This window comes from Phoxinus phoxinus (genome assembly GCF_949152265.1).
Source record: "Phoxinus phoxinus genome assembly, chromosome: 2".
Taxonomy (NCBI): Eukaryota; Metazoa; Chordata; class Actinopteri; order Cypriniformes; family Leuciscidae; genus Phoxinus; species Phoxinus phoxinus.
In genome coordinates, this window is record NC_136877.1 from 49,785,909 (window position 1) to 49,852,778 (window position 66,870).

At 39.4% G+C, this 66,870-nt stretch overlaps 1 protein-coding gene, 1 long non-coding RNA gene and 2 pseudogenes across 6 annotated transcripts; 1 reads left to right on the plus strand and 3 right to left on the minus strand.

Moving 5' to 3' along the window:
• Nucleotides 1-33,125: 33,125 nt before the first annotated feature.
• On the minus strand, nucleotides 33,126-38,627 carry LOC306992610 (uncharacterized protein). Of its 3 annotated transcripts, XM_079601723.1 has the most exons (8): nucleotides 37,743-38,627; nucleotides 36,913-37,240; nucleotides 36,377-36,549; nucleotides 35,093-35,192; nucleotides 34,649-34,978; nucleotides 34,390-34,546; nucleotides 34,092-34,219; nucleotides 33,126-34,006 (listed from the first exon to the last, which is right to left on the minus strand). In XM_079601723.1, the coding sequence occupies exons 4-8, from the start codon at nucleotides 35,168-35,170 to the stop codon at nucleotides 33,665-33,667; spliced, it is 1,035 nt and encodes a 344-aa protein (XP_079457849.1). In that variant the 5' UTR covers nucleotides 35,171-35,192; nucleotides 36,377-36,549; nucleotides 36,913-37,240; nucleotides 37,743-38,627; the 3' UTR covers nucleotides 33,126-33,664. The 3 variants fall into 3 exon arrangements, with proteins under 3 accessions (XP_079457849.1, XP_079457851.1, XP_079457850.1); XM_079601725.1 differs by lacking the exons at nucleotides 36,377-36,549; nucleotides 36,913-37,240; nucleotides 37,743-38,627 and adding an exon at nucleotides 35,684-36,340; XM_079601724.1 differs by lacking the exons at nucleotides 36,377-36,549; nucleotides 36,913-37,240; nucleotides 37,743-38,627 and having other exon boundaries at nucleotides 35,093-35,346.
• Nucleotides 38,628-41,007: 2,380 nt separating this feature from the next.
• LOC306992889 lies at nucleotides 41,008-44,119 on the plus strand. Its single transcript, XR_013796362.1, has 3 exons — nucleotides 41,008-41,606; nucleotides 41,839-41,937; nucleotides 42,130-44,119. It is a non-coding gene; the product is annotated as an uncharacterized lncRNA (long non-coding RNA).
• Nucleotides 44,120-45,944: 1,825 nt separating this feature from the next.
• Nucleotides 45,945-46,423, minus strand: LOC306992828 (histone H2B-like; annotated as a pseudogene). The gene has a single exon. The product of its transcript is annotated as a histone H2B-like (transcript).
• A 7,439-nt stretch (nucleotides 46,424-53,862) lies between these two features.
• On the minus strand, nucleotides 53,863-54,200 carry LOC306988033 (histone H2A-like; annotated as a pseudogene). The gene has a single exon. The product of its transcript is annotated as a histone H2A-like (transcript).
• Between the last annotated feature and the right edge of the window lie 12,670 nt (nucleotides 54,201-66,870).

A 66,870-nucleotide genomic window follows, 5' to 3' on the forward strand; every position in this document is an offset into this window, starting at 1 on the left:
TCCTTGATCCGCTCCAGCACTTGAGGCAGGAGTGAGACAGGGGGAAAAGCATAGAGCGGACGGCGGGGCCAGACACTGGCCAGCGCGTTCGTGCTCTTCGAAAAAAATTCTGGGCAGTGAGCGTTTTCCTGGTTTGCAAACAGGTCTATTTCCGCTCTGCCGAACGTTTTCCACAGCAGACGCACTGTCTGTGTGTGTAGAGACCACTCTCCCGTCGGAGCATTGTTCCGTGAGAGTCTGTCTGGGCCTACATTCAGGTGGCCTGGCACATGCATTGCTCTCAACGAGCGCAGGTTGTGCTGGGCCCATACCAGTATGCGTTCCGCTAACCTGAATAGGTTTCGGGATTTCACGCCCCCCTGGCGGTTTATGTAGGCTACTACCGACATGTTGTCCGAACGGACCAGGACGTGGTGCCCTTTTATCCGGGGACAAAAACGCCTCAGCGCAAAGTCCACCGCCATCATTTCCAGGCAGTTTATGTGCGGTAGTTTGGCTCGTTCTGGCCACTGGCCAAAGAACGGTCTGCCGTCGAGCAGTGCTCCCCAGCCTGAGGTGGACGCGTCCGTGGACACCACCTTCAGGCTCGAGGAAGTCCCCAGGCTTACACCTGACCGGTACCAGTCTGACGCTCTCCATGGTGTCAGGGCTGAAATGCATTCCTGATTGACCTTGAGGCGATAACGACCGTGCAACCATGCTCGGCGCGGTACGCGCGCTTTCAACCAGAACTGCAGTGGGCGCATGCGCAGCAGGCCCAGCTGCAGTACCGCTGAGGCTGAGGCCATGAGGCCTAGCATTTTCTGAAATCTCTTGAGCGGCACTAAATGGCCGCTGCAGAAGGATTTCGCCATTTGCAGGGTGTCCTGCCTGCGCTGTGATGACAGCTGTGCTGTCATAGACAGCGAGTTCAGATCCAGTCCTAAAAAGGAGACCCTTTGACTGGGAAACAGTGAACTTTTCTCCCAATTGACTCTCAGACCTAAGCACTCGAGGTGATCGAGTATTAGTGTCTTGTGGTGAGCGAGTTCTGAAGGCGATTGAGCCAGAATCAGCCAATCGTCCAAATAGTTCAGAATTCGAATGCCTCGGAGTCTCAGGGGTGCCAGCGCCGCGTCCATGCACACTGTAAATGTACGAGGTGCTAGGGATAGGCCGAATGGCAGGACTGTGTACTGATATGCCCGGCCCTCGAAGGCGAATCTCAAAAATCGCCTGTGACGTGACGCAATTTGTATGTGAAAATACGCGTCTTTTAGATCTATCGCCATAAACCAGTCTCCTCGGCGAATCTGCGCGAGGATTTTTCTGGTCGTGAGCATTCTGAACTTTCGCCTTGCTAGCGCTTTGTTCAGACGTCTTAGATCCAAAATGGGTCTGAGACCCCCGTCTTTCTTGGGTACCAGGAAATATCTGCTGTACCAACCCCCTTCGCTTTGAGCTTGAGGTAAAGGCTCTATGGCCCCTTTGCTCAATAGCTTCGCTATTTCGGCTCGAAGTAGGTGTGCTACTTCTGTTTTTACCGTGGTTTCGACTTTCTCCGTGAAACGGGGAGGGCGTCGATGAAACTGTAGCGAATAGCCTCTTTTTATAGTCTCTAGCACCCATTCTGAGACCCCGGGAAGTCTTTCCCATGCATCTGCACGTGTGACTAGGGGTTGAATGTAATCTGGGCCCTGGTCGCGAAATGGCGGCGACACGAGAGCAACCGTGTGCTGTAACATGGACGCCGTGGCGTGTGAGGCGGGGGGCATGTTTAACACAGTATGCATCCCGCGCGCGCTCGGCTCTCTGAGTTGAGAGAGAGCGCGCGGGGCGAGCCCCGTAGGGCTCGTTATAATTGTGAATAAACGTGGGCGCTTGGTGGCGGGCACATTTATAACACCGGGGACACTGTGTTTGTGTACTGACTGACCGTTCGTTAGTTTCGTTTTTACAGAAAACGCGGAACGTGCAGTGTGTAGTGGTTGTGGGCACTGGACAGTGGGCACGCTCACTACATGTAAAGCACAATCGGCATGAGTCGATTTTATGTGTGCAGACCCTGTGTTGTACGGGGCTGTGCTTGCACGGGTTGAAAAACCGGGCTCTGGTCGCGAAATGGCGGCGACACGAGAGCAGTCGTGTGCTGTAACATGGGCGCCATTGCAGCGTGATGCGGGGGCGCGCTTAATCGAGCGGGCAGCCCGCGCGCGCTCAGCTCTCTCAGCTGAGAGAGAGAGCGCGCGGTGCGAGCCCCGTACGGCTCGGCATGTTTGAGAATAAATGTGGGTGCGTGAACGCGGGTACATTTATAGCACTGGGGAGTACTGTCTATTAGAACTGACTGACCGTGCATCGGTTTCGTTTCATAGAAAACGTGTGACATGTAGCTTGTAGTGATTGTGGGCACTTGAAAGCGGGCACGCTCACTACATATGATGCACAATCGAAAGAGTCGATTTTATGTGTGCAAGCCCTGTATTGTGTGTACGAATGGGCACTGGTCGTGGGCATACAGTTACACACATTACATCATCGGCTGTGGCCGGGACACCGTGTAGCACAGAGAGTACTGTCTATCAGAACCGACTGACCGTGCATTCGTTTCGTTTTTACAGAAACCACGGGACATACAGTGTGTAGTGATTGTGGGCACTGAAAAGCGGGCACGTTCACTAACTTACATGTGACGCACAATCGACAGAGTCGATTTTATGTGTGCAAGCCCTGTTGTGTAGGGCTGTGCTTGTGTGTATGAATGGGCACTGAGTCGTGGGCATTACGGATACACACATTACACCATCGGCCGTGGCCGGGACACCAGAAAATACATTTTCAGATTTACCTGGGGCGTCGTGAAAATGGCGTTTGTGTGCAGGCAAACGGGCCATGATGCCGATTTGGTGACTGCAAAATACACTGGCACGGTCGCGTATGTTGGGACTGTGCGAGCGAGACATTTTAGTGAAATCCGGCCGCGGCGGGATTTTAACACTGTAACGTTAGCTTTCCTCGAAGCAGAAGTGCGCATCCTGGCTGAAAACGGGGCTTTCCGGGACTCCGCGATTTCTTCGTGAATTCAGGAAGAAAAAGGCGCGGGTCGTGAGGACGGTAACGTACGTTCCTCTGCAGAAAAGCAGCCATCCAGCCGGTAAGCGCATCGATGCTGGTCTTTCTCCGTCGACGCTCACGAGCGGCGGGGGAGGGGAGATCCTCGGAGCTCGCCCATCCCTTGCTACCCGAAGCGAGGAGAGAACAGCAGTCGTCCTCCACAGACACGGCTTCATCTTCCTCGTCCATGACGGACGCGGCGGCACACAGCGGCCCTTGTCCGTCGGTCAGAGAGTCCAGCGAAGCGGGCGGAGAAGCTGGCGGCAGCAGCGGCGAGCACCTCGTGGTGGAGATAGGTTCCGGGCTCCGCTGAGCACGGCGCTTTTCACGGCGCGGCACTACAGCGGGCGGAAAGATGCAGCTTCAGTAATGAACCCCAGGCGAGTCCGCAGAGTCACCGTAGGCATCCAATCACAGTGATGGCAGCCGCCATCGACGAGAGCTGAAGCTGCGTGATCCTTACAGGCAGGAAACACAAGCACGTGGTCCCCGTCGCTGAGCGGGGCTCTAAACGAGCCACAGGAGGTGCGAGGCATCTTGAAAAAGACGCTCGGCTCTTTTAGTGGTGGAAAAACTGTGTGTCGCGACGGCGAACACACACACAAAACACACACACATAATGTAAAGGATATTCCACGCCGGAGAAGCGCAGCAGGGAACGGCGGCTGAAGGCGGCGATGACCACCGGCTTCAGGTAAGAGGCGCGTCCTGCTGAGGTGCTTGTTTCAGACGGCTGTGGCGGCTCGAATCCAATCCAACGATGCGTGCAGCTTCGTGAATTAAGAAAAATCGGTGTGTTAGACAGCTATGCTCGTATTTATAGACCTAGGCCACGCCTGTTTCGGCGGGAGATGACGCAGAATGGGCGCGAAGCGCCCTCATTGGTCAGCGTCTCTGGCCTCGCATAGGCTGTGCTTTTCTGGCGGAGCAGCCAATAGGTGAGCGATATTGCTCCGCCTAGGGTTGTATGCTACAGAAAAGCGTTTTACATGTTTACAAAATTAAGGATTAATTTTTAGGCTTCAATCTCGACAAAGAAATACTTTCCCGTAGCGTTCTTTCGACGCAGTACGAGAGAACTCTACGTAAGAGAACTGATAGAATGCACGATCCTACGATATTTCTTCAAAGCAGATCGTGGACACATTTTAATCGTCCACGATCAAAAATCGTAATATCGCACACCCCTAGTTAGCGGTCTTCCACTGATAGTGGCACTAGCTAGTCTATGATGTGCCATAATTTAGCAATGAATAACGTCATACTACAAATTGTAAAACATACATTTTCAATATAACAGGCCAAGGAGAGATGATACGTCTCATTGCTATAACTGTCACGCTATTAAATAAATACTTCAGACACATTGTCAAAAGTTAAAAGGACAGTCAGTCAACTACACTGTAACAACGTAATGTTACTAGCTAATTCCGCTTCACTCTCGGCTTATTTAACAGCAGCAAAACTGGACATGATAGTCACACATTTTGTCATATTTATTTGAGTTAAGAGAACTGATGGGGATGTTCTTTTTGTTATCTAATTGTTATTGAAGCAATGTATGTCTCGTGACCAACTCACCATGAACATAATTGCATAATTCCTTTATGATGCGCTTTACCCCGAAAAACTTTGGCGGCGGGGATGATATTACATGCGCTTCATGAGGCACACGCGCGGTCTCTTGCTCTCTCTGCCGTGCACGCGCTACGCGGTTTGGAGCACAGTCTCTGTCTCGCGGGCGCACTCGCTCTAGATTCCGGAGATTTTAATTAATTTGCGGGCATCAGTGAGTCCCGCTATCAATATGCGGGAGACTCCCGGAACTTCCGGGAGGCAATTTTTTTGGTGCCCCCTCAGCTCTTGGTGCCCTACGCACAGCGCGTGGTGGGAGCGGCGGCACTGAACTCAAACCGTTGTTCTCTCTGCCCGACTCTGGCTGGATCAGCAGGTTGCAGTATGTGTGGCGCGTTATACATGAGTGTTGCCAACAGGGACGTTGTAGAGTGCCCTCTGATGGACAAACTATACAACGGCAACACTCATGACATGGTTGAAGGCTGTTTCGTTAGTTTTTTTTAAATATTAATTTATCGGCCATTATAAATGCCGATACCGATAGTTTGGAAAATGCCTAATATCGGCCTGACGATATATCGGTCGGGCTCTAATAAAAATTCACTTTGGCGGCCACCAAAAAACGTAATAGCGGACGGTGTTGATTCTGTGGCACACTGCGCACTGCCCACGAATTAGTCTATGTGTGGGAAACACTGCAGTTTAACTGACAAGCGTGATCGATCACCAAACGTGACATGCACTTGGAAATCAAAAGTTAGTGTATATTTAGTAAAAATACAGCTTTCATTAGTTGTTACAACTGTAGGCTACTAATTACTATTTAATCAAATGTCAGAAAAAGTAATTTTGTGACATAAGGTGAAGTGAGAGCTGGGCGGGGCAGTAGGGGGCGGGGCGCTTTCGGTTCGAAATGAGAATATCGCGGGGCGTACCGCAGGTGCTGTATCGCAGTTTTTCGGTTCGGTTTAAATATCGTTACACCCCTAATATATATATATATATTATTTTTTTTTGTCCTCACATTCTTTCTTGTATGTACCTGAATGAAAGGCTCATTGTGCGGGTCATTGTCTTCTCAGGTGTGAACCACTTACTATTCATGATGGTGTTGGATCAGTCACGCCTCTGCGCATATTGCCTTCCCAAACAAAAAGTGTTTTACAAAATTGAAATCAATGTATTGTTTTATGTGAATGATTAGGCAGGATGATTTTCAGATCATTTTGAAGGAAAAAATCTAGGCGAGAACTTCCATTACTCAAACGTATTGTTAACACATATTTACTATGTGTTTTGTGGCGTTATTTCAGACACTTAAATTTTTTGTTTTTTGAATAACCATGCATAAACATTATTCTCTCAAAAATAAAAACATGTATGCATGTTGCTCACATATTAGGTAGCCCTGTTTGTGATAAATAGAGTGTAATTACACCTTTGCCATTAATATGTTTATAAGCAACTGAAAAAACCCGAAATGTCAGGGCATGTCAGAACATCTCAAGGACCCCAAAAACATCTTAGACCCCAGAGGGTTAACATCTGAAGCGCGGCCCTGAAAGCCACATCTCTCAGACAGCGTGTGAAGTTGAGCTCTCTTTTATGCCTACCTGCGCTTCAATGGACAAATTCACTCAAAATGATGTCAAAAAACAGTCCCATATAGTCGGTCGGAACACAAAACGCATGATCCGTGTATTCAGCCTTAAAGTGACATCATCTTCTTCATGACTGAACATCACTTATTATCCTAAAATCAGATCATGGGAATTGGCGGTGAAGCGTGTGTGTGTTCAGACTCAACAAACTGTTATATAATCTGTAATGACAAATGTTCAGTGTGTGTTCAGTGTTGTTGTTTAGTGGAGGAATTCACACACTCTCATTCATACACTTGCTCATATTCTTTCACATGTGAACTCGTGTTTTAGGCAGACAATTCAATAACTTATGCAAATGTTATAATCTCAGTGTTATTGTTGTGATTTATTTGTGTTCAGTAATGTTATTAAAGTCCGCGTGAACCAGAAGTTGCAAACGACTTTTCTCAAGTGTTGTGGCGCATTTCCGAGTGAAAGGGAATATTGAACAGAGGGCAGGGTTTTACTTCAGCGCTCCTCCTCTCCATCTCTCGCCCATAGCAGAGTAACGGTTTGAGGGGAGTGGCTAAGCGTTTAACCAACCCAAGTCGTCAAGCCTATGTCATCAGAAAAGAACGCCATTCCAGACCCGAAGTAACTTTTCAGACTTTGATTAAAGATAACCACGGCAAAAAATTTTTTTCTGTGTATTAACTTGCACGGATTAATTGTTCACCACAAGACTAATATCCGCTAACAAAATAAATAGGGTCAATTTTGATTTCATGCCGACTTTAAAACTAAACCCTTATAATATAGCTCTATATTTTTTTTTTGGCAACCATGTATATCTCTTGGATAATTGTTATAAACTAGGTAGTTTATCATTTATAATAACTTTAAACTTACAGTACAACTATAAATCTGTAATATTAAGTTTAAAATAACTTAAATTTGGGAGTTTACTTGTTCCCTTTGTTTGCTTGATTAGTGCAATATTTAATACAATTACTTAAAGCGAAACCAATACGTAGTTGTATAGTGTTTTCGTTGATTGTGGATAATATATATATATTAAAAAAGTTTAACTTGGTCTTAAATGCAAGTTATATTCATTAGTATTCATTGAAATAAAAAACAAATATTTAACTGTAAACTGTGTATCTGATGATTTGTCTTTTTTTTCTGCTTTTCTTCTCACATGCACACTGTTACTTTTGACTGTTTGCCCTTATTATCATTTTTTATCAAATTGTACCTTTTGATAGTCATTCTGTGTGTATAAAGTGACTTAATAATGGATAAACAAGGATACACGTGTTCCCGTCTCAAACTATATCAAAGATGTGGGAATGCAAGGCTTTCACTTTCATTGTTATCCTCAATTTGCTTTTAAGACAAAACTTAATTTACATGTAGAGCTGAAGACGAATGTAATACAGTAAATAATGTTTGAGCAGAGATTATTCTGGGTTTATTCTGACTCTGATGAACACAGGGGCTTTAATGCACTTCTGCTGTCACCGCTGCAATACAACTTCATCATTGAGATCTTCAACATCCTCAAAACATTTACAAGATGTCATTATTTTACTTTGCACTGAAAGAGCAGTTTGAGTCAGTTTGTGTTTCTGTGTTTCTTCTCAGCTTTACCCACATCTACAGTGACTGTGACACCAGCCCGTCCTGTATTCACTGGAGAAACAGTCAATCTGAAGTGTGTGATAAAGCCTTACAGTGACTGGAGATATGAGTGGTATACAGACAGTGGAAAGTTACCGACGTCTGGGCGTTACACTGTAAACACACACACTCTCACTATCAGAGGAGTTACTGAGTCTGATCAGGGTCAGTACACATGTGAAGGACAGAGAGCTGGAAGACCAAACTCATCAAAATCAGGATCTGCTGTTAATATCACAGTGAAGGGTGAGTTGAACATCATTGTCCTCTTAAACTCTCTCTACTATGATATATAATCGAGACACTGTTCAGACTGAACTACTGTCTTATTAAATACAGTAAACAGGGCCTATAATTAACATTTGCCATGAGCCAAATGGGAGTAAAAATCGGCGAGTATGAAACGGTGTCAGTCGCTAGTTGACCAGTAACAATTTCTAACTAATGCAATGTTGTGACAACATGAACGTGAACAAAAGTGAATGACGCTCTGTACAGTTGACGAGTCAGCGCTTCATCACGTGTTATAATGTCTGTGTTATTGTTGGTTTATTTGTGTTCAGTAATGTTATTAAAAATAAACTCTTATAATATAGCTCTATTTTTTTTTTTAGGCAACCATGTAGATCTCCGTGATAATTGTTATAAACTATTGGTAGTTTCTTAAACAATTAAAGATTACAGGTTTATAGTTAAGTTTAAAGTTGAGTGAACTTAGATTTGGGAGTTTACTCGTTCCCTGTGTTTGATTGAATAAGTTAGTGCAATATTTAATACAATTACTTTAAGTCGAAACCAATACATAATTGTATAGTGTAGTGTTTTCAATTATTGTGGATAATATACAAAAAAAAGTTTAATTTGGTCTTAAATGCAAGTTATTTTCATCAGTGTTCATTGAAGCATTACAATAAAAAGTATTTAACTGTAAACTGTGTATCTGATGATTTGTCATTTTTTCCTGCTTTTCTTCTCACATGCACACTGTTACTTTTGACTATGTTTGCCCTTATTATAATTTTTAATAAAATTGTACCTGATAGTCATTCTGTGTGTATAGAGTGATTTAATCCTGGTTTTACTTTCAGACTATTTTGGGTTAATCTTAATCCAGAAATGTTCTATCAATAATTACAAACAATTTTGATGCAATCAATACACACTTCCAACAAACATCTTTCATTTTTAATACAGTGTTTGTCTCATAAGGAGGTTTTGAGTTCATAAACACTAACAGTGATCATGATACTGTGATGCTGTTTTAATCAATATTTACTCATGTGTGTATTAATACAGTAAAACCTGCAGTGACGGTGAAGCCAGATCAGCGTGTGTTCAGCGGAGAGAGAGTCACTCTCACATGTGTCATACAGGGAGGAGGAAACATTCAGTGGAGATACAGATGGACTAGAGATGGACACACTTTCTACAACACTGACTATCCATATACAACAGCAGCAGAGATCAGTTTCACAGCTGGTGTGTCTAACAGTGGTGACTACAGTTGTAGAGGAGAGAGATCAGACTTCAGTGATGCTGTTACACTGACTGTATCAGGTGAGTCTTCATATTCATCTGTTTAATGATAATTGAAAATACATATTTCAACACTTATGATCTTCTGTATCAGCCACATCTGTTCTTATAAGCAATTCACTTTAGTCACGATTGTCTTCAGATGTCTTGTGTGTGTTGCACATTTATATCAGGATATTTTTATCATGAAAATTGTGACTTTCCAGTGTTATAGACGTCTCCATCTTTGAGATGTACTTTAGTCACTGTCGCTATGGTTACAGGAGATATTTACTAATATAAAAGATGAGTTTAGTGCTGAAGTCAGAGAGAATGACGTGACTCACAGATAAAGATGTTAAATGAGTTCATGAAGTCTTCAGATAGTCTGATGAAGTGGATTCAGACTCAGTATCTCCTCATATGAGCTTGTAGTTGGAGATCTTCATCTCTCCTTCAGGAGCTTCATTCTGCTTTCTGTGGCGAGTCAGAAGTGTTTGTCTGAGATCGTGACGGAGCCTCGAAACAACTGACAAGACAAAACTAATGACAGTACAACAGCAAAACAACTAATATAAGGAAATATGAGATAAAATCATCTATAAACTATATAGTGTAATAAATGTTAGTCTGGCCCCGACTCAGCTTCCACTTCATATGTATTAGAATATGTTTCTCCACTAAAAGAGTTTAATTATCATAGAGACGATTCCTCCTGATCTCAGTAATATGTAAATCCCACCGGAGTGAAACTCTATCACTTCTAGTGTGAAGCGGCAGCGGGACGTCACGAATAATCCTGTGTTCAGAAGATACATGAAGGATACATGCGTTCCCGTCTCAAACTATATCAAAGATGTGGGAACGGAAGGCTTTCACTTTCATTGTTATCCTCAATTTACTTTTAAGACAAAACTTCATTTACATGTAGAGCTGAAGACGAATGTAATACAGTAAATAATGTTTGAGCAGAGATTATTCTGGGTTTATTCTGACTCTGATGAACACAGGGGCTTTAATGCACTTCTGCTGTCACCGCTGCAATACAACTTCATCATTGAGATCTTCAACATCCTCAAAACATTTACAAGATGTAATTATTTTACTTTGCACTGAAAGAGCAGTTTGAGTCAGTTTGTGTTTCTGTGTTTCTTCTCAGCTTTACCCACATCTACAGTGACTGTGACACCAGCCCGTCCTGTATTCACTGGAGAAACAGTCAATCTGAAGTGTGTGATAAACTCTGATCACAGTGACTGGAGATATGAGTGGCATAAAGACAGTCTAAAGTTACAGACGTCTGAGACACACACTCTCAGTATTGTTAAAGTTAATACATCTGATCAGGGTCAGTACTGGTGTAAAGGACAGAGAGCTGGAAGACCAAACTCATCAACATCAGGATCTGTTTCTCTCTCAGTGAAGGGTGAGTTCAACATCATTGTCTCCTAAACTCTCTCTACTATGATCACTGAAGGTGGACTGGTTCTTTAGATTTGGTCAATGCCACAGTGTGTCGGTAAGAACGGAAACCAATTTAAATTACTTTAATGTCCATCAAGTTCACTGGTTACATGAATGGGTGGTATTTAGCATATGCACGTGTGTGTGTGTGTCAGGAATTAGGGAAAAACAACAAAAACCATCTCTCTATTAGAGCGAAAACAAGACTAAAAAGTTCTGCGCACAGTCACTCTCGACCAATGCTGTGGTTTGATTGGCTGTCTGTTCTCATAATTGGGTCATGATCACTACAGGCTTGTCCTGTATATCTCTCAGATGTCTTCGTTTCGGAGTCACATCCTGGGTCTTCCCGGTCAGAAGTGACCGGACACCTAAAAATTTAACTTCCTCCATCCCAGTAAAACCAATGCAATTTTTTTTTGTTCTATAATATTTTTGAGAGAATTTTATTGAATTTATTAAGATTTATGCAATATTTATGGTCTATTTTGCCTTCAAAAAAAAAAAAAATGTTTGAAGCAGATTATACATCTGGTGAGAGAAATGACCGAGGACCGTCTGAGGGATATTTGATGAATGGATGATAGTGTCCCCCCCTCTTCTACACATACAATCAAGAGACTGCGGTTTTGCTCAGAATGGAAAACTATCTTACTTCTTACTGAATTCAGCACAGTACACTGTATTATTCTTAATAGTATGAAACTGATCAGATTACACAACAATAAATGATTCAAAGACAGAATCATTTGGATAATTTGGAATTTATATTGGATACATGTAAATATTGTACAACCTTCAGTTGTAGGAACATGCAAAGAACATACAGTCTGGATATGCATATCATTTAATTTAGTTTTTACCAATAATTACAAATATTGTTGATGTAATTAATACAAACATGAAATGTGTTGCATAGAAAACAGATGTTTTGTCTGCATTATTAGCACATTTTAGCTCCAACAGAAATTTCATAATTTCACCCCCATATGCTATATATTTTTAGAAGTGTTTTAAGAAAAATGTAAGAATCAAGTCTGAAAGTCTCGATTAAATTTAGCATAAAATACAAATTACTACTTGCCTTCTGATCTTTTTTTCCCTTTAATTTATCTGAATTATTGTGATTGCTCAATCGTTTTGAGCAATCAAAACTGGGTATATTTAACTCCTTATCAAGCGCCCCCTTTTTTTGAATATACATAAAAATGCACATTCCGAATTTAAATGGTTGTAATTCAAGAATGCTTTGGAGTATAGATGTAAGATTGGTCTTGTTTTTAAGAAGACATTTGGCAGATTTTTGTAGAAGAGAAATAAATTAAGAAAGTTAAACAGAAAAAAAGTTATAGAAGTTTGAGTTTATGAAAATGTACAACGTTAAAAATTTAATTATTCATATTTTAAATAAAATATATATTTTCAAAACCTGGAGGACTCTAAAAATGCAAAAAATCAAAGGCAAAAATCTGAACAAGTTGTGTTTAAAATTTTAGGTTGATATCTCAAAAAATAAGCTTTCAGTGAGATTTTGTTTGGGCGCAGTACCAAACTTTTTCACTAGTTGACATTACTGCCCATATAAGGGCGCCTCCATTTCCATATGTTGTTTGAGGGATCTGAACCATTATTTTTACAATTTTCATACAATTTATGAAGTAGAAATCCTATTCAGAAGTAGTGTTGGAAGTTTGGCAGATTTTTAAATGAATTCAACCTCTAAGAAACACAAAAAGAACACGTATGTGCATTATAGCTCGCTGCCACGAATGGTGAATCACAAATGGTAAATCTATAATTTTTTTATTTATATTTAAAACATTTTCAGACCTTTTTTTCTAAAACAATTGAATGGATGCTATCTTTTGAACTCTTGGCATGAAAACAAACTGAGGTTTCTACCATTCTTTCATGATTTTTCATGTTCATCACTATTTCAAAATAAAGGTCTGAACACGCCTTAGGAGTATGAAAATATTCTTGTTGCAAATTGATAAATTACGGCTCCTCTGTAATGTATTTTAAAAATCAGTCACCACAAATGAAAACTAGAGATTTTAAGCTTTCAAATGACATATAGTTTGTCAAGATTGGTTTAGGTTTAGTATAGGATATTACTGTTTAAAATATATAATGGCCGCGGGCCCGCCGGCGGGCCGGCGCCAATATAAATCTATACCCAGTAACAGTAAAGTGACAGAGACTGTTCCAGAAAGCAGGTTTAACTCACCGTCCCATAAACCCTTAACTCTCAACCTTTCTCACTCGTGGTTATGGCCGCTGTGGTGGTGACCAGAAAGGCCGCTGTGAGTAAGTTGAGTCACTCAGAGCTCATGAACAACACAAACACATCCTCAATCTCAACAGATCAAGTCCTGGAGTCACCAGCTGTGTCTCATATCGAAGGTTGAATGAAGTTCAGTCACTCAGAGCTCATGGTGAATGTAGTGGCAGTTTTAATCTTTTATTTCTTATTTTGTTTTCTCAATGATAACAAATGAATGCCATGTGTTCTTTATTTGGAGTTCTCCTGTTGTAACGTTGATACAGCTGTGGGTGTGACACTGAGACAGAAGTGAAGATCCCCTCTGGGGTGGGTGTTTAGAGAATGCTTTGATGAGAACATTATAAGACTACCAGAAAAACACCCCTCTGGGTCTCACTCTGCCTGCAAACTGGTCTGTTAGGGTTGGGGGTTTCACCCTCCACCCTGCAGATGGCCTGTAGGCTATGGCTAGAGCGGGAACTATTCTTGCAAGAATAAATATCTTTTTCTTTTAAATACAATTTGGATCTTGACGTCTCTTTTGCCTGGGAATGCTGTGTTTGTTAAATATTGTTTTTGCCACAACAGTGAACAACACAAACACATCCTCAATCTCAACAGATCATCAAGTCCGAGTCACCGGCTGTGTCTCATTTCGAAGGCTGAATCCTCCGGAGGTCACATTTACATGTATTTATTTTATATCATCCAGACATATACAAAGTTCTGGCATGAAACTACTAGGTCCTTTACTCGCCTGTTCACATCGTTATCTATAGGGCGCAGCTGATTGGTTCCTGCGTATCAGTAGCCAATGAGCCGCTGCTCAACCTTCAAATACTTGGGTAGCATTTGCCCTTAGCAGTGCGCTTTCAGAAATGCAACATCTAAGAGAAGTCTATATCTGCGTTTTGCGTAATCTGCTTCATCAATTCTTTATAAACTAACTATTCACAAGGTTTAAATCTTGTGTCATGTCAAGAGTCCTGATTTAATGCTTCGAGTGAATTACTAGCATTAGCAGCTAGAGAATATGCATTTTACATTTATGCAGCAGCAAGCAGTCAATGTAAGGATACAGAGACAAGCTTGCTGAACTCTTTAAAGTGAGATAGGCTTTTGTTTATTCACATCTAACAGAGCTACAGCAATTTCTAATATTTGTACATCAGCAACACATAACAAATCAGTTTGCAATGTTAGCAAATATCAACAGCAATAGAACATTAGCAGATGTGTCGGCTAATGAGAGCGCCGTCCTTCGGATGAGACGTTAAACCGAGGTCCTGACTCTCTGTGGTCATTAAAAATCCCAGGATGTCCTTCGAAAAAGAGTAGGGGTGTAACCCCGGCATCCTGGCCAAAATTGCCCCTCGGCCTCTGTCCATCATGCACTCCTAATCATCCCCATACACTGATTGGCTGCATCACTGTCTCCTCTCCACCAGTAAGCTGGTGTGTGGTGGGCGTTCTGGCGCAACATGGCTGCCATCGCATTATCTGGTGGATGCTGCACAGTGGTGGTGGTTGAGGAGATTCCCCTCTTATATGTAAAGCGCTTTGAGGTCTCAGAAAAAGCGCTATATAAATGTAACGTATTATTATTTTTATTGAGTCGGTCGTGAAATGTAAAACATTACCATGATTTAAAATGCAAACAAAGTATTTACCTTATTTACATACGAATTACACGAGCAGCAGAATTATATTTGGGCTATACTATTTCATAACTACAGAACGAACAGCGATGTATGCTAATGTTGGATACCTTTCGTAGGCTATTAGACATCACTGCTCACACGTAGAATGATAATTCTCATTGCAACTTACCTAGAGTGTGCCAAGGCAGTTACATACATTTCTCAAACGAAAAGCAAGAGCACCACAGATGCTGTATCATTTTTTCAAACGCTCCACCATGTGTGTGTGTGTGTGTGCGCGAGCGCTTTGGAGAACGTCAATTATTTCCGTTTGCAGCGGTGGGTGTTTTCGATCATGGACAAGTTGTTGATCACAGTGGCCATCAGAGTTGTTTATTATCAGTCAGAATCACTCACTGCCAGAACGCAGAAGTATTTGCTTCACAACAGGAGTGTAAATAGGAGACTCATTGCAGTTTGGACAGCTCACTGATGTATCGGCACCAGATCGCACGGGCTGAGATGAGTTTTTTATGCTCATACAGTAGGCCTATGTCATTCATTGAGTAAGTGTTCATGCTGTGGTGAGGACAGTCGGGTGCAGGCTGCGAAGTTCAGGAGTGACAGAATGTGGGATTCACTCTCAAATTGTGTTGTTGACATAACCATTGTATGGGACCGATATGATATGCCAAGTTTGTTTGTTTGTTTGTTTGTTTGTATACTTTATTGTCCTTTTTCAGGAAATTTGTCTTGGACTCAAAGCTGCATTTATACAAAAATACATACATACAACATATAACATATGCACATACAAACCAATAAATAGAAAGCTAAAATCTATATGAGCATTACCAGACTACATTACTACATCTTGCTATTTAACATATTAATAGATACAGGGATAAAAGACTTTTTGTAACGGTTGCTCTTACATAATGGGACTCTATACCGTCTTCCTGATGGTAGCATCTGATACATTGAAAATAAAACATGGCTTGAATCATTCACTATTGTCTGTGCATTTTTTTAAATCAGCGATTCGTAAATTGATTGAAGTGATGAGTACTCCCTTACACCCATGACTTTCATTGCAATTTTCACAAGACGAGCAAGCTGTGATTTTAATTGGACCGTAAGATTGCCATACCAAGTTTGCATCCCATAATTCAAAAGACTACCTAAAACAGCATAATAAAATAATTGCATAATTCTCTGATTTACACCAAACAGCCTAAGTCTTCTTAAAAAATACAGTCGTTGTTGGAATTTTGAACAAAGATAATCAATGTGGGCTTTCCAAGTAAATGAACGATCAATGATCACACCTAGATACTTATAGGTATCCACCTGCTCAACGATATTATCATAGATGATAACTGGGCTATAATCACCTAATCTTTTTGGATCTATTATCATTTCCTTCGTTTTTGATACATTTACGATAAGATGATTTACATTGCACCACCGCACAAAATTCTCAATTTCAGACTGATACGCTAATATATCTCGATCTTTCTCTAGGAGACTCAATATCACTGTGTCATCAGAGTATTTAATAATATAATTATTTACTTTTACATATTGTGTACGATTGGTTAAGAAAGAGAAAAGCCACTTAATGATAAAAGGTAGTAACGCATTAGCAATGTAACTCATTTAGCAATAGATATTAGCCCGAAGTCCCTGGGAATATTGTGTTTTCCAGTCGGGTTAACCGGCCTGCCCAATGGGCTATCTGAAATAGTGTGATCAAATTCTTCCCTATGTGCTAACAGTAACTCACTATCACTTTAAAGCTGATTTGAAACAAAAATATATGTATTGTATAAACAAAGGTGATCAGTTCTCCTCTGGCCAACGATGATTATGATTCAGGCAGCATTAAATGGACTCATTTAAAGTAATGTAATTGTTGAGTTTTACACACGTTTCTGTCAAACACAGCACATCAATTTTTTACTGCTTTTACAGTAGGCTATTAGATGTTTGTTTTTAAACAACGTGAAATAATCATGACTATGCAAACATTGCAAAGTCTTCTATCAAAGCACAGATGTAGGTTACAAGAAAAACATAAAATAAATGGTTTAGTTTTGCTTATATAAATTAAGCATGGATGATAATATTACAGATACATTAATTTTCCTAAGTTGATTTGTGTTAGGCCCACCTGTAAAATTATACAGCAGATTTGTTTTTGTTATCAATTTGTTATGCGTCAAGTAGCCTATAGATGCAGAAAAGTGCCTATGATATTAAGTGTGTTATGTCATCACTGCTCATTATCACACAATACAAGATTGCAAATAAACAAATTAACTTGAAATTACTTTAGTTCAGAGATTGCAGAGTGATACACGACCCAGTAAAACTGACTTCCAATAATCCTGAAAATAAAGGAGGGGAAACAATGATCTCCAATAGTTGATCTCCTATTTCAACCGCTATCTGTCAATCTCACACATACTGCACCTTTAAAGTTAGTGAGCCTTAATATTTAAAGGACATCCAACGAATTGTTCAATTCATGTTTTATGTCAACATTATGAGAACATGCATCAAATACTAATGACAATATGTGATTTCATGAACATTGTTATGAAAGTGTTTAATTCTAACAATAGCTGTCACTGTCAAAACTGTGAGTGACCAGAAAGAGACATTATACCTCAGACAAACTATCGTTTCATTTCACAGCAGACAGAGTATTACAGGAAAAAAATCACTCATAACACATTTGTCTTTCTTCTCAGCTTTACCCACATCTACAGTGACAGTGACACCAGCCAGTCGTGTATTCACTGGAGAAACAGTCGATCTGAAGTGTGTGATAAACTCTGATCACAGTGACTGGAGATATGAGTGGTATCAAGGCCGTGTAAAGTTACCGACGTCTGAGCATTACACTGTAAACACAGACAGTCTCAGTTTCAGAGGAGTTACTGGGTCTGATCAGGGTCAGTACTGGTGTAAAGGACAGAGAGATGGAAGACCAAACTCATCAACATCAAGATATGTTTATCTCACAGTGGAGGGTGAGTTCAACATCATTGTCCTCTTAAACTCACTCTACTATGTAAGAACTGCCCAATCGGTCCAACGACAGTTTCTGATAAGCCGGTGAAGGTTTACTGCATATTACTTTCTTTTTCGAATGGCAAAGTAATTTGATTCCAATTAAACTTATCTGACTCTATTTTAGCACGACCTCGAATTTATGTTGGAATGCCAATTTGTTATTGGTCATTTATATAATAGTTAGCAACACATTTGATTGTTTTATTCTTTACTTTATATTTTACCCGTTCAGGGGTGTGTTTCCCGTACAACTATAGCTCGCTGCTTATCTACCATAGTACGATGCATCGTTGGAAAAATCAACTAGCTAGTCACGAGTGTTTCCCGAAACCGTATGTCGCAAAGTATCGTTCAACCACGTTGGTTTAAGACGTCTCGCACGTGGTGGACTAATTAACAAGGTCAATTTAGCACTTGTTTACTCTAAGAAATGTAAATATTGTACATAGTATAAAAATAGAAAAACATGTACACTGTAAAACCCAACAAATTAAGCTCATTCTATTGTAGGAAACTTTTCCTTCTTCTAAGCAAATACCAGGAGACGTTTGGATCACGTTCAAGCAGAAGTTCTTCTTTATTGCGCGTGGCTGCAATTCTTTCAAACAGTCTGAATCTAAACAGTATACATTGTAATTTATACATTTCAAAGGGGGAGGGATTACATAGAGGTGGAGACTTCTGGGGGTGGAGCGACAGTAGGGAGGAGTTGATTCTCTCTAGTGAAAAACCTGTATTGCATCTGGATTGCTCCAGAACCAATCAGCATATAACACTCTATTGTATTGCTAATCCAATCATCTTGATGCTCCAACGTCTGAGCTAGGAATCAGCATAACTATACACATGCTGATTCTGGCCAGGAACTCCGGTTCCAAAGGCCATCTCAGAACCATTAAGACAAAAGGTGTGAGTGTGAGTGATTCTGTTCATTTAACTTACAATGGAGAAAACAGGAATTGCAACTTTGCTGAGCAGCTTAACCTTAAAAGCTAAATACAATATTCTTTACCGTGATGTCATGTAGGAAAGCATATCTGAAATAGATTCTTAAAATTTGTTATCCTTCACTATCCAATCCCGAGGACAGGTTCCTGTGTTCAAAACAGTTTGAAGAGGCAAAACAGAGTTAAACTGAGTGTATTTTTATAAAAACAAGGAATGCAAAAAGTGCTGCTCGGGGTGTAAATTCAGTCTCCCGGTGCTCTTTGGGGGATGATTAAACAAAAAAAAAAGGCACTTGAGTAAATTGTTTTAGAAAAATATGACTTAGATATTTTAAAAACATTTGACAAGCAACGACACACCAACATTTCTTTTTAACAATTTGACACGTCATCAATCATAAAAACACAACACTCGTGCCATCCCTTCATTAACATATAAAAATAATCTAATAATAAGGTTTAATTTATGTAGCGCCTTTCAAGGACCCAATGGCATTTTACAAAATAGACAAATAGTACAGATCAAGGACAAGCATTCAAACATGGCAGAAAATGACAGATGAAGTCTTGAAATAACAGAAAGGGGAGCAAATCAGCTGCAAAACAATGTGAATAAATGTTTTACTTTCTGTCTTAAGGTTTGAGCTTCTGGAAAGTTTATTCAAGAGCTTTAGGGCCCATGATACTGAACGCACTGAACCACCAACAGTGGAGTTTAAACTTGCATAAAACAAGCAGGGTTGTGTTTCCCGTACAGCAACGTAACTCACTGCTGAACTGCCATAGTATACGTAAGGGTTAATGCCCGACGAGATGTCCATTGTCAGGTTTTAATGGACGACGGCGAGGTGTGAACCGGCCGACGCGCCGCTTAAACCATGGTCACTTGCCAAATAACACATTTTTAAAACATTAGTTTATATTTTAATTAGGCTAAATCTAGTTTTTACAAATACTAACTTGCCTGACGGTTTATTTAGCAACCGGAGATATTTATAGTCCGCTCAGCTTGTACTACCCTTCAGGTTCAAAAATGCATTTTTTTTTTCTTCATGAAACACAAAGGTAGGCATAGTTTTTTTTTTTTATTACACATAAAACAATTAACGTTAATCAAACAACGCTGTAACGTTAACTCCTGCCTTGGTTGTCTGGACAGGTGCGTAAGTTAAGTTAAAACTCCCGCAGGGTCTCATTCAGAGCAGCAGCGGTGTAAGTTAACGTTAACGTTAATTTTCAAAGCTGGAGTTCATTTCTTTTTGAGCAATAAAGTCTCTGAGTGTATTTACTGGCAATTTCGTATTTTTTTTCATGTTGATCTCATCTCTTTCGTCTTCTATTTGATTCTATTCTCCCGGTGTTATCTCTTTGTGTCGTTTCTCCGTATTATTTACATTTTTTCTTTCTTCAGCAGCATCCCTGTCGTCAAAGTTGTCATATACTCCATAAATGTTAAAATAAATAACGAAATCGCTCATTGTTGTATTAGTAGGCTATGTAATATCTAACGTTAGATGTTTGTTTTGATAGAGCAAATTGTTAACGGATACTTTGACTAGGGGAGCGCGGGGCACAACCTAACGCGGGGCTAAATGTAACACGGACCTTTTACGTAGTTACTCAGGGTCACGCGGGTTGTGTTTACAATATTTTTCTCTCGCTGCCAGAAGACGGTCTCCCGTGGATTTGTAAACATTTTTGGTAATATTTTGTGAAGATACGGGACAAAGAGTGTTTTGACACCATGTTAGTATTTTTTTTCATCATACGTATTTTTCTGTTTCTGAGTTGTGTGTGTACGTCACCAAATCTAACTTTATATTGCCTTAATCACTGTCTTGTTGGCTAAAACATGGCACCATTTTGAAACATGTCAGCAACTCCTAGCAACTGTTAGCTAGGTTTAAAATATTTTTTACACAGCGGGGTTAGTTGTAACACAGTGTTACAACTAAGCCGCCAAGTGTTCACAATATTGTAGGCTATGGGATTTGTTTACTATATTGATCACTTGTTTATTTATTAAAAATATTGCCTGTTTTCATGTAATAAACACTTTAAAATGTGATTTTAAGCTTGTTTTTATTATTATTACTGTTACTTTTAATAATAATAATAATTTTGCATGCAAAACTGTTCAGCCCTTTCCTATATCTCTATCTATGATATTGATCCATAATAGAAGGATGATTGGATGAGGGATGGATGTATGGATATCTATCTATACAGATGTACAAACAATATCAAACTATACAGATAAAATAGTACTGAATTATGTGTGTTACACACAAGTGTTACAACTAACCCCTCTGTCTGTTACAACTAACCCCGCATATGGGGTAAGTTGTAACATTTGCACTTCTGTCACTTTCAGTGCAACTGTACGAAAATGGAAGGTCCTAGAAAAAAACTTTAAGTGTTCATTTGTAGCAGAGATGTGTATGTTTCTTGTGTAAAAAAAATAATTAATCTAACCTAATTATTTTTTAAATAATTTAGCCAAAACCAAAATGCGTTAGGTTGTGCCCCGCTCTCCCCTACCTGTTGCTATGGTTACTCACAGCTGTTGTAGGCAGCGCATTTATTTATTAATTTCGAATGGTAAACAGGCAGTTTTACCAGAACTACTTCACTAGGTGTCCTCTATCACTTTTTAACGGACACCCTGCAGCCAATCAGAATCGAGTATTCACCCAGACCATGGTATAAAATGCTTTATTAAAGAAATCAACTAGTGGTCACGACCGTTTCCCAAAACCATGCTGTCGCTAATTTGACGTTCAACCTGTTAATGGTCTCACGCACATGGTGGAGTAATACTTAACGGATAATGTTTAACGTGAAGGCAAAGAACCGCCCGTTTAGTGAATAAATTGTTTAATGCACAGCTGTAGATTATCACACTTACACCCTGATAATTTGCCATCATTGACAACTTAAAGCTGTTATTAATGTTTGCAGCACAATATTTGACCAGAAGGGTAAAATTGACTGTTATTTTCGTCAGTTACGACTCCTAGATCTAGCAGTCTGACAGTAAGACACATACATAAAGTAAGATTACATTTATTAGAGAGAGAGAGAGAGGAGCCCTCTAGACGGTCACAATACTGATTATGGACAGCAAATGTAGTTTATAAAAATATACATTTTATTTTTCCAATAAAACCATCAAATGTTAAAAACGTGTCGATAACATTCATAGAATTTGGAATTAGCTCTCCTCAAAACTGCAAGAGGGTCGGGCCTGCCCTTGTGGACCTCCTACCACCTGTAAGAGACAGAAGAAACCCCACAGCATACACCGCAAATAAGTAGTAACCTTTAACTCACTATTTCAGTGCCAACCTCCAGTACACACAGCAGTGTCACACCACCCAAATCACCTACACCGAAGGAGGTTTAGTGTAGATGCAGGCCCGGCCCTGTACAAGTCTCTGAGCACTGGAACACACAAAGAGGAGAGCAGTACCAAAGAAACAAAGCAAATGACAAACAACATTTAAGATCAAAGTCAATATCAAATAACAATAACAATAAACCACAATATAAATCTTAAATATACAAGAAACAGTGGCTGGTCTGCCCCTTTTACAATAAAGGAAACATGCATGTTAGTACACATCAATGCAGCCCACAATATAAAACAACCAAACAAAGCAGCCTACTTAAGCGAAAGTACAACTGCAGTTAATCTCAGCTCTCTATCCCCAAACATGATTGATAAAAGGTACTATAAAACAAGAGAAAAGATTACCACATCAAATGTATATTAATTACATCAAACTCATAAACGATCGGTCTTAAAGTGTATACTGCGCTTACCGTTATTCAGCTTTCCAACACGGCCGTCAGTGTCACAGTGTCTGGTTTGTGTATTCCTGGTGTCCACTAGATGTCCTCTTCCCCATGGTGTCATCCACATTCTCACTACATTTCCCATGATCCTGTCTGTCACTTAGTGTTCATTGTGTTCAGCTGTTTCTTGTCACCTAAATTAGCACTTGTGTATATATACCCTGTCAGTTTCAGTGTTTGTCACGGAGTCCTTGTTTATAGTCACCACACTTCCGTTGTCTGCATTCTGTCTGCTTCTTGTTTTGTTTCGTGTTTTGGATTGCCTTTCTGGATTTTGACCTCTGCCTGAACTAGTTGTGAGTACGGATTACCCCTTAATAAATCATTGCATTTGGATCTCTCTCTCTCCTGTGTGTTCCGTGACAGAAGGACTCCGTCACCTAGAGATCCAGCATGATGGGGTACCGTATCCTCCCTCCTACCACGGAGAAAGAGAGGATGGGGCGTGTCCAAAATTTGATGAGCTGTCGTCAGCAGGGCCTGCCGGTGGGTTGCATAGCTCAGTCCTTTTGGACGCTCTCGAGGGGAATGGGATATAATGAGGCAGCATTAGAAGGAATTTTTAATACCTGTCTTGATGACCCATTGCCGGGGTGGGAATTGAAGGGTCTGGAAGTCTTGGACTTTTGGGGTTTTACCAGATACCTTGAGCATCGGAGTCAGTGAGATACAGCAGTCACGTCTGGGTCTCCTGAGAAGATGACCAACACACCTGAGCCGGTGAGTGGAACTTCCACTGAGGCGGTGGGCTCGATGCTACCGTCTTGCCATCGTAGGCGGAGAAGGAGGAAGCACGTCACGTCTGCCGATCCAGAGACCGTTCACGTCACGTCTGCCGATCCAGAGACCGTTCACGTCACGTCTGCCGATCCAGAGACCGTTCACGTCACGTCTGCCGATCCAGAGACCGTTCACGTCACGTCTGCCGATCCAGAGACCGTTCACGTCACGTCTGCCGATCCAGAGACCGTTCACGTCACGTCTGCCGATCCAGAGACCGTTCACTTCACGTCTGCCGATCCAGAGACCGTTCACGTCACGTCTGCCGATCCAGAGACCGTACACGTCACAGAGGTCGTCCCCGAGCAACCTGATTTGCCAGTTCCACTGCCGGCCCCGCCCGAGCTGCTCGCCCTGCCGGCCCCGCCCGAGCTGCTCGCCCTGCCGGCCCCGCCCGAGCTGCTCGCCCTGCCGGCCCCGCCTGAGCTGCTCGCCCTGCCGGCCCCGATCCAGCATCACGTCACGCCCGCCGAGCCTGAGCTTCACGTCACCCCCGCCGAGCCTGAGCTTCACGTCACCCCCGCCGAGCCTGAGCTTCACGTCACGCCCGCCGAGCCTGAGCTTCACGTCACGCCCGCCGAGCCTGAGCTTCACGTCACGCCCGCCGAGCCTGAGCTTCACGTCACGCCCGCCGAGCCTGAGCTTCACGTCACGCCCGCCGAGCCTGAGCTTCACGTCACGCCCACCGAGCCTGAGCTTCACGTCACGCCCGCCGAGCCTGAGCTTCACGTCACGCCCGCCGAGCCTGTTCCTGAGCCGGTGGTGTCTGTTGCAGTTCCTGAGCCGGTGGTGTCTGTTGCTGTTGCAGTTCCTGAGCCGGTGGTGTCTGTTGCTGTTGCAGTTCCTGAGCCGGTGGTGTCTGTTGCTGTTGCAGTTCCTGAGCCGGTGGTGTCTGTTGCTGTTGCAGTTCCTGAGCCGGTGGTGTCTGTTGCTGTTGCAGTTCCTGAGCCGGTGGTGTCTGTTGCTGTTGCAGTTCCTGAGCCGGTGGTGTCTGTTGCAGTTCCTGAGCCGGTGGTGTCTGTTGCTGTTGCAGTTCCTGAACCAGGGTCTGTCTCTGTTCCGCCTTGGTCTTCACCGCCGTGGCCGCCCGAGGGGTCTTCACCGCCGTGGCCGCCCGAGGGGTCTTCACCGCCGTGGCCGCCCGAGGGGTCTTCACCGCCGTGGCCGCCCGAGGGGTCTTCACCGCCGTGGCCGCCCGAGGGGTCTTCACCGCCGTGGCCACCCGAGTGGTCGGCTTCACCCTGGTCGTCTCCGCCGTGGCCGCCCGAGTGGTCGTCTTCACCCTGGTCGTCTCCGCCGTGGCCGCCCGAGGGGTCGTCTTCGTCCTTGTCGTCGCCCGAGGGGTCTTCTCCGCCGTGGTCGCCCGAGGGGTCTTCTCCGCCCTGGCCGCCAGATGGACTGTCGTCTCCGCCCTGGCCGCCAGATGGACTGTCGTCTCCGCCCTGGCCGCCCGATGGACTGTCTGCTTCGCCATGGCCGCCCGATGGACTGTCTGCTTCGCCATGGCCGCCGGTTAAATTGTCATCCCCTGTTCCTGTTCCCCTTCATGGTCCTGGCCCTCCATCCCTCCCCCTGATCCTCCATCCCTCCCCCTGATCCTCCACCATTCCACCTCCCGCCTGGACTCTTGTTTTGTTGTTTTTTTGTGGGTCTGGTAGCCGCTCCGTAGAGGGGGGGTTATGTCACAGTGTCTGGTTTGTGTATTCCTGGTGTCCACTAGATGTCCTCTTCCCCATGGTGTCATCCACATTCTCACTACATTTCCCATGATCCTGTCTGTCACTTAGTGTTCATTGTGTTCAGCTGTTTCTTGTCACCTAAATTAGCACTTGTGTATATATACCCTGTCAGTTTCAGTGTTTGTCACGGAGTCCTTGTTTATAGTCACCACACTTCCGTTGTCTGCATTCTGTCTGCTTCTTGTTTTGTTTCGTGTTTTGGATTGCCTTTCTGGATTTTGACCTCTGCCTGAACTAGTTGTGAGTACGGATTACCCCTTAATAAATCATTGCATTTGGATCTCTCTCTCTCCTGTGTGTTCCGTGACAGTCAGCCCATTGAAGCAGCAATAAATGTCCGTCTGCCTCGCTTCTCAGAGAATAAAACCTCTTAAATAATCAGCCTAAAAGCAGAAAATATAACAAAGATGGAATTGTGCCATCAAGGCGTATTCACTCCACACAAACAAAACCATGCACCTAAAAACACACCATATGAAAGAGGCTGCACATTGAGCACAACAAACACACGCCAGAACTGCAGAAAAACCACCGCCTGTTGCTGTAAGAACCCTTTATACGGTCTTAATGACAGAACCTGCTCCTGAACCCGATTGCTGGCCAGTCTCCTGCCACATATATAATCGAAACAAAATATATTGTAGGCTACTGAATGTCAGCTTGCTTACTTTGCTCAAGATAAGGTGTCATGTTAGAACTGGTTTCGGGAAACACCAACTCTTTGAACTTTGCTGATAAAGACAGAGAAAGACAATATTGTGATATGTGACCCTGGACCACAAAACTAGTCACATGGGTAATTTAGTTAAATTGAGATTTATACATAATCTAAAAGTTGAATAAATAAGCTTTCCATTGATGTATGGTTATTTAGGACAATATGTTGGCCGAGATACAACTATTTGTAAATCTGGAATCTCAGGGTGCAAACATTTGTTTTAAAGTTGTGCATTTATTTTCGCGGTTTACATGAATGTATTAGCTATAACAAAAAATTAAAAAAAAAGGTTTCAGACTGTCCAGTTATTTCACAGCTGATTTACAGCATTATTCTACCGATTATGACAGGAGAATAAACTCCAGATGTTGAAAGAAATAACTCAAAATAGAGAAACATGTTCATTAGTTTTCACCATTACTACTGGAAATATGTCTCTGAGTTTATATCAAATATATTCAGCCTAAAGTTCTCAACAGAATGAGAAACAATTTAGTTGACAAGAAAATATATCAACAATTTTTTTTGTTTCATCCCAGATTTACCCAAATCTACAGTGACTGTGACACCAGACAATCCTGTATTCACTGGAGAAACAGTCGATCTGAAGTGTGTGATGGAGACTTACGGTGACTGGAGAAGGAGAAATGACCAGACATATAATACATATGACTGGAAACAAGAGTGGAGATATGAGTGGTATAAAGGCAGTGTAAAGTTACAGACGTCTGGGCGTTACACTGTAAACACACACACTCTCAGTATTGTTAAAGTTAATACATCTGATCAGGGTCAGTACTGGTGTAAAGGACAGAGAAATGGTAGACCATCATCCTCACAGGAGAGTAACCGATGGAATATTTCTGTTAATGGTGAGTAAACACTGATAAACACTTTTAAACACTGATAAACACTTTTAAACACTGATAAACACTGTTAAACACTGATAAACACTGATAAACACTTTTAAACACTGATAAACACTGATAAACACTGTTAAACACTGATAAACACTTTTAAACACTGATAAACACTGATAAACACTGTTAAACACTGATAAACATTTTAAACACTGATAAACACTTTTAAACACTCATAAACACTTTTAAACACTGATAAACACTTTTAAACACTTTTAAACACTTTTAAACACTTTTAAACACTGATAAACACGCAGCTTTTTCACACTGGATGCCCAGGCAGAAGCTGTGTGTATGAAGAGCGGGAGCAGTGTATGAACGCACTGAAAATAATGTTTAGTCAGTTCAACTTAAAAAAAAGACTTCATGTGGTTACATCTACAATAACTGGTTTGTTTAAATTAAATAAATGATTTAAGATTACTGTTGATAACATAATTCAAACAACCTGAAAACAACAACAACAAGGTTTTACGGAAGCATAACTGTCAGTATATAATATATATATATATATATATATATATATATATATATATATATATATATATATAAAGAAAAAGTCCTTTCCCACCTTGATGCAAATACACTCATAAAATAATTAATTACACTTACTTATTTTAAGTGAAGACATTTTTACACACAATTTATTTAAAATAATTATGCATCATTAAACACAATGTATATACTGTAATAAACCACTAAGTAAAGATGAGTGTCTGTATACTAAACATTGAACCCACAGCCTGAACACAAGCTACTCTTCAGCACAATCATAACCACAACATTCAATAACAGAAACAACCCTAAATGTCCAACATAACTGAACATTAACATAACCGATCAAGATCTTTCCCTTTACTGAAAAACACATACAATACCTTAATCCCTAAATATACTCTCCTATTGCAGTCCCTTGCAAAGCATTCTGGGAACTACAGATCCACTGCCCAGGGGCCTAATTTATAACCGTCGCACAAAACGGGCCCTGGAAGAGGATTACGCCACTACCCACGCATAAGTTGTGATTTATAAAAACAAACTTGATGGGAAAATGTAAATGTAAAATCTGCCATTCTCATTAATGGAGTTAAGCACTTAAATGATATGAAATCATTACAGAGAAGTTACGACTAATGAATAGAAATATGTGTAGTGAATGCGATGCTTTTGAACACTTTTCCTGTGGGAATCTGTGTTTTAATGTTTCAACTACAGCTTAGCGCATGATAATAGCAGAAATCATGGTCTCAGAAAATATTTTCACTCAAATAATGATCAATAATGCACAATAAGGCTCTATTTTCATTAAAAAATATAAATCATTTAAAAATAATATTTGGCCAGTGGAAAAGATTGATTCAAACTTTCTCTGAAATGTATTTTATACTATTTTGATTTGTTTATTCAAAAACAAGGCATTAGGCTTCTAAATTACTTTGTAATGTGACACACATGACATATCTCATATTTTCCTAATGTCTTGTACCGTTAAACATGGTATTACATGGATGAATATGCATATGCAATGATATGCAGATGAGGATATGCTTAGTAAAACAAAGCGTTGTAAGCTCCATATATTATTTCACAATCTTCCGCTGACTGGGATTTTGAAGGGAATTTTGCGCAGGTTCTGGCGTACACACGGTTTTATATATTTTATATATTATATATTTTATATATTATATAAGTTTTGAATACTTTCTGCCGTATGCCATTTTTGCCATACACTTTTAGTAAGGATCCTATGCACAGTTTTATAAATGAGACCCCTGGGCTGCATTTCCCAAAACCTAAGTTGATCGTGGAGAACATTGGTGGCAATGATGCTTTTGAGAAATGAAGCCATGGGCAGTGGATCATGATTTTCCTTTCACACAACACAACAAGATTAAATGAATCTAATCAGGTCTCACGATCTCAAGTCACTAAACCGAGGTAGTTGGCTATATCCCTGAGATCGGTCGCATTCACGCGTACACAATCAAAGATACTTTGGTAAACCCCCTCGGTTGTATACACTTGAATTTACCGTAGCGTTTACTTCAGTAGAGGTATGGCCTACAGATTTAAGCTGACCAACATTACTTCTCTTATAATAGCTTTGGATTGGTCATGCCGTGGTTTCCCACGTTCACTTATCTAGAGTAACATTAAATTAAAACAGAGGTAGACACCCAGATTTAGGTTGGTCAAGCAGCAGTTGCTGTCCTAAACGGAAAATTCACTTCTTGTCCGTCCAAAACCAAGTACACTTGAATTAGTGCCGAATATTAGTTATTAGACATACGAATCCATTTAATCTACTTGAGAAAACAATTTTGGAGTCAGTCAGAATAAAATTAAATGTTTACAATTTATTGACCAGGTAATAAAACAATAATTCAAAATCCAATTCATAGAATAAAATCATCAGTCAATCATATATAATAACAACAATTCAGAAATCGAGGAATTGTAGAAATATTTACTCTGGCAATGAAGACTACACACATCGATTGTGTGGGAAGTCTATATACCTACAAACTTCCTGAACCTTTTGCCAATTTTCCTTATAAACCCAGATAATTCAATTTGCTTACCAGTCTGTCATTATCATTATATTTTGGTCCCCTATTGAGGGGTTCACAATTGTGGGATGAGAATTTGTGATTGAATTGGTTCTTGATGCCTGAAGAAGAGAATACTTACTTACAAGAGGTAGTTATAATGGAAGATCTGGGGAACACCTTTAAGGGGCACACAATCTTTCTCATATTCTAGAGCTTGGTATTATGGCTGGGAGAATTAACATGTATAGTTACTTATTGTACATATTTAACATTGCACAGGGTTTCAGTGAGTTTTAGTTGAGGGGGGGGGGGGGGGGGGGGGTGATGAGACTGCAACAGTGAGGTGTGAGCTGAACTCTGTGCTGCGTCTCGGATGTTGCTGTTACATATGCAAGAGAAATTTCAAAAGTTCATTCTCAGGAGAGCCTTTTGTTTTCTCGAGGGGTAGCCCAGACTTACTGGCATCCGCCTTAATTTAGTTAAAACAGCATTACCTAAAGTAACAACAACTGAGTTACAATTTGTAGGTAGAAATATCTCTATAGCAACAACTGCACATTTTTACACATTGTGCTTTCACATTGGCAGTGTTTGTCGCGTGCAGAAGAACTGCGACTTGGTTCTGCAAATACAGACGAGTATCGAACAGTGTCCTGATTTTCAGTTGTTCTCCTCCGACCACTCTCTGTCACATGCTTTTATTTATGACGGACAGCGTACAGTACTCTGCTGTGAAGTGACCATGTTCCCCTCCTACTGTATCACACACACATACTGTATATTTAACCCTTGTGCATCAATTAAAAAGTTACACAGAGGTCCATAGTGGACAAACATTTAAATGCGGACATTTTTGTCCAAAGGGTTCTGAGAGGACCTATTTTGTGTACCTAGAGCAAAATATATATTTTTAAAGGAAATGGGGGTGATATAGTAGAATTACAATACAAATACACACCTGTGCCAAAATTTATGCAGTTGGCATTAACACAGGCAAAAACAAAACACACTGAAAGAGACATGTCCATAAGGATGCACAAGGGATAGAGATATGCCATATGGTGATTGTGGAACCCACAACACTAACTTAATTTTTTGGTGAAATTTGTTGTTTTTCATTTTAACTTATATATATATTGTATATTTTGAAGAAGAACAGTGCATGGTGGCTTTAATTCAGCGTAAGCGACGCAGCAAAAATAGACTCCGCGACGAAACGATTTTGACACTGTCGCTCCTGCTTCGTGTTGCAGCTTTTACACTTTGCTTGCGGTTCTAGTGTGAAAAAGGCCTCTGTCTCGATGATCTGAATCTGTTGTTGTTCTCCTGTTGTACAGAGAGTCCTAAAGCTGTGGTGACGGTACGACCTGATGAACGAGTGTTTAGAGGAGAAACAGTCTCTCTCAGATGTAATATAAAGTGGGCAGGAGACACTGAGTGGACGTACAGATGGGAAATAGAGGGAACCAACAACCGATATAACAACACTGTCAACCGAACCTCAACACAAGAGTTGAACATCAGCAGTGTTGATCTCTCTCACAGCGGTGAATACACCTGTACAGGAGAGATACACACTCATCGCTCTCAGTGCAGTGATGCTGTTACACTGACTGTATCAGGTGAGTGTGTGTGTGTGTGTGTGTGTGTTGTGATCAGCTTCTCCATCAGTTTCTCTACGGCTCTGTAACTCATGTTGTTTTGTTCAGCTGAAGCTCAGGCATCAGTGCGAGTGTCTCCACAGCCGTGGCTGACTGAAGGAGAATCAGTGACTCTGATCTGTGAGGTCTCAGGCTCCTCTACAGGCTGGACGTTCAGCTGGTTCAGAGATCATGATCATCTGTCAGACAGCAGCAGAGGAGCTGGAGGATCTTACACTCTCAGTCCTGCCGCTCTACAGCACACAGGAGTTTATACGTGCAGAGCAGAGAGAGGACGACCAGCCTATTACACACACAACAGCAGCGCACACACACTGTGGATCACTGGTGAGGGTTTATGCTGGTGCTCATCCGGATCTGTGTGTCACTGCAGTCTCTGTGCTGTCCGTTTCTGACTGAGATTTTCCTCTTTTCAGGAGTTTCTGCTTCAGTGTCTCTGGTCCTCAAGCCCAGCAGAAGTCAACACTTCTCATCTGACTCTCTCTCTCTGAGCTGTGAGGATCAGAGTAACTCTGCTGGATGGACAGTGAGAAGATACACAGACAAACACACACACACTTGTGCAAAACAAACAGGATCTTCATGTGTAATCGACTCTCTCAGCACATCTGACACTGGAGTGTACTGGTGTGAGTCTGAGTCTGGAGAGAAACGTCGTCCTCGAAACATCACTGTACACGGTGAGTCCGGTTTAATCAACATCCTCTTTCTCATGAGATCGGGTTAATATACGACTAACAACATGCTCAGGAAGTGCAATTCAATTCATAATATCAGTATTTTTCTTCTGATTTGTTTTGCTATATTCTTACTACAGTATTTACAGTATTAAACACACATATCTTGTGTCTGTAGACGGCGAGGTGATTCTGGAGAGTTCTGTTGATCCTGTGACTGAGGGAGAGACTCTGACTCTACACTGTTTACATCGACCTACAAACTCCACGATCCTCATTGCTGATTTCTATAAAGACGGATCACTGATCCAGAATCAGACGACAGGAGAGATGAGCATCACTGTCTCAAAGTCACATGAGGGTTTCTACTACTGTAAAACAGAGAGAGGACAGTCACTCCACAGCTGGATCTCAGTCACTGGAGTCTTTAACGGTGAGATGATTTAAAGGGATAGTTCACTTTAAAATTAAAATTTCGTCATCATTTACTCACCCTCAAGTTGTTTCAAACCTGTATTAATTTATTTCTTCTGCTGAACACAAAGAAAGATATTTTGAAGAATGTCAGTAACCGAACAGTAGTCTGTACCCATTGACTTCCATAGTATTTTTTTTTCCTACTATGGAAGTCAATGGGTACAGACTACTGTTTGGTTACTGACATTCTTCAAAATTTCTTTCTTTGTGTTCAGCAGAAGAAATAAATTAATACAGGTTTGAAACAACTTGAGGGTGAGTAAATGATGACAGAATTTTAATTTTAAAGCGAACTATCCCTTTAATGAGAAACGCCACAACATTATTATATACTATTATATATTATAGTCTAGTCTCTGGCTCTTTTTTCTGCTAGAGCAAAATCAGTTATTGACATCAGTGTTTATTATTTCACATAACTCACATAAACGAAAGCATAACCATCAAATCGCTTGCAAAATATATTTATCATGTACTGCTTGGAGACACGAAGTTACAATTTAGCAGTTGTCCTTAATCAGGGTGTATAAGTGGGTGTGTTTTTCTATAAAAACAGTAGGCAAGTGTTAATATACATGATAGTAAATGTTTTAAAACAGATACATGATGAGTACACTCTTAAAACAAATGTGTTGAAAACAACACAACATGTGTCGTTTTCAACACATGTTCTGAGTGTGCTCAGGGACAACACATATTGTGTTAAAATACAACACAGAATATGTGTTATGAAAATACACAGACAAATGTGTTATTTAGTTAACACATTAATGTGTCATTTTTGTAAACCTCTAACACAACTGTGTGTTAGATTTATTTTATTATAAAATATTATTGAAAAAGCTAGATCAGAATACAATATGTACAGTTGAAATCACACTGAAGCATTGAATACGGTTCACATACTGTTTATTTTGTATTTTTTCACATGAAATTCATACTGTAAAAAATGATGTTGATAAAAAAATAAGCATTTCAAAACAATCATATAAACCATCCATTAAACACTTTAAATAAGTTGTTAACAACAACATATATCAAATATTTTAAAACTCATCTGTTAGGTACTGTAAAATACATGTCAAATAGAACAAAGTCTGAAATCATTTCCAAAACAAGACCAAACTTTCTTAGCTTGTTCTCAAATATAACAACAAACAGAAATATACGAATGAACTTAAAAATTGTAGTCAAATAAATAAGTGTGTCCTGACTCTACGGTAGGGCTTGAATTAGAGTGAGCTCTGCTAAGATGTTTAGAAAATTAATTAAAACTATGATATGTTCTGGGGCAACCATTTTGACTACAGATTAATGTTAGGTTTTGGCTATCAGAGAGTGCATGTACTTCGCTTAAATGCCAAATCAACTGTTTTGTTTGGACAAAAATATTTTGGAAGCACTTTGGACAGGTATACATGGTCTGTTTCAATTAGGCACGAGACTGCAACTTGGCAATCAATTCCATAACCTTTGATCGTTTGCAAGTGGACTGGGACAAAGGCAGGTCATATACATACTCAAAAAAAAAAGAGAAAACTGAAGACAGTTGGCATGGATATTGAAGATTACACAGCCAGTAGAATTTGAAAAGTTTGTCTACAGCACAAGTGAGGTTTTCAACATCAAGTGGAAAAGCAAAAGAATCATTCTTTGCCACAATTACATACTGGGCTTCATGTCCTGGAGAGCCGATGGAAACCAGCTGCGGTTGTGTTGACTTTAGAGACCCGTTCATGCCTTCTCGAAACAAAGACGTCACAATGGTACCAGCCTATAGAAATGAAACAATTAAAAGCATCAGAAAATGTTGTTGCATGTGACATTGCAACTTTATAAAAAGCTAACACAATGCATACCGGCACCACTTCCAACAAGTAGGAGAGAGCAGAATTGACACAGCATTTACTGCCAGCGACGCTTCTCCCATATGCCGTGGGTGGAAGAAGATGAATGAGGATCCTTAACATAGTGTGACACAGCTCATCTTGATGGAGTAAAGATGCAGGTCACAAGCAAAAGATTAAAAACAAAATTCTATTTGAAATTATTACCTTTAAATCATGAATTGAATGATAAAATGTACGTGTCATTTTCACATAAACCCAATTTAGAAATGTGTGCACATGCCACAGAAATAAAAGAAGAAAATCTTACCATCCTGCTGATTGTCAGCTTTCTCCAATAAGTGTCTTATGTCTGTTTTTTTCTCAAAGGATGCTATTTCCTTGAGTTTTGGGATAATCGTCCCCTCCCATTTCTTGATAACCATGTCTTCTTTCCCATCTGTCACCTTGGAAAATTCAATGTCCAGCTGCAGTGCATAAAACAGAAACAAAGAAATTATTAATATTAACAAATTATAAAACACAACCTTTGTGTAAAGTTCTCTGCAGCTTAGTTTAACATGTATTACCAAGGCTGGCATGTCCAGAAATCTGGGATATTCCTTGAAGATTTGACCAACAGTTGGCGATTTCTCCGTTATCCATCTTCTTCGGTAACTGAAGGTTTGGTCAATTGCAGTCTTTATTGACGATGAGTTCTCTGGTGAGGGTCGTATCCTCTTTATCAAGGTCAACCACTCAGTCGGCACTGCTTCATCAACAATCGGCAGAGAAGGTTGGTCTGTAGAAAGACGTCGTTTCAAATTGTAGCTCCGCTGGCTCTGTTGAAGTTTCCGCCTGAGGTTCCGTAGTCTCATTTCTATAAATCCACTGTGTGATGGCCCATCAAAAAAATGCTCCTGACATGAGAAATGGACAAATAAAAAGTTGGACTCAAGTATGCTTTTGCAGTTTGTATACGCAGTGCCAAGTAATTTCATACTCATAAATTTATCATGTAAAAACATCCTTACATGTTCTTCATTTTCACCGAATGGGACATTAATCCTTAATGACGGGAACAGTGACAAAATCTCCTTCGCTAGTGCCATCTTTTCTGTACCTGATGGATAGCTAAAAAAAAAGGGACAATACAAGCATATACATGCAGAAACTCTTATAATACAAACATTGACATGCACACAAATAAATTCCCACTTTGATTAATACATTGATACTCTAGAACAGTGTTTCCCAAACCTCTCCTGAAGGACCACCAACACTGCACGTTTTCTTTGTCTCCCTAATCAAACACACCTAATTCAACTCATTAACCCATGTGATAGGGAGACATAGAAAACGTGCAGTGTTGGTGGTCCTTCAGGAGAGGTTTGGGAAACACTGTTCTAGACCAGTGATGGGCAAACTCGACCCTTCCAGGCCACTGTCCGCAGAGTTTAGCTCAATCCTAATCAAACACTCCTGAACTAGCTAATCAATCTCTTCATGATTACTAGAAGGCTAAAGCCAGGTGGGTTTTATCAGGGTTAAGTTAAATTCTGCAGGACAGTAGCTGCGTTTACATGGACCCTTATAATCGGACTAAAAAACCTTCATGTAAACACCTTAATCGATCTGATTGAGCTCGATCCGATTGGAATTTCTATTGGATTGAAAAGGAAATTTGAAAGTTTATTCCTTTTGTAATCCGATCGAGAGAGCAAGTAAACACTTGATCAGATCGAAAACCGAAACTGAAAGGACTGCGCATGTGCAATGACGTAGAAATAGCGTAATGATGTTGAAATAGTGTAATGACGTATGATGCACGGAACGCGCTGTTCTTTCTGTTGAATAAAGTGTCATCTAAATGATTGTCCTGTTATTCTAAAATTCTCATTTCACACAGCGTCTGTGAAGTGGAGCAGGACAGCATCCCACTAGTGCTCGTTTCAGACTCTCATCCACAGATACTGGTTTTGGGCACTGGGTTTTACTGCGTGATAAATATAAGCAAAACGATTCATATGCTCATTGTCTCCAAATCATGATCAGAGACAGATTAAAATTAAGTCTGCACATGTCAAAAAAATCAATTCCAATTTGAAGTTTGTGACATAAACGTGCACATCAACGCGATTACTTTATTATCATTCACGTAAACACCGTTTTCGGATTATAAAAATATTTATATAAAAATATAAAAATGACGGATTCGCCATCAATCCGATTATAAGGGTCCATGTAAACACAGCTAGTGTTATTTGATGTTATTAATAACTTATGAGTGCAACGCTGTTAAACAGTTATATACTCACAATCCATGCTTTTCTACAAGGTCACTCACTGCCACTTTAACAAGTAACTTTCTCGAAGAAATTGACAGTGTCTTTGTGTCTTCATGTTCTCTCAGGATTGTAGGGGCCTTTTCTTCGAGCAGTGTCAGCAGACCGGTTGTGGTGACAATCCGGCTTACATCTGTTGAATGAAACTAAGAAAAAAAAAATACAATTGCAATGTTCAACGCATTCTCATCCTAGGGCGTCATATACATATACACGTTTGACATTTGGTCTACATCCAACGCACATGGCACCCTTTTTAGCGTCAATATGACACGCACAGAGCTTTGTTCGGTTATGGTTGGGTTTGGGGTAGGGTAAGGGTCAGACCGCTAGGAGGCGCCTTCTGGCCCATATCTATCTGCGTCTCATATTGACGCTAAAGGGTGCCATGTGCGTTGGATGTAGACGATATGTCAAAAGCGTCAGTATAAAATGACGCCTTGGGATGAGATCGGGCTGAAATGTTTACTTTGACAATTGTAAATAGGAAGAGTGAAAACATGACTCACCAGTAATGACTCAACTCTTCCATCTAATGGATCCTGTGTGGTACTAGCAGTATAAAATATTTGGAATTTGTCAAGCTCCTTCAGTTCTGAATTAACATCGATGTCAATAAATTCTTGAAAATCTGCGTCAAATCTCAGTATTCGATCAATAGATACTTGTTGAGAGAGCTCAGTTTTGGCTGAGTTAATCAGTTCTCCAACACTTCCAAGTTCCAACTGTGAATAGTTTTCTCCATGTTTCCTTCCCGTCTATGAAGACAGTCGCGAGAACTCAAAATTGTTAGGGTAACGTAACGTTAAACGTGAGTTGACCCTCGTCTTCCATTACCTAGATAAAAGATATAATAACACCATATTATAAAGCCGTAATCATACAAGAGTCATAATTTAATAATGAGAAAATGTAAACGTTATGTGTATCGTTTTATCAATACATTTTAAATAGGCAGTGACAAGCAAGGTAACGTTAGCACAAAGTGGCGCGCTTTTTTAAACCACACAACACAATAGTTTTTGGTAAAATGACTGTTAGGAGTTCAAACTGCCATGTATATTAACTAAGTCATTTTACAACAATTATTAGCAGTCATACACAATAAATAAATACCTAAACAGCTTTGCAAAGCGTAAGAGCTCGCTTGCCTTTTATGCTAAGTTAACGTAAGGTTAGTTAATGCTAACACACAAAACCAATTCGGCTACGTAACATGAAAACGGCATAAAAACGTTTAAAACAAACAAATTATGTTTCCTGGACAATTAACACAACTCTTTCTCATGCTAGGTGGAGAACAAATTATTATTTTACACGTTTAATTATATTCACTCACCTGAGGCAGACAGACGCATTTCTGAAGACTGGTTAGGTGTCGGTTGGAAAAGAACGCCACTGCGCATGCGCAGCAAGATCATTCGCGTAGTCCAAAGTTATTTTCCCCCAGCGAGTTAAAATGTTTTATTCACATTTGCAACATGATAAATAAATCCAATCATTAAAGTTGACATCGTCCGTGGAGTATTTGCAACAGAATATGTGCCTTTTATATACACATACTACTAATTGTGTTTAACACAGTAATTGTGTAAACAGTTGAGCACAATATTTACACATCATGTGTCTGTAGTAACACAAAATGTGTTACAAATCATTTTACACATATTTTGTGTTCATTTTTAACACATCAATTTTAAGAGTGTATGAACAAAATACAGAAATGAGATAAAGGAAAGAAAAACAAACTTGCTATGTCATAAATTAAATTAAACTGTAAACAGTTTTATCTGCGTCACGTAGTTTGTCAGCGGTGCTCTGTCTAGGCTTGTTACACGCATTAAGTTGTTTACAACTTCAGAATACCTCAAACGCAGTCTTTGACAATTGAAATGTACCAAACGCCGATGCACTATAATGACATCAATATAAACAATATAACATCCTATATACAGAGCAACATCGTTCCAAAGACGTGACAACTCCTATAATGAACCTCAACAAGCTAATGCCAAACTAAATATTAAACGGGTTTAGGATTGCACATATGATTGCTATAGAGATCAATATAACACACTTACTTTGCATTGACGCACAAAACCCATGAAAAAACAAACTATGTCATTTACAACGGCAAAGTTCAGCGTTACTGTACGTTCACACCGCCGCCGGCGAGAGCGGCAAAATTCGCTCTCGCCGCCCTGCCATCGACGCCGTGAGATTCGGGGACTCTCTGGCGCTCTGACGTAGATTTTAGAATGGGTGATTTTTTAAAAACTTTATTTAAAGGAGCCGCAAAGCAAATAAGAACTGAACATAAATCAGCATCATATTTTGTGCATACTGGCCACACGTAGGGTATAAGTTAACTTATTAAAATCTTTTAAATGTGAAAGTAACAAAACACCAACAATTTCAGACACCTTTTTCCATTCGTCGTTCTTTTTATTAATGTCCCTGCATGTAAACAGGGACACGTCGTACAATAACGGGAAACCCGCAACAGAAATAATTAACTTTTCCTCCATTTTGCTTAGGAACTAATGTGGTCGGAGTTTACAGGATTGTGTTCTCTGGTATCCTCTCAGGGCGGAGGACTTTGCTGGTTGCTGCCGAACCGCGTCATAGCTTATTACCATAAAGTTGACAAATTTCAACTCTTCTCGCCGCTGGCTCTCATTGAAAATGAATGGCTTCCGGCCAATTTGACGCTCTCGCCGCCGTCTCTCATTGAAAATGAATGGCTTCCGGCCAATTTGACGCTCTCGCCGCCGGCGGTGTGAACGTAGCATCAGCGCTCTGACAGAATCAACTCTCAACTTCACACTGAGCGCTGTGGGCGGGATGTTAGGATGCACGTAGATTGGCGAACGCTGATTGGCTGCTGTGCTGTATGCTGTGCGTCGATCAATCTCGGCAAAAGAAAAAGATTTAAGTCAGAAAGCATATTACTAGTAATGACTCAGAGTCGACTCTTACTTTTGAAAGACAATAACTTTATATACGGTGCACTTTCAGATTTAAAACTTTGCAGAATGTTTTTATTCACTTAGATCTATGTTACACACTACATGAAAGGTCATTTTCAAAAATCCATAATAGAGGCCCTTTAACTAGTGCACTACCATAGTGTTTGCTTTTTTATTAATACATACAAAAATGTATAGCAGGTCCTCGAACCGCCCAAAAATACTAATATTAGAAACTTTTAAATACCAACTTAATAGAACATTAAACATTACCAAGTCTCTCGATTTTCTCATCTTGAGATATCAGATATCACTTTATTTGAAAATGTACTCTCCCAATTCAGCCCTGTGCAAAGCATGATGGGATGTGAGAGTCCTGTACGATTGAGGCTGGTTCCCAATTCGCCTTATACTACGACCTAAAAGTATGTACTCTTTTTGTGAAGAAAAAGTATTTTGAGTGTGTAGAAAAAAAGTAGGCAAGCTTTGAGACATACTACTTCGTCATCTTTAACGGACAGATCTGTCGGGTGCATCCTGTCACTGTAAACTGCCCTGTCAATCATCTTGTCACAGTTAAAATCCTCAATTCAATCTAATTTAATTTCCTACTGTTTCGGAGAGAAATGTAGTCGCACGTTCATCTGCCAGTCGCGGGTCTTCCATGCAGAGACTCTCCTCGTGTGTTTGTAATTTGAATGTAATGATGCATGTCACGTTATCAGGGTTTCTTTGCCTCAATGTCTGCCCAAACTTGAAAAAGGCTTCAATCAACTTCTGAGGGTGCATGGAATAACTCAAAACATCTGAATCTTCATCATCAAAGCAATTTATTGGAAATCTCTCAACAATGACTTGATCTTTTTATACTTGTTTCAATGATCATTTCAGATGGTTAGCTTAATAACCTATACAGAAATAAATAAATATAAATATATGAGTCACTACACACAGTATTGAGAGCTATGTACATTCAATGATATCAAAGTACAAACAACATTGTTAACATATTCACAGTTTACATGTACAGTGCACATGTCCAGCTAGCATGTTAGATGCTAAAATTGGTAGCATCAACAAACACCTTCCAAAAATACACATCTGTAGTCACTAAATAAATTAATCTTTGTCCTACCAGTAGCATCTCAAAGTTGATGAACACATTGTGGCCTTTCCCAGCAGTCTTTGAACAAACTCACATCCACTACTCACAAAGATCTCTTTGCCTGCTGGTAATCACACACACCTGGATATATGTGCCATGTGCAGTTTCAATGGCCAATCAGCTTCCTTGTTTCTTTCAGGTTGCACTATTTGCTCACAACCAATAGGCTGCTCTCTTTACTTAATGAAGAATATATACATTTTGTCTTTTCCTTTCTTCCTCTTCAAATTTAGCTTAACAATGCATTTAAAAGTTAATGGCTAAACGTGTCTTTAAAAAAGTTCACAATGCTGCTGCAGATGAGATTTAATGTGGACAACATTGAATAAATACATTTTCGTCATGTTAGATACTGATAATTAATCACTCAAACCCCTTTATCTAAACCTCTCTATACAACGCCGGACTCGCGTGTCCTCCATGTCTGTAGTTTTTTTAACACTGTAGTTTGTAGTTCTAACCGAATCCTCGCCCAACGCGCGATGGGTTGTGGGCAATATTAGCCGTTCGAGTGTTCATCGATCTGCACTTCGTATTCTGACCGAAAATAGTAGACCATCCGAGTATCTTTGAAACACTTATTTCAACATACTACGATTTGGGACATACTAATTCTACTGTCGAATACTATTTAGGACGGATAGTATGCAAATTGGGACGCAGCCTGGGTGACAGGTGAAGTCAGACCTGTGTTAGCACAACTGTGTTAGCATAACATTAACACAATGTTAATCTGAAGTTAAACCTGCCTCCTCCTGTTTAATGTAAGCCTGAATTTAGTCATGGACTAACTCTAATCTTCCTCCAGGAAATCCACTTATTAAACTTTGGACTAAACTAAATCTAGGACCATTTAAAGTCATGACAGAGAAAGCAGATTTCTGTTAATCTAGTTTAAAGGGCCATTTTAGTCCAGGACTAGGTTTAATCCCTGTTAGGGAAACCGCCCCAAGTTATTTGGAAAAATCTATCTCAAGTGTTTTTGTCCATAAGAAAGTGAAAAATCCTTCAAAATACATTTTATTTTCCACACAAGAAATAAATTAAAACAGGTTTGAACAACATGAAGGTGAGTAAATTTGGCAGAATATATATATATATATTTTTTTTTTTAATTAACTATTCCTTTAATACAGAGCTGTAAAGGGGAAATGGTGGTGGGAATAATATGAGATGGGAGGAACAATATTGCAAAGCTTTTATTTTCACTCACAAAATTTGGGTTTCTTTAGAAACTTTCTGAAAGCCCTTGAGAGCTCTGTAATGTTGCTCAATAATGTTCTTGTGTTTCTGTTTTTCAGGTCAGATTTCTGTCTTCCACATCCTCAGTTTTCTTCTGGCAGCTTCTCCGTATCTGCTCGCCACAGTCGTGCTGCTTTACAAATGTTACAGAGCGAGAGGTAGAACTTCACACACACACACACACACACACACACACACACACACACACACACACACACACACACACACACACACACACACACACACACACACACACACACACACACACACACACACACACACACACTGACTGTCTTTTATGAAAGCAATAACTGCAGTGAAAATAAATAACATAACCATGTATTCCACAGTTTCACCTGCTGAAGACCAAAGTCAGTACGCCGTAACAGAGGAAGAAACTTCAACCTGATATTAATCTAAAGACTCGTACTGTTATTCCTGTCAGCATTGAAAACATTGTTGTTGGTTCTACTTTTATAGACTTCAAATGTGTAATATAATTGCAGGGATGCAGGAAGATAGTTTGGGTTGGGGGGGGATATAAAATATATAGAAATAGTTTATAGAATAAAGAAATAATATATAAAACACGTCAACACCACCAAGCATAACACAGTCCCAGAGAACGCTTGTTTTAAAATGCCATTGTAATTTAATGTAGAATGTATTTGTGATACAAACAAAGGCTATTGAGGTATTTTTACAGCCAAAAAACGAGCCTGGCGAAAGACTTTTTATGCGTTTTGGGTATTCATTTACACGACAATGGTGTTTGGGGGGCATGAAAAACGCAAACTTTTAAAAACGTGTTTCAAAGTGAAAGTTTTTGAAAACGAGACCCTTATCATCTCCGTGTAAATACAAAAATGCGAATTTATGAAAATGGTGACGTCATGCACGCATATGACGTGTTTAGTCTATTTGCTTTTATAAATGAAAGGTTCCTTACAACAGACTCGAGGATGATATACGTTTTCGAAGCCCTTGTGTTCAAAAGTTTTGACATTTTCTTAAAGAAAGTAAAAGTGACTTTATATTAGAGGAGAAGATTCTGAGATTGGGATTACAGTGAATGTGTCTGGCTTTGTGAAGATGACATTTACCCAGAAAGTAATAATACAGTATTATCAAGATTAACATCCTTAGAATGGAAATCGGTCAAATTCATTAGCCTACGTAATTTGTGCCTTTAGGCCAGTGCGTTCAGCTCGAGTGAACTGTAGTGAAATAATGTGTGTGCGCAGGAGCGTCTTTCTTTACAAAGTCACATCGCCAACTACTTGTCTGGCATGCGTAATACAGCATTATTAGTCAATTTTAACTGATCGGTTTGATAACGTTGTCATCTTTTCAAAGAAAAAGCTTTTCCGTTTTTAGCACATCGTTGTCGTGCAGTACTCCATGAGTGCAGTGGAAATCCTCCACTGCTAAAGTTTTTGAAAACAGTCTCCATGTAAACAACAAAAACGTGAATCTCTGAAGACGATGACGTCATGCACATGCGTATTATGTGTTCAGTCTATAGTGTTGCCAAATACACGTACACTATGGTAGTGCTGTATACACGTATACCTCCTTTCTGTTGTTGTTGTGTTTTTTTTGTTTTTTTTTTCTTAATATGTAAATCGAATGTTCTGTAATATCTTTGATATGATTGTGACTTTAATGTTCCTTACATCTTATGATGCTTTGGAATCATTTAGAATATTATATGTGAAAAAAAAAGTCTATAGTGTTGCATCGCCATCTAATGGCCTGGCAGCAGAATACATCCGTGTGAATGGGGATCATTTTGACAATGTCTGTAGCCTACATGAAAAACTCAAAGGACAAACTTCTCCGTTTTAAGCATATCATTGTCGTGTAAACGTAGGCCTACCCTTTATGAGGGAGTCATTGAACCATTCATCCAAGGCCCCGTTTACACGTACATGGTTATTTTGAAAAACGGAGACATTTCCCTTCGGTTGTGCCCCTCGTTTACACGCAAACGGAGAATTCTCCTCTGTAAACGATTATTTCTAAAAACTCCGGCCAGAGTGGAGATTTTGGAAAACTCCGTTTGCACTTTGCATGTAAACTGAGAAAAACTGAGTTTTAGAAAATAACCCAAATAGCCCAAATCATTCGTTCAGAGATTCTTTCATTGCGTGTCTCAGACGAGCAACTGTTCTCATGCGGCTTTGTTTAAAACTATTTTCATTTAGCGAAAACAGACAATATGTGTCTGAAATGTAAGTTACTTAATATTAACTTGTTTATTAAACAATATCACATTTGCAATATGCTTAAAACGGCACTCTTGCTCTTTATTCTTATTGCTTACCTCATTATAAATATCAGGAACTTATTTTTGGGTTATTCCCCCAATGTATTGATTTCATTATAAAAATTATATTGCGTTTATAAACCTGTGAAAACTATATTTGTCATAACTATAAACTGTAAAAAAAAAAAAAATTGTTTATGTTCTTCCAATAGCTTAAAGGGATAGTTCACTTTAAAATTAAAATTCTGTCATCATTTACTCACCCTCAAGTTGTTTCAAACCTGTATTAATTTATTTCTTCTGCTGAACACAAAGAAAGATATTTTGAAGAATGTCAGTAACCAAACAGTAGTCTGTACCCATTGACTTCCATAGTAGGAAAAAAAAATACTATGGAAGTCAATGGGTAAAGACTACTGTTTGGTTACTGACATTCTTCAAAATATCTTTCTTTGTGTTCAGCAGAAGAAATAAATTAATACAGGTTTGAAACAACTTGAGGGTGAGTAAATGATGACAGAATTTTAATTTTAAAGCGAACTATCCCTTTAACAATTATATTGAGTGACATTCCTTGTTCTAGACACTTGTCTGAGTAATTAGTAAACATACATACCATAATTTTATTCTGTATCAAATGTTCTGTATAAACGAATAAATAAATAAATGTGGATTTTTACTTATTGGGATTTACTTTTTTGAACCCTGATCGAACTCAAATGCATGTATATTTCTAGTAATCCTGAAGATGTTGATTAGTTTGTTCAGGGTTTTTTCATTAGTGTTCGAGCTAAACTCTGCAGGAAAGTGGATCTCGAGGGCCAGAGTTGCCCACTGGTTTATTTAATGTTACATCAATTCTCTTCAAATGGTTGGTTCACACAAAAATGAAGAAAAAAACTGCACAGTTTAGAGACGCTATTCTCATCGCTTCGTAACATTAAGGTTGAACCACTGGAGTCACATGGACTATTTTAACAATGTCTTTGCTACCTTTCTGGGCCTTGAAAGTGGTCATGTGGGGTCAGAAAGCTCTCAGATTTGAGGTTTGAGGCCAGCCGCCGTATCACCCTGTAGCCCAAAACTGGTTTCCCACTGAAGCCAAGCAGGGCTGAGTCTGGATCATCACAGTCGAGACACATTGATTGCTTTGATTTTAGTTGTTCACTTCCACAAACTGGAAGAAAAGTTGGAAGTAGACATTAAAAGACACAAAAAAATAATTATAAAAGTAAATAGTTAAATATACGTTTACCTGTGTTACTCAACATGTCTTACACACTATATGTGAAATGGATTTGACATTTTAGATTTATACATAAACAATAAACAGAGAGCTTGAACATATTGTTTGACACTCAGTGTTAATATTCACCCTCTATTCTATTCATTTAAATTACATTTAGGTTAACAAGTCAACATTTGTGAACTATAGTGAAATATCAATAGTGCAGCGCACAGACCTGATATAAAAAACACCTGGAACTGATTCAATCTGTATTTTATGAGGGAAGATGAAGATGAACTATCTCAGTTACTGTAAACATCAGAGACAAGAAGATTGTCCAGAAGAAAAAAAGCAATATTAAAATATAAATGTTAACGAAAATAATGCTTTTGCATTCACAACATTTTGCTGAAGACAAACACCAATATGCCGTTAAAACAAGTTTTTTTTTTTAAATCATTGTCTATTAAAAAAAGCAGCAAGGAAATTTTAAAAATAAGTAAAACATTTTTTAAAATATACTTTCTTGCAGAATAAAATGAAACCCTTGAAATAAGTCAATTTAATGTTATGACGTGAATTTTAGTCTGGGAGCTTAAGCCTTGTCTGTGAAACCAGACATACATATCTTAACATAATAGACCTAACGTTACCTTGTTCAAGACAAGGGCGTCTTCATCTACATTATAGATTAAATATGCACGACAACTGCTCTTTAAATGAGAATAAGAGTGGCTCTTAAAAGAGCCTTTGTGTTGTGTTGCGCGGATCCTCTACTTTGAGCTGGTGTATTTGGTGACCGCCTTTGTGCCCTCGGACACGGCGTGTTTGGCCAGCTCTCCGGGCAGCAGCAGACGCACGGCGGTCTGGATCTCTCTCGATGTGATGGTGGAGCGCTTGTTGTAGTGAGCGAGACGAGACGCTTCACCGGCGATGCGCTCGAAGATGTCGTTGACGAAAGAGTTCATGATTCCCATCGCCTTGGAGGAGATCCCGGTGTCGGGATGAACCTGCTTCAGGACTTTGTACACGTAGATCGCGTAGCTCTCCTTCCTGGACTTTCTGCGCCATTTCCGCTCTTGCCGGCGGTTTTAGTGACGGCCTTCTTCGAGCCCTTCTTGGGAGCGGACTTCGCTGGTTCAGGCATGATCGCGTTCAGAGAACAATAACGTTGAATCTCTGCAGGAGGAGCTTTATCCACGGCTCTATGCTAATTTCAAGAGGGAAGAACGAGTCTGTGATTGTGAGTCTTCCTGGACAAACCCATAGAACGATTTCATTGGTCACATAAAACATTCACAGCGATCCAATCAGAAGCTTTTAAATGTTAATCTGGCACATCGACAACGACCATCCCCCATATCCAACTCCATTTCTTTGTTTCATTTTCCCGCATTTTTCCTGAATATATAAGTGGATTATTGTGAAAAATTTCAGAGTTATTTAATATGCAGAGGATTCTATATAATTGTAACATTTATTTAGAAGCAGAAATAGCACATTGTATTATGCATATGTAATCTACATAATATATATATATATATATATATATATATATATATAAAACAATTATGACCACTAACTCCGAGAGTCTTTATAACGATGTTTAATTAACTGCAAAGCAGAATCGTGAATATAACACAGTACAAACATTTTTTATTTGATTTAGAAATCACTTAACCCTCTGTGCATGGTACAGTGTTGGCTCCAGTTAACATGGTAACAATTTTTCATAAAATGAGACACCCATTTATTGGTCAAACCTATCTCATGGTAGAAGAACTAAAATACAAATCAATGAAAGGGCAAAAAAATTGGTCACATGACCCACAGGGGTCCATTTTGTGTCTTGTTTCAGCACATGTGCACAGGGCTCCACATTTTCCCCAATGAAAAGTTAATTTTTAATCATTTGCGTAGTTAATCACCCACAAAAATAGGAGTCACCTTCACTGGTAAGTAAATAAGTATTTTCAAGAACTTTACAGTATATATAATCAATTATGTTTGGAGGAAATGTCAAAAAACTGTGTTGCCTCAAGGCAATATTGCACCACAATGGAATCGCATAAGGCCAAACCAGCCATACTAGGTTGGAATACAAATATATTATTTTTGTAAGGAAGGGCTGGGCGATATATCGCATGAGATTGTTAGGCGCATCTCGTAGGTAAACCCGGTTCCTTGATTAGTAGTAAATCACCATCACCTGCTTTCAGATGTAGCTCGGCATTTATTACACAGAGCCTTATTTAACTGACAAGCTGAGCAATATCGCATAATTATCGCGGACGTATCGCCTGCGATAAATAATGCGATATGGCTCAGCTTGTCAGTAAAAAGCTGCCGTCGGCAAGTCTGGCAGATTGACTGGACTTAGACAAAATTTTGAATGTTTACAACTCTCATGCCCCTCCCCCACTACCAACGAGCACCCGCCCATCGTCAGTGCGTGTGTACCTGATTTTCTGTGAACGCGTCCGTCTTCAGCATCGATCAACACCATAGACTCGGAGGTAGGCTGCCCTGGCAAATCTATCCATAGACAGCAATAACCGAGTAACTGGAAGCTTGTTATTAGATTTTCTCTCTGCCATCACGCTTCGTACAATCTTCAGGCGAACTTCAGGCGTGTTGTGTGCATGTGATATTGTAACGTCTGCGTCTGCGCGAGGGAGGGGGATCTGTGATTTGTGCACGACCTGTGATTGACAGTCAGATCTCACTGTTTAGACCTGATGATCCGGGAGCGGTGGATTTTTGCAAAACAAAATAACACGCTCCAGGTGGAGTTAGAAGCTCGGTTTGTTTTCTAAAACCACCTTATTTATGTTGTTCTGTCGGATTATAGTGTCAATTTCACTGAATTTGATCAAAAAAATGTTGCCGACGGCAGCTTTAACTACGGCTCTGTGTAGTACAGGGGTCCTCAACTCTGGAGCGCGAGATCCACTTTCCTGCAGAGTTTAGATCCAACCCTAATCAAACACACCTGAACAAGCTAATCAAGGTATTCATGATTAATACAACGTTACAGGTACACAACACAATCCCCAGTGTTAAATCAACATTGCTCAAGTGCATTGTCTCATTCTACAGAGTGTTAAAGTTAATGAGATAATTAAGTGATTAATTAAGAGATGATTGAGCATTAGTGATGAACACCTGAATCAATGAAGGAAAGAGGAACACAAGAACTACAACTGACTTCAGCCAATGCCTTAGATGTCTACAAACTCCACAAACAGCATTACCAGCTTCACTTATTACTAACCAGATTGATTTGATTTCTGCCATGCTTCTACAGAAGTTATTTTTGAGAATTAACAGAGGTTTAAATGTTGATATTTTATTGGTAAAAATATAATGCCACCATCATAGAGATCAGTGTTTGCTTTAGTTGCGCTGTTGACCCGTTACTCTCTAAGATAGACTTTATTCTGCAACAACATATATAATGTTTTAAAAGAAGTAAAATCAGAATATGTTAGTGTGTCATTGGAACCTGAACTTATTGAATGTAAAATCACTGATCAGTGTTTTATCATTTAAACATTTCAGGGGTTTGCCTTGTCTACCCTGTGAAACTACATCCATTATTCATCGTGTGGAATTTTAAAATTGTTAAGTGCATACAAGATATTATTCTGCAGTTTTTACCAAACTCACATACAGCAAAAATCAGCATACAAATCTCAACAATGGTGACATTAAACAAAAAGTTTCAAGCTGCAATGCATGCTGGGTATCACATTTTGACAAAAATCCCAGCATGCACTGCAGTATGAATAATTATTGTCACCACTGTTGAGGATTGTATGGTAAGTGTTGATGTCTAAGTGTATACTTACAGAAGCATTTTTAGCACTGAAAATTGTTTAATATAACTTTTTTTTTACATATTTACTATACCTGAATCAATAACCCAAAATAAAAGAATACATTTGTGACAAATGACCTTTAACAAATATCTCTTTATGAGTTTCTTTTAAAAGTCTTGCAAGCATAAAAGCATATTCATATTTTGAACTTTTTGTTCAGCAAAGCTCAAGTGTTCATTATGAAACACAATTGCAAATGCTTAAAGAAGCTTACTTTGAAAATCCAATGGGTCAAGAGACCAACTAAAGCAAACATTGACCACCATAATGGTAGCATACTTTTTTGATCACTTAAACATCATCAACTCTCAACAATCAATTCCGTAGACTTGTGACAAAAATAAAGTCAATCTGGTTAGTAAAAAGTGAAGCTGGTAATGCTGTTTGTGGAGGTGGTTATTCCTCCTCTGCTGATATCTTCACAGATTTAATGTTTTCTTCATGTGATTTCATCTAAGGCTGTGGCTGAAGTCAGTTGTAGTTCTTGTGTTCCTCTTTTCTTAAGTGATTCTGCTTGTTAACATCAGGTGTTCATCACTAATGCTGAATCATCACTTAATTAATCATATCATTATCTCATTAACTTTAACACTCTGTAGAATGGGACAATATGCACTCTGAGCAATGTTGATTTAACACTTGGGATTTTGTTGTGTACCTGTAATGTTGTATTAATCATTAAGAGCTTGATTAGCTTGTTCAGGTGTGTTTGATTAGGGTTGGAGCTAAACTCAGCAGGAAAGTGGATCTCTCGGTCCAAAGTTGAGGACCGCTGTTGTAGTAAATGCCGCTACATCTGAAAGCAGGTGATGGCGATTTACTACTTATCAAGGAACCGGCTTTACTGATGAGATGCGCCTAACAATGTCATGCGATATATCGCCCAGCCCTAGAAAAGAGTTAGAATGATCTAAATATTGAATTTGTAATGCACTTATAAGAATAGTAATTCACATAGGCCTACTACATCTCCACATTTTATATAGCACCTAAAAAAAGGCATAAAACAACTGGCAGTTGATGAGGGTGAGGATGAGGAGTCACACTGTGATGAGGAAGATGAGGTTATAGTGACAGTGAAAATGGGGATGGATATAACTTGATTTGATAATACTCGTGGTCCACTGTGGTACAATGTTGCCTGAGAGCAATAGCTGGATATGAAATGTTACTCTTTATAATATATGAAATTTGTAATAAATTACGAAGTAGATAAAAGTTTCTGGTTAAAGAAACTGATGTGTTCAATAAATAGATTTTTGCTACATAAAAATGTGGTAGGCTATAAGCTTTTTGATGCAACACATTTTTAAAAATTAATGTCAATGTTTAATATTGATATAATGTCAATTTGAAAAAGGAAAAACATTTATTATTTTTTCTCTTTAATATCATATTACATCACAATGGTGGTGGTTGTGGAGATTCCCCCCTTCTATTTAAAGCGCTTTGGGTGTCCAGTAAAGCGCTATATAAATGTAATGAATTATTATTATTATTACAGAGTTATGGCAGTTGTTGTTTTTTTTACAATAAGAATCATTCATTTACAACACTACCCAATTCACCATCTAGAAGCTTGTTCTTTGTGTGTAAATGTGTGTGGCTCTTAAAAGAGCCGTTGGGTTTTTCTTCTTCGTGGATCTCTTAACCGCCAAACCCGTACAGGGTGCGTCCCTGCCGCTTCAGCGCGTACACAACATCCATGGCGGTGACGGTCTTTCTCTTGGCGTGTTCAGTGTAAGTCACAGCATCACGAATGACGTTCTCCAGAATATGGAAGGCCAAGAGGGCCAAATACACGCGAATTTTAACACATATTTAACACGTATTTAACGCGTATTTTACACGTATTTCACGCGTATTTTACACGTATTTCACGCGTGAAATACGCGTGAAATACGTGTAAAATACGTGTGACAAATCCACGCGTGAAATACGCGTGACATACGCGTATTTAACACGTGAAATACACGTGAAATACGTGTTAAAAACCAGTTTGAGCGGGTCAGTGTCATTGGCTGCTGAAGACTTGGGTCTAACCATTTCTGTGAGCTTAGGGGGTGTACCGTTCATATACTAACTAGTGGCGCTTTTCCACTGCATGGTACGGTTCGGTACGGCACGGCACGCTTTGGCGCTTTTCCACTGCATGGTACGGTACGGCTCGGTTCGGTACGGCTCACTTATGGCGCATTTCCACTGCATGGTACGGTACGGTACGGCTCGCTTCGGCTCGCTTTAAATGGTACCACCTCTGTTGAGGTTCCAAGCGTACCGTACCGATACTAAATGTGACGTGAAAACACTGCAGATGGAAAAGCGCCATAGGCTACCACCATTTTACATGCTATCAGTTATTTTACATCAGCTTATTTTGCTATTATTTTGTCCTTTTTTTTAATAGAAGTTATATATATATATATATTTAAATTGCACTTTTATGAAATTTTAGATATAATTGCCTTGTTTTTCTCCACTCGTCTTTTGGGAAATAAACACATTAGTGGACATTCTAGCTTTAACATCAAAGCATTAACATTTGTGTGGGGAAATCAGTTACAGTGGAGGTAAGCAATCAATGCAGGTTTAAGATACAGACCATTGTAATCAATATCTGTCTTTGGAAAACAACGTGAGCTTTGGTTGTGCTTACATTTACAGTTATTGCAAGCAGATGGCGCTTATTGAAACCTTTTTGTTCAGAGATTGTGCATTCATCAGACAAACAGTAATTAGGCACACAGGTGGTATTATCCATTTCAATTATTTTTTTAACCCTTTTGCTACGCCACATACAAATGTGAATGTGTAGATTGTCTGATGTGTAGACACATAATATTAACATTACCCTGTAGGCCTCTCTGTGGCGCAGAAACTGTTTCTTCATACCCATCATCCTGTGAAGATGAGCATGTGTACACTTTATAACACTATCTGTCATAATTTCTGGTGTATTGAGTAGGCAACTTACAACTGTCTGGGGTTCTGTTGGGACAGGAGGCTCCAAAAGACAGATATTATAGATATTAGTCCCAATAGATATCATAATCTATTGGGACCAACGAAAAACCCAACCCAAAGTAAAATAAATGGAAATATCAAAAATACCCTATATAAAAAATAACACATAGACCTCTTACATTTTATGAAGGCCCTTGGGTCTCCGGGAGTGACTGGCTCTGATGAAGGAATTCCCTCAGCCAAAAATGCTAGACACTGGATGCTATTTAGTTATGTAGTGCCATGTGTACATAATGCAACGTCAGTGATACTTTCATTTTAAAAAAGCTTAGATATCATAAACTTGTTTATTTTTTTAAATAGCAATGTACAGTACACAAACAGATTTCATTCTATGCTGGGCTGATACTACTTTGAATAGTGATAGGATTTAAAGGGCACCTATTATGACATTTAAAATGTCCCTAATGTTGTTGTGGGAGTCCCCAACAACAGTTTTGCATGCATGCAATGACAAAAAAAAAACACTTTTGTTGTCGTATAATAAGCATTTATTTTTACCTGATTTGCTCACCGACTCCCAAATGATTCGTTCAACGACTCATTTTTCCAAACCCCTCCTAATCTGCATTGATTGGTCAGATGACCCAGTCAGTTGTTATTGGTATAATATATTGTTTAACACGGAGTACAATTATGCTTTTATCAATTAAATTGTGTTATAATAATGATTATAGTCCACTGCTTTGTAGTTTGTAGTAAAAAATGAAAAATAAGATAAAGAATGTAATGTTACGTTAGCGAGCATAGCCCAGAGTTCATATTGTAAAAGCACAATCAGTCTTTGTTTGCGTTAGTCTGATGCATAAACATAACGTTTAAAAAAAAAAAAAAAAAAAAAAAAAAAATGCAGTTACGTTACTACGAGGTATTACTCTATTCTTTAAGACAACTCCGAAAACAACGACAAACACTTCACATATCTCAATACAATTGTCATTGAAGACCTAGAAGCTAAACGGTGCTTACACAACAAACAAAATAATTATTAAGCATGCTACATAAAACATAAATAACACTTACAGGTTGTGATACGGAGGAGGAAGCTGATGCAAATACACTTGGAACTGAACCTTCCTTCAATATCAGCCGACTCGCGAATCCAAGTTTGATTGCATTTAAGATGGTAAAGCAATCGTCTTCAAACTCCTTGTTAGAGCGCCTGACTCTCATGCCGGAGACCCGCACGAAGCGGGGTGAGAAGGACCCGGGTGGAGGGGTTACAGTTGTATATATGAATTGTAGCCACTTAGTCTTCAAATGCTCCTCCTTGGGCAGATGAAAAAAGTTTGCTTTTGAGTCGCACTTCAGAACACAGCGTCTCGTCGCCCTGATGTTTACAAGTTTTCCCTGGCCTTGGAGTGCAATAAGTGGGCGTATCGTATTCAAATAACTTGACAAGTTGACATCATCTAGTCAGAGAAAAAGCTTCGGTCTTCTAACGATTCATAAATATGACTCAGAGTCGACTCTCACTTTTGAAAGACAATAACTTTATATACGGTGCACTTTCATATTTCAAACTTTGCAGGATATTTTTGTTCACTTAGATCTATGTTACACACTACATGAAAGGTAAATTTCAAAATTCCATAATAGGTGCCCTTTAAGAAATCACTCTCTCGGGGAGAAATTGTGTGGCTCTTAAAAGAGCCTTGGTTTGGAGAGACGCTCGGTCGGTTTACTTGGCCTTCGCGGGCTTCTCGGTCTTCTTGGGCAGCAGCACGGCCTGAATGTTGGGCAACACGCCGCCCTGAGCGATGGTCACGCCGCCCAGAAGCTTGTTCAGCTCCTCGTCATTGCGCACCGCCAGCTGCAGGTGTCGAGGGATGATGCGGGTCTTCTTGTTGTCCCGAGCGGCGTTTCCAGCCAACTCCAGGATCTCAGCGGTCAGATACTCGAGCACAGCGGCCAAATACACCGGAGCACCGGCACCGACGCGCTGGGCATACTGTTGCCTTTGCGGAGAAGCCTGTGAAGAGGATGGCAGAGTCTGAAGGGCAGCGGAAAAGTAAGCATAGGCCACAAACATATAGGAAAGAGTGGGGAAAAGACCCCACTTTTGCAGGATGGCCAAAACTTTTTCCAGGAAACGATGCTAAATATTTCTGTCGTTGCTGCAACGTCCAAATGGTGGCAGAGATCACGGTTTTAAAAAATGATGAAAACTCCAAGAAACATACAGATAAAAAGAAAAATCCCAACCCATCTCACAAACCCATCACAAAGGTCCATAGCACAATGCCAACAGAAACCGTCTGAAAAACAAAAGTTAGATGAATCTGTGAGGAATGCTGAAATCAAGTTAACAGGGTTCATGGCAGAGCACAACGTACCTCTGAGAATCTCAGACCCTTTGGTCTTGCCTTTTGACGGAGGTATCTTTCTTTATGAAACTTACCAACATTCAAGTGTTGATAAAAAAGGATGCATGAAGCTAATAAAATGTTTTTAAAAGTAAAGAACAGTTAAAGGTATTTTTCAAGTAGGCTATAAATTACATTTATACTAGTATAGGCCTACTGCAAGTGCAAAAATAATATATAAATAGTAAACTATAAGTATAATGTTATGTTCACTTAAAGCTGCAGTCCGTCGTTTTTCCTCTTTATCGCCATCTCTGTTAGAAATCTGCAATTGCAGTTATTCGCGGAATTATTAACTGGGCGTGGGTAGTAAATCGGCATGAAACAGCGCGGATGAACACAATGTATTGAGGCTGCTGCGTCGCTGTGTGGATACTGTACTGTCATCATCAGCAATCTCAGAGTATACTTTTTGAAAGTGTCAACATTAGAATTTTCATCGGAAAATGTCATCTGAACAAGTAAGTAACATTCACGTTTGTTCTGACCAAATTCGGGGGGTGGGGGGAAGCATTGCAGTAGGCTATATCATGCTGATTAAATCTAACGATTGCTTATATCACGTCAAAACGTGAAAAATATATTTTTTCTGTAGCCACTCTGAAGTCCGAAGTCTTTGTGTTTTACAACTGGTGAATCTCCAGTTGTCACTGGTGATTGTCGCTTTAAACTTTCGGGATCCGCCATACCAAGTGCTAAGCTAAATCTCCACCTCCATCATCCACACACGCTAGCCGGGGACTCCTTCTCTATGTGTACAGAAGTGACGTAATGACGCAAAGACATGCTCGAAATTCCCGCGGAAATCCACCAGTACCACTGGAATTCAAATCATTATTACAAGCTTACCGTTTTGAATCGAGGTAAGGCAAGCAGATCGTTTTGAAGACTGGCTGGTTACGTTTTTTTTTTTAAATGTCTTTTTTTATATTTTTAAACCCAAAAAAGTGCCGGACTGCAGCTTTAAAGAAAATTTGTAGTATAAAAGTACTAAACTAGTAGTTTACTGAGAGTATACTAACAGAGCAAAAATAATATATAATTAGTAAACTATAAGTATGATGTTAAGTTCACTTAAAGAAAACTTGTAGTATAAATCTACTAAACTAGTAGTTTACTGAGAGTGTACTTCAAAGTGTACTTTCATAAACTAAAAATTTGCTACAAGTATTAAAATAGTAAACTACTAGCATACCCATAAGTTCACTTCGAGTACAAATGAGAAACGCAATTACGAACTAGTTGTGCACTTAAAGTTTACTACTGTTACACTTATAGTACACTTAAACATATACTTTTATATACTTCAAGTGTGCCAATTTAGTCCCAAGCGGTATTAGTACACTTACAAGTTTACTACTAGTACATATTGACATTAGTATACTTACTACATAATATATACTTGAACATTACTTAAGTATACTTCATAAAATGAACTTGAAGTAGGCTATACTTCTTTTTCATAAGGGTAGTGGAGGCGATTGCCTCTCATGTCTTTGAGTAAAGACACGAAAGAAATGGATGTCGATGAATTTTGGCATCATATTTCTACGTTGGAGGATTTCCAGGGGATAGCCGTGTTCAGCGAACTGAGAAAGTTTGCTCTGGATGTGCTTGTGTTTCCCCACTCAAATGCGTCATGTGAACGAGTGTTTTCAAAAGTAAATCTAATCAAAACAAAATCACGAAACAGACTCATTGCAGACACTCTGAATGGACTCCTGCACACATCGGAGTGTGTGAAGAATGCTGGTGGGTGTCACGCCTTCAAACCAACGAACATATGCTGCGCTCCAAGACGGCATCCAATCTGTACCGTAAAAGGATTCCCCAACCAACAACATCTGCCAACACAGCACAAGTGGATGCGGCATCCGATGATGACAGCGACTTAGAGATTGAATTTGAATCTTTCTAGTGTTAATTATGCACTTTTTTCTCTCTGTATCATAGTTTAATAATGGCCTTGTTCAAAATGTGGACTGTTGGCATATCTTTTGCACTTTGGCAAAAAAAAAGTTAAGTAGCCAGACCTCCAGTTAGTGTGAGCGTATTTCACTGCTTGTTTAAATTGGCTGTAAAAAATTTTGGAAAATAAAATTGTTGGAAAATTGCTATATTTTATGCGTTTGGCTCATGTACGATAATTATTCTTAAAAAACAATAATTTTGAGGTTTTGGTACGATACTTCGACATTTCTAATCTGGCACTGCATGGTCCGCCGAATCAGCGTTTGATTGACAGGGTCGGGAACAGACCACACAATCGCACTGTATAAAAGTAAAGTCAATGCATCTTGACCTTGTGGGGTTTTGTGAGAGGAGTTTGATTTTGAGATGGGTTTTTTTTTGGTGATATAGTGACATTTATAGTGCTATTTGTTTAGTTATATTTAGACTTACATTTAAATTTACACATTGACTGATAGGCTAGAAACAGACACAGTACATATAGTGACACATTAATAGATGCATAGATAGAAATATATATGACATAGATTAATAGATAGATGATAGATAGATAGATAGATAGATAGATAGATAGATAGATAGATAGATAGATAGATAGATAGATAGATAGATAGATAGATAGATAGATAGATTGATTGATAAAAATAACATTATGCACAGTGAGGAGCCTACAGGTTACAACCTTCACATATTAGAAAAAATACAATAATAAATAAAAAAACACATTTTTTAATGGCTTGTTGTCAAAGTTGTTTCAGATCAACACCTGCAAGTGACCACTAGGTGTCACAGTTGAGACGGGTGTCAGATTGTTTCGAAGCCTCGATCTGCCCACCACTATGTAAACCCAGATCAACACCATGTGAGCAAAGCTTGACTACAACAGTGATGATGATCCTGTTGATCCTAAAAGGTAAATTCGTGAGGCAGTGGGTAGACCTGATCTAAGTTGGATTGTCAGTAAACTCTCTCAATATCTGTCTGATCCAAAGGAACAACACTGGTCTACTGTGAAACATGTGATGAGGTAGCCTGGCAAGCCAGACTTACATCAAGATGTTTAGTCTGGCAACTCTCCATAGACGCGGCTTAATCAGAGGGGCGGGATAAACGGTTGTCTCTCAAAATCCCTCTGCACGCAATAGCATAGCGCTACAATCAATCAGAGCAACGAAGAAGGTGAGAAGGTTCCGTATCCAGTCGGCAAAACTCCAAACACATCTTCCTTTTTTTTAAATGACTTAAGTGCCGTTCTTTGCTCTTTCCTTAAAGAAAAACGTAACTCCAAGTTCTCCAGAGTTGCGGCCAAAGCCGATTTGAAAGACCGCTGTTCTCCATCCGCAGCCGCCATTCTTTATTTTCAAGTGGCAGCCGTCGTCATATGTTAAGCCCGCCCCCGCCTACTCTATACACGACGTGATTGGCCTGACCCAATTTAGGTTTTTGCAGCTAGAAGGTCTATGGAGAGTTGCTAGACTGCCCTGGCTGCAAAATACACTTTGCTGCACGCTAGGGTGCGTCTAGATTTCTAGGCTAGTGATGAGGTACTTAAAAGGTACAATTGATCATGAACTACATTACAAGATTCACGTGTTTACACTTACAAATAAGTCAGATGGAATAAAAGCGTATTTGGCGTGCTGTCAGAGGAGATATATATATATATATATATATATATATATATATATATATATATATATATATATATATATATATATATATATATGCTTCTTGTCATGCTGATTAGGGAAGATGTAATTGTTTGATGACAAGTAGATTGGATTGGTTATCTGAACATGCTCCTCCCAAACTTTGTTTATAAAACATCATAGAGAGAGGAAAATCTCAAACTTGTGGCATACAGTGATGCTGATTGGGCATCAGATCTAAATGACAGGCGGAGTACGACAGGATACTAGCCGTTTCTCAATGTCAAGGAAGGATCCTCGGAAGCCTGAATTTGGAGGATGCTACGTCATCGACATCCGTCGAAGGACTGTTCCAATGTCGAGGATCCTCAGAATTTCAACCAAGGGCGGAGTCCTTCGTTCGTAAAATATCCCATATACAGGAAAGGGTGCATATGTGTAGACTTCGCGCTCACAATCCTATGCGCGCAGCTTTGCTATCTTGTTATCTAAAAAAATAAAAAAATGTCGGACGTTAGCGGAGTCGGAGCAATAACGGGGCAATATGCTTTTAAATGCAAGTATTTACGTTACCATACATTTGTTATAACCGTCATATAAGTAAAGTTTAACATTTAAATGCCAGTACAAATTACTACCGTATTGATATTACAAATTATACAAATTACGTTATGGCTAACCTGTCATTTTAACAATTGTTAGCTTGTTCGGCATTTCACATATTTTACCATTGCATGTGTTTTAACAGCTATAATGTTGCTATGGACGCAGTTCTGTTCACTCAGGCAATACAATCATTTTTAAATCAATAAACTCCTTTTTAAATCAATATTTTGTCTCAAATTATTGATTTATTATTATTGATTTATTTTGTTAGGTAGGCCAGTCATGTAATAAGCGGGATAATGTATAGCGAGCCAGTTTTTACAGCGAATACAACCCTTTTAGGTTTATTCAAGACCCCTCCGCTTCGCGTTAGAGTTCGCGGGGTTTCACTGACGGACGCAATGACGTGCACTTGCTAGAATGTTCCATTTACGTGTTCTCTCGAATCCTAAAGAGGATCCTCGCCTAGCCTCTGAAGGAAATGACTTGGAAGGACGCGTCCTGCCAAGGAAGTATCCTTGATATTGAGAAACACCTAGTGTTTTAGTCTTACTCAAAATGGTCCTCTGATTTCCTGGAAGTCAAAGTAACAGTCCACCGTTGCTTTGTCTATGTGAAGCTGAGTATACTGGCCGCAACCACACAGGAAAGCTTGTATCCTGTACAGTTGTGGAACCGCATGGAAATTGGTCGTCTGTTTGAGCCAGTACAAATCTTTTAAGATAACCAAGGTGCCATTGCTTTTTCAAAGAACCCAGTGTGTCGACAAATATGTAAGCATGTAGATATAAAGTATCAGTGATGGAAAAGTGACAATTGAGTATTGCCCCACTGAAGAAATGGTGGCTGATGCTATGACTAAACCAGTAACACAGTTTAAACTTGAAAAGTTCAAGAGTTTCATGTTTGGCATGTAAATGCAGCACAAGAGAAATACAAGACTGTTCATGTGTTATGTTGTTATAATGGTAAACTGCACAGTATGAGAACAAGTTAAAGTTTGTGTTAAAGTTTGTAATGTGTGCCCTCATACTGCTCATGTCACATGTATGTGACCTGCTATCCATTAATGGATATGTGTTAATAAAAAGACGTTCTGGTCCAACAGAATACCGAGTGATGTCTGTGTGTTTTTCCTCCTTATAATTTACTGAAATAACCGGTTATAATTCACGAAAATGGCTGCGCCAACACAACAACATCAAGAGCAAAAGTGAAGTCGTTCGTATGGTATGACGACGAAGTCGAACTTCTACTCAGAGTTGCACTCGACTACATGTCCACTAAACTCCAAGAAAACGTTGACTGGGAGTCGTGTCAGTCCAAATATTCTGATATAATGGAGACGTTTCAGGCACAGTATCTGAGGGAGCTAACCGAGAAGGATTTCCCTCTTGATGCTATGGTCTGAAAAGCCCAAGTCACCGCCAAGTTAAAAAATATACGCAGCAAATACATGCATGCGGTGGACACAGGGCCAAGTGGAAGTGGGAAGTGGCCAAGGACGGGTGCTCATATTTTATGAACTTTGCAAGGAGATCTGGGGTGTAATAATGATGTGATTTTTGCTCTGCTATATTCAAGGCAAAGTTGAACAGCCACAGAGGGGACAGGCTGAAGAGGAAGGTTCAGACCGATCCGGCAGAGGAGGACCTACAAATAAAGAGGAGGATGTTGGAGTTGATGGAGGACTCCGCTAAACGCAACTCCGACAACATGCTGCAGATCAATACAAACTTTGCTAACATAACCATTCAGGAGCGTTTTTCCTTCATGAGGGAATTGTTGTTTCAACGCCAATTCCCACAGCAGCAGTGGACAATTCCAAGGGCACCCACCATCATTCATGCACACAACACCGCAACTTAATACACCAGCCTTCCTGCACACAGAAAACAGAAAGAAATATATGCAGAGAAATATAATTTTAGAAAGTGTTCCCCTTTGACACATGGACTGTCATTCAGCGAGAAATGGACTATTCCAAACTTTCCACCGGAGTTCGCGAAGTTTGTAGAGTGAAATATAGGGTATTAGCCCAAATTGGAGGAGTTTTTATCGATTGTGCATGTGCGAGCATCACACTGTAAGTAATCAGATAATTATTGGACATTCTCAGCGTACAATAAACTGTAAAGCATGTATTCCACACAATCAGTTATCAGAGTATCCAGATAGTACTAAAGAAACACAAAGTCTGTGACAACTATAATTATAATAAAAAAAAACTTTGACACTCAGTGAAGTGTAGGCAGCATGTGCCGCCCACCACAGAGATTGGGGTCTTTTCCCTTTATAATATAAATAATCAAATAAATGAGTAAATAAATAAGCAATACTCCCATCTCACAGGCGGTCAATTTGATTATCAGACACTAGTGTTTTCAGCTGTAGCCTATTTCTATTTTTGCACTTACATCCCATTTTTCACATATCATACATTTAATTTATTTTATTTAATTAATTAATTCATTTTGAAATTAAGGTATTTTATCAAATAATTTATCAAATACATTGGGGATATTTTAGATGAGTTTGGGATAAGGAGCCGAGTTGTAGCAATCACAGTGGGTAATGCATCCAACATGAATGTGGCAGTACAAAAGCTTCACCTCATTACAATAGGCTGCTTTGCACACACACTTAATCTTGGGGTCCAAAGTGTGTACACAATTACCTCAGTGGCAAAACGTACAGCAAAGATTCGGGACGTGATTGTGTGGATGAAGAGGTCAACCATGGCCAAAACTGTGCTCCGGGAGAAGCAACACATTCTGAGTAAGAATTATTACTCCTCATCATCATTTAGTTAATTAATATTAGATATTATTATGTATGTGTAAGTAAGATAGAGTTATAAAAACAGTTTTTGTTGTAGATCTGCCCCAGCACTCTCTCCTCCTCGATGTCAGAACTCGCTGAAACTCTCTTTACCTCATGTTTGAGAGGTTCATTGAGCAGCATCCAGCAATTCAGGCAGCCTCTTTGGATCTACGGCTAAAAAAAAAAACAATGGAGAAGAGGACAGGTATATGACAGCGTTTGTAATGCTAATTGAAGAATAATTAATATTTTTTTGTCCTAAACAGACTTGCAAGAGTAACAGATGAGGACTTAAGAAAAGCAGAGGACTTTGTCCAACTCATGCGGGTTATGTACACATCCACACTCTGTGTCTCAACTGAAAAGAGTCCAACCTGCAGCCAGACCCTTCCCGTACTGCACAAGTTAAGAGAACATTTCACTGTGCATGAAGGAGATCCAGTGTTTGTGTCCACTCTCAAGACAACAGTCTGGTCTCTGTCCCAGCATTATCAGGTAAAAGAATAATTAAAATTATATTTTAATAATTACTTATAACAAGAATTGTGTTGTGTTACTGTGTATTTGTGTGTTCTGAGCATAAAAACAATATTCTCAAATATTTTACAACACACTTATATATGTACTGTCTGTAGTAAGTGTAACAATGAACCAAAAAAAGGCCTATATGTTTTCCATTCATCATGTTTTACATTGAGCACATCAGTGTTTAACTGCTTCTTATAAATGTCTATTCATATGATGGTTTGTGTGTGTCATTTGAGAAAAAAAAGAACATTGTTTTGAATGTAAAGTTTCATTTTGCAGGAGAATTGAGGGGTTTTGCCCATTGTGTGTGTTTTTTGATTTGTGTGTATAGAGTTCTTAGAATATGAGGCATGCTTTCAGAAAATGTGTGTAAACAATTGAGAAAAACTGTAATGCAATTACTTAAAGTCGAAACCAATACATAATTTTATAGTGTAGTGTTTTTCGTTGGTGGCGGATAATATAAAAAAAAGTCTAATTTGGTCAAAAATGTTCATTGAAAGTTTACAGTTAAATGACATTTTTGTGTAATGTGTAGCTTTTGATTTTGATTTTTTTTCTGCATTTCTTCTTACATGCACATTATTACTTTTGACTGTTTGCCCTTATTCTCGTTTTTAATGAAATGTTACCTTTTGATAGTCATTATGTGTGTAAAGTGATTTTATAATGTTCAACATTTTTGGGTTTAATTTCAAACCCATTTTGTGTTAATTTTAATCCAGCAATGTAGAAATTTTACTCCACAATTTAGGTTAAAAAAAAACATTTAACCCAATCTGATGGGTCAAAGCAACCCATTTTTGACCCAGTGCTCGGTTGCCAAAATAACCCAGATTCGGTTGTTTTAACCCAGCATTGTGTATTGTACAACAGTATATTATTTAACTGTATATGCTATATTGTCACATGCCCTCATCGCATGTTAAATTCAGTAATATTTTTACACTGTTAAATCATGTAAGATTTGTAAATGTTGTACACATTGCAATTCTGTGACATGCAAATAGTGAGAGTGTCTCTGTTATGCAATGTAACGCAATACAGTGTAACGCTCAGACGTCTGTAATATTGCACAGTCTTTATACCACTCATATCTCCAGTCACTGTAAGTCACACACTTCAGATTGACGTCTATCCAATGATTCTGTGCCACTCACGAGACGAGTCACTGTATCACTCCAGAGCAGTGTTGGGGAAAGTTGTGTAAAGTAATGCAGTACAATATTTTGTTACATTATAAGTAATGTGTCATTGTTACTTTTACATTACTTTTCCCCACCTGGGCAGGGCTTGTATTTTTTATACCAAAAAAAGTTCTATTTTTGGGCAAATGTAAAGACCCTTTCACACCAAAAGTGGAATAATAAGCCTCAGGCTGAAGGAAATGCAAATTCACGTGTACAGTAGAGGGCGCATGAGCTCAAATAAACCTTTCAGCTGCTACTGTTCTGGATAATGGAAGAATGGGATATAGGAGAAAAACTTTAATATTTACTTTACCAATAAAAACAAAAAATCTAAATCACTTACTTCACCAATACAAAAAAAAATCATTATTCATTATTATACAAAAAGTCATTTTTGCTCATGGTTTAAATGAATCATTGAAGGTCAGCAGCAGCAAGTACATTGATCAATAAAGTGAGATTAAATGTATAAAATATCTGTTTTATTAAACACATTTCACTGATTCTATTCAATTTGAGGAATCCTGAATCGGTTTTAAGTACTAAGGTAAATGCACGCTCTCATTTAGTCTATCATGTTTACACACAACGCCTCTGCAGTCGGCACTTCCTCAATCATTTTATCTTGCATCAAAAATGTAAAATGAGACCAAAATAAGATAATTGTATGGTATGACATCCATTGTAGTCTGGAAGTTTAAGCATTTACTGTGAAACCAGCCATACATGTCTTATATATTATTTTTCCACAGAATCTTCCACTACATGCATGTGATTAAATATGCAATGCAACTGCTCTTTATAGAGATAATATGTGTGGCTCTTATAAGAGCCTTTGTGTTGTGTTGAGCAGACTCCTCTACTTTGAGCTGGTGTAAGGGCCTTTGTGCCCTCACACACCGCGTGTTTGGCCAGCTCTCGCTAACAAATGTCAAACATGTCAAAACCTAAAACAAAATCCCAATCACAACAAATCAAATTATTACATGCACAAAAGAGTATTAAAACACTGCAGAAGCAACAACTTAAAGTAAATTATCATGTTTTCTGTCCCTAAAGAGAGAATAAATTGTGAGTTTGAGTTGCTTGTTTAACTCTCTTTGGTGTTTTCTGCAGATCTTTAGCTCCGCTGAAGCTGTTGGTTCCTCATCACATGTGGTTTTACACATCCGAGGCCTAGTGTCACTTGTGTTTGTTTTGTTTCCATGAACATTGTAACCACATGTTTTAACGTACAGTAACAGGGTTCTGCCCTGACGCTGAGTTTGAGAGTTTGGGGTCGGCTCCGCTGTACATACACTTCCTATGTGGATATTTGAACACTTTCTCCAGTACAAGCCTGGAAATAAACATTTACATTTTACATGTAAACCATATATTATCCAAATAATTATTTTGTCCATGTTTTCTTTTTATTGTCTGTTTAAATGTTATTTCACGAGTTCACACTCACAAATAAGTCAGATGAAATAAATGGTATGCGTATTTGGCGTGCTGTCCGAGGAGAGGGCTCCGGGCTCGGTATTCGGCCCGAACCCAGAATACTCCCCCCCCCCCGTATTGCTGGTTTAGGAAGTAACCAGGCGAGTGTGAGGAGACGGGGTGGTGGAGGGATGCTGAAAAACTGTCGAGGAACGTTGGTGAGTCGAATGAGTATTTATATAGGTCTGCACTCCTGCTGATTGGATAGAAATGTTGATTACTGATTGTTGACAGCTGGTTGGAATGATGTGATAATTGGATCAATTATTTGAACGTGCTCCTCCCGAACTTTGTTTATAAAACATCATTTAATATATCTTTATGTATGTGTATTCAAATAGTATATGTATCATTCATCTGGAATGGTACCAGTTTTGAACAGCTTTAGATGTATAGAGATATTTATGACTCAGTTCAAAATGACGCCTCTTTTTTTCACAGTTTCTGCCAACAAGGCGATATGATCTCAACTCTTGTTCAGCTGTGGGATATTAGGTTTACCAATATTAACCAACTTTATCTTTGTGTTTTCTGTACTGATAACACTGGTTTGTACCTCTAAATACGCAAGGTTGCTGTTCTGTCGTGTGTGTGTGTGTGTGTATGAGAGAGAGAGAGAGAGAGAGAGACTTAAGGACTCTTCCCTTAAAGCAAAGGTGACCAAAAATGAAATACAAATAAATAAACCATTTAACAGAAAAAACTAATTTAATGAACAACACAATTCAATTCATTCTCACTCAAAGATGTTAATAGCCATACAGCACTCCATGAACCCCAATAAAACCCCAACTTCTTCACGCAGAATAATTAAAATGAAAGAAAGTAATTACGACTAAACCCCAAAAAGTACAAAAATCACATCATATATAAAATAGAAGACATTTACCAGAAAACATACTCCAAATCAAATGAATTTGACAGTAAACATGAACCTCACACAAATGAAAATTTCACGTTTCAAAGCGTAGAGAGTTTGGAAGTTAGCTGGAAACACGAGGCTGGGATCGGATATACAAACAATAAAAAAAACAAAGAGAAAACATCAAATGCCCAGCGATCCAGTCCCGTTTACAACAACCATAAAAGCTAAAGCTAAATCAGATCTGATTAACAGCTGAGAGGAAATGAGATCAGGCCTGACCAGTGGCCTAACAAGCCATCCATAATGTTTGCTCCTGCATTCAATCACAATACCCTAATTTAGTGGAACAAAACTACATACTGTAAAACAATAAATAAAATGATTTATATTCACTTAGCTGACTCAGATAATGTCTGTGCAAAAACAAACAAGGAAGAGCAATCGGATACCGATAGACCCGCCCCCTTTAGTTACTGTTGCTATGTCCGACAAGCTTCGCCGCTCTCACACACATCATGTTCTCACGCAGTGAAAAATACATCGCGGAGCAGAGAGGAGACTGACTACACACTGACAGACAGGACAGACCAGGTTACTTTTGGGTTATTGATATTAAACCAAATCTCACCTTTCAAATTTGGTAATTTTTTTTAAAGAAATTTAAACAATAAATACCGTTTTGTGGCTCATTAATGTGTCTGACAGATCGCTGTAGAGCCTTAGTTAAAGCTGCTCGTGAACCGATCATCTCTTCCTTCTAGTTCATTTATAGCATCAAATAAACATGAATGAACATCAGGAGGAATGTTGTTTTAACCGCAGAAATATATCAGTACACTCGGTTTTACAAGTTCAAATCCTCCAACGTTAATCTACTAACTCTCCTGACTGCTTTGTCGGACAAAATGTCGGATGGCGGATTATGATTGGTCAGATCACCTGTCAATCAAGCTCCCTGCGAAGGGTCAATTCAGAGGCTGCATCCTTCAAAGGCCGCATTCGAAGGCCGATTGTCACAGCGGTGCGGCGAAGGCGGTTTCAATTCGAAGGCTTCTGCAAATCCTGCCTCCAAATGTGATAATTAATAATAATTCATTAATAGTTCATTACATTTATATAGCGCTTTTCTCGACACTCAAAGTGCTTTACATATAAGAGGGGAATCTCCTCAACCACCACCAATGTGCAGCATCCACCAGATGATGCGAC

Bases quoted from the DNA above. Each gene is read 5' to 3' on its own strand.
- LOC306992610 (XM_079601723.1), bottom strand. From the start codon at position 35,170: ATGGCACTAGCGAAGGAGATTTTGTCACTGTTCCCGTCATTAAGGATT. The intron at 34,979-35,092 runs GTAAGGATGTTT...TTCTCATGTCAG, and splicing joins TCGGTGAAAATGAAGAACAT to GAGCATTTTTTTGATGGGCC. The intron at 34,220-34,389 runs GTAAGATTTTCT...TACTCCATCAAG, and splicing joins AGCTGACAATCAGCAGGATG to ATGAGCTGTGTCACACTATG.